Here is a 72089-nt window from a genome sequence, read left to right on the forward strand (position 1 = left end):
TTATTAGAATGATTGTCTTCAAAAGCGTTGCAAATAGCTTCTTTCAAGTCCTCAGCTGTTTGCGGTTTTCTAGCATACACTCTATCTTTAACATACCCCAAAAGAAGAAATTCACCGGTGTAGGGTTGGGAGATCTGGATGGCATTTCTATTGTCCATCGCTGTCCACTAACGCTCCCACTAAGTACCTCATCAACCAACATAGTTTCATACAGCTGTTACAGAAAGCAGTGGGCCGCATTACGTTGAAAGTAAAGTCAGCTGAAGTCATCGTAAGTTATTTGTAGCCCGGAATGGCACAGGTTGTCAATATTTCCACGTAGTGCTCTCTAGTAATTATTCCATCAAACAACCATGGTCCAGTATATTACTCCACGACATACCACCCCAAACGATAACACCAAGTTGATTTCACTGCCTCTCAGAAACAATTCTATTCTTATATATTAATAGGTATAGTAGGTCTGTTGACATTATCACCATCTATTAATTCATTCAACATTTTCTCGCAAAATTGAAGCCTACGATGAAGATCGTCTTCTAACATCTCATGTATGAAACGAGTTATATAATGCTGGAATTTGGCCTTACGTAAAATTCTCTGCACGTACGTTCTAGAAGTATCCTGTTCCAGAACCAGCCTAAGAGTGGACATTATACGGCTCCGGATAACCGCTTGTAGACCTTTAAGCTTAGTATAACCACTTATTGTTGGCCTGCCTGACCTTTGGCAATCCATTACAGATCCACTTTTCTCAAAACGTTGTAAGTGAACAGTGTTTAAATTATTATTCCACTCGTTTGTTATTAAATTATAACCACCTCTGTACCACACTTTCAAACCAAATGCACTTCTTTCATTATAAAACATCTTCACAACAGGCTATAGTCAACAAAGAACTATGTCAGAGATTTTTCTTCTTTAGGGCCAGCAGCATAAAGATGTCAGGTAATGACATGATTATTAGAAAGATGTTTATAATAATTAATCTTTTTTAACGGCAGATGCTTCGGTACTTTCAGTGAATAGAATTTTTGTGAGCCGGTATATAAATGCCATTTACATTAAAGTGACCATGTTGTTCTCACGTCTAGAACGATGTGACGTCCATATTACGTCGTTGGTGAACTTTTAACGCTTTGGTAAATATATATAAATAATATGTTATTTATGGTTTGACAGTAGTCTGACTGTTATACTCCTACGACTTTATATGTTTACAAAGATTACACACATGAACAGCTATAATATTTTAGTACCTAAATATAGTTAATTAGTAATTTAGTTAGTAACACCATTCGAGATGTGAGTGCAATATAGTCACTTAAATACAAGTGACTTTCAAATTTATATACGGCCTCGTCAAAATTGTATTCGCAGGTACTTGACAACTGCGATAAATGGCGAAAGAGTCTGTCGTTCATAAAGATTTATTGTTATAAGGAGCTAATCTGGAGCATCTTTCTAGTAATGTCAGATGACTGATATAATAGCAGTGCACTCCAATGTTTACATCTATAGTTACCACAAACAACCAAGATTACGTTAACGATTTCAGTGGCTTTTGTCTCACCCCGCCCAGTAACATCAGAAAATGAAAATCATAGGATACAGATTTAAAGTTACTTCTTCAGTGCCTTGACAAGCACAGTAGGAACAAACAGACATCAGTAGTGAGAGGTTACATAAAGATACTACGAGCACTTAATTTCAGAAAATAAATTTTATTTTACAGTGTTCATATGTTTTACAATGTACATGCAAATGGACGATGAACGTGCGATGATGGATCAACAGTGGCGAAGTTAGTTAAGCGATGCGGCGGCGGGTCATTCATGTAAACCGCTCTCGTGCCGAGAGCTATACGGTGGACAACGATGCAGTCTGTTGGGCGGCAGGTCCTCTAACCGTGGTAAGGCGCAGGACCGTGGCCAGCAGCCGGGTACGCGTATGCGTGGGCGGCGGGAGCGGGAGCGGCCAGGACAGCTGCGTGGGCGGCGGGGGCGGGAGCTGGGGCGGCGTACACCGGTGCGGGGGCGGCGTAAACAGCGGCGTGGGCGACGGGAGCGGGAGCAGGGGCGGGGGCGGCGTACACCGGCGGGTGGGCGGCGGGTGCCGGAGCGGGGGCGGCCACGACCACGGCCCTGGGCGGCGCCGGCGTCGGGTGTCCGACGCGCTTCACGACCGCCTGGAAGCCGTTGTGGTCGTCGGCCGTGTATTCGACAATGCGGGTCGTGCCGTCGGCGTCGATGAGGCTGTAGGCGCCGGTCACGCGGTCGCCGTCGCGGTGCTCGAACTGCGTCTTGGCGTCGCCCGTGTGCGAGTCGGCCACGGCGTAGTCGAACCTGTAGCTGGGCGGCGCGTAGTGGTCGTAGACGGCGGCGTGGGCCGGCGCCGGCGCTGCAGCCGCGGGGAGGTGGGGCGGCGCTACGAGCCCGGCGTGGGCGGCGGCCAGCAGGCAGGCGAGGACGGCGACACTCTGCATCTCGGGCGGCTGCTGCAGCTGTCCTGGCAACGGGGGAGGTGGGTGTGGTGCGACTCTGTGGTCGCTGTTCCCGCTTAAGTACGTGTCTAACGTCCGGCAGAGACGGGAGAAAGTATTTCGGCGTCGCGTAACCTTCGTCCTTGGCGGCATTGCTGTAGGAGAGTGTAGAGGTCGCAAGGTGATTGTACCGGAGATCTCAAGGAAGGCCACCAACGTGCGATGCTGCAGCAGATTCCTAATCGTCACCTCACTTGAGAATGACAAAGGAACCATATCGAATTAAATTACAGCAAAGCACTAAGTTACACGGACGTTAACAACCGCCATTCCAGGTAACTGTTATAAATGTGACTCTCTTGTGAGCCAGCTCATGACGCGTTAGTGCAAATATTGTCTGCTACAGAACCTTTTTAAGAAGTACTGGTCAGCACAATAATAGACTGACGTTGTAACTCTGTAAATTTATGGTGTGATATGAGAACATATTTACGAATATTTAAGCTTATGCTGTACAGATATTCTAGAACATGTCAATGTGCAGTAATTGAATGTAAATAAGGATAATCGCAACGGCAGGCTTGTGAAAAATTTGTTAATTTCCATAAACAAAATTTTGATCCCTTTCAGCCACGTCTTTGGACGAGGCATTCATAGGTTATATATTTATTTTTGTAACGTGATCCTGGGAATAGACTTACGTCAGGATGGGCGATACTGCTGTTACTACTACTTTCAATGAAAATAGTTTCGCTCACCTTGATATTGTGTAACATCGGAAACGAAATATTTTAAATAGAGGCGAAACTCAAAGGTACAATAGTTAGTTAATGTAGTATTCAAGTTGTTGGTTTAATTTTGAGATCCAGAATGCTGTAAATTGCAATCTGTGGGTCAATAATTGCGTACGACAGTGTTCAAACTGTAATCGACGAAGGATCTGTAAGTAGAAATTTCAATTGTGAAAAGTAACCATCTATAGATCATAGTGATTTTTGTTTTACGGCCATCAGGTCTTCGTCCAAGACGTAATCCTCTGCCTAAAGTTTCGTCGTTCAACGCTGGGTACATCTTCATAGGATTTAACGACTTAAAAGGCAGTTAAGTCTCAAATAAGCGCAACATACCGAACTGTTTACACGTATCCACGGTTGGCTCGTGACGTCGTCAGATCGCTGCCTAACCTCGCGGAGTCGCGTCGACGTATACTGTGGAGCCTGTAGTGGGGAAAATTTGGGTCTGTTAGCTTTATTTAGCACTAAGGTCTACAATTTGAATTATTTCAATCTTTCTTCTGTTCCGTTGAAGTTGATTTTGTGCTTTTGAATTTCTATGGCCTCTCTGTACATACTACCAGGCCAATCATTAGTTCTTGAAAAAACCACAGTATGTTTTTTCCTGTGTACACTGGCAAGTACGAGGGTGATCCCAAAAGTAAGGTCTCCTATTTTTTATAAGTACATAAACCGGTTTATTTCTAGAATGGTTTACATCAGTTTCAGGCTTAGCTATTTTTTGACATAATGACCATTTCGGTCGATGCATTTTTGTAGACGCTGTGGCAGTTTTTGTATGCCCATGTCATACCAGCTCACCGCCATGCTGTTCAGAAAAGTTGTGAACCTCTTCTTTCACCTCTTCGTCGGAGCTGAATCGCTTACCGGCCAAATGTTCTTAACTGTCAGCGTTAATTGTGGTCCCAGTGGGCATAAAGTCGACCAACAATACCCTTTTCCGGTCCCAAAAAGCGGTTGTCATGACTTTACCGGCAGGCTGTGTTTGAATTTCCGCGGCTTTGGCGAAGAAGGATACCGCCGCTGGCGGCATTGTTGCTTGCTCTCACGTGTAAAGTGTTATGCCCAGGTTTCGTCACCCGTCAAAATTGAGTCCAGAAAGTTGTCGTGTTCGGCTGCAAGGCGGTAAGAAATGCGAGGAAAGCATCAACTCGTTGCCGCATGTGACCCTCAGTCAGCATGCGTGGCACCCATCTTGCGCACGCCTTCCGGTAGTTCAATGTTTCCGTTAAAATCCTGTAAGCGGTGTTTCGAGAAACCTCAGGAACCAACGTGCAGAGATCATCCAGGGTGATCCGCCGATCTTCACACATGCTTTGCTCAACCTTCAACACTGTCTCCTCACAAATTGACGGTATCCCGCTCCTTTGTTCGTCGTGAATTTCGGTCCGACCAGCTGCAAACTCTCTACACCACTTACGAACAGTTTTACATCCATGCACGACTCACCATACACTTCCGTTAATTGGCGATGGATTTCAATCGGCGCAGTGCCCTTTGCGTTCAAAAACTGAATAACTGCGCGCAATTCGCACTTGGCGGTAGCATCCAACGGGAGCTCCCTTCTCAACGGCTGCCAGGCCAAGACTGAGCGCCTCAGCGCGGCGTGCGCATGTTTACACACAGCGCGTGAAGCACTCTTCGTAACAGTGTGACCAATTGCCACACAAACAGAGTTCTGTACTTATAAAAAAATAGGAAAACTTTCTTTTGGGATTACCCCCGTACAAGGCATTTTATATAGTCGTACTGCTGCATGTCTTCAAATATGCGCCCACCTTTCTTCTTAGTTTAAGGTATTCACAGTAATTACAAACGGAGCGTTAACACCCGCCTTAAGGAGCACAGAAGCAGTTGTCGTCTGCAGAATACGGATAAATCAATAGTAGCATATCATGCAGTGCAAAGTTCTACTAAGTGTTCAATTTCTCGACGACAGAAATCTGCTCTTTGGTCACTCAGCCATTGGAGAACCGCTGTGTGGGCGTCCTCATCGGTGGAAAACCTCTGTACTCCGTGACTGCTGCGAATCAGTTCCTCGATTGTCTGGCCATTGTCGTGTGTGGTCGATGTCAATGGCCTTACTTGTCGATCAGCATCACCGACGTCTGAGCGGTCTTCGTCAAATTATTGGCACCACTTCACTGCGGCTTCACGCACTATTGCGTTTGAGCTACAGCGTGATTTTTTCCACAGTGTACAAACTCTAGAAAGTAATCGATAGGAGGATACGGAACAAAAAAAAATCTAATGAACTTACTTCCGGAAATGCATTGTTTCCATGATAGAAACCATTTATTGAATCACACTTTGTTTCACACACTGCGGTGTAACACGCGCTGTACCTTGAACCCGGACTTAGAGTATGCGTGGTTTCCTCCCCCAGGGTGGTACTTTTCCTCATGCCCTAGCGCCTTCTCCTGCCCTAGTAATTGGTAATGTTGTCACATTCATTTCTCTTGCTGACTTACCTTGGAGTGGATGTGATACAGCGACATACACAATGGTTTCGTAATCGAATCGAGAGCTTGCCGCCATAGTGTTTACGTACGGAGAGGCAAATGGCAACGAACGGCCGGCAGCAAAGTTGTATCAGGAGACCTACTCCCACCGACAACAACCCCTGCATTCAGTGCTTGCAAGGGGGTTTCTCCGTTTGTCTGAGACAGGGTCGCTTCAGGAAGCCGGAAATCATGAAGGACGTAACCGAAATGTTCGGACACCAGACTTGGAGAAAAATGTGGTTAACTCTGTGGAAGGTGACCTCCGTGTCACTACCAGGCAGCCGGCCCGCTAGTACAGGCTAAGCCTGACGACGGTGTGGAACATTCTCCATGACAGTTGTTACTGCCCTTATCACTTACTGCGTGTCATCCATCTCATTCACAGATGAGACCGCCTTTACGCGGAGTGGTATCTTCAACTTTCATAAGTCATCCATAGGATAGTATGCAGAACCCCCATGATATGGTGACAGTGAATCGTAACCGTCGGTGCAGCAGGAATGTGTGGACCGGCATAATTGGCGACTGTATTTTGGGACCAGTTTCCCTTCCACGTCGCCTAACAGACTGGAACTACCGGCGTTTCTCGCGGGTGACTTCGTTTCCCCTGCTGGGAAAAACTGCTATTGATGATTCGAAGGATTATGTGGCTGCTACATGATGATGTTCTACCCCATTTCACCGTTAACGTCCGGTCGCATCTCAATCGTGTCTTCCTTGGTCGATGTATCGGACGAGGGGGTCCAGTTGCATGGGCTGCTCGTTCACTGCGTCTCAACCTGCGCCGGCCGGAGTGGCCGTGCGGTACTAGGCGCTACAAGCGAATTAAGGGATATTATGTACACATATGCAGCAGATCGATTGCTTTCTATTTTTATTGGAAACTGTAACCGAACTGATAATGTTTTAACTTTTCTCTTCATATTTTGCCGCAAGTTTGTTGTCGATGCTCCCATTTTTATTCTTTTAAAGCAAGTGGAGCATTGTATGTCACTGATTCCGCACTTTGTAAAAACTTCCAGACTAGGTAGGAATGGTGCCACACTGTAATAAAACTGATGTTCAACGACGACAGTGAGAAACTAAGAGATAGATTATATGGGGGCAGACCTCGCACACTGCATGTACACGCATACCACGCTACAGGCCACGCCACATGGTAACAGGTGCACTATTGCTTCGGCAACACTATACCAAGTCTTATGCCATGTGTTAGTTTCTCTTTTTTCTGTACGCATTGCTATTAAAACAGCACTGAATCGCTTTCCCAATTTTCTATAATACCTCTATATTTCAAAGCAATGCAAATTTTACATGTGAAAGTTATTTGTTCTGAAAGATTACCGTCAAACCTCCTTGCCTAGGGAGCCAGACGTAAGCTGATGTCGTCAAGCCCTAAATGAAAATTGTGCAATGGATAACTGGGGAGGGGAGCTTGAGAGCGCTAGCTAGAGAACGTGTCCTTTCTGTACGATATTAGGCAAGGGGCTGGAGGGCTCACACGCTGATGTGTGGGTCCCTTCTACATTCTATATCTTCTATTTTTAAATGAATTCCTTTAACTGGACTCCTATGTGATTTTTAAGGTATGTTAAAGATTGATGACAATTGATTACCTATTTATTTGAAACATTATCACTCGATTTTACAGCAATTGTTCCAGTTTACAGATATTACAGTTTTACAACTTACAGCTCGGGTATATTATATACTAATCTGCACGCACATTTCTACGGGCAAGACGGAATTGCGTTGGCCAAATGTATACCACCAAAGTCTCCCAATATTTTATATAGGACATCCACTACGTGAGGTGGATAACGGGCAAACTGGGGACCAGATACACAGGGGGTCAAATTTCCGAAATTAAACGAGAACATTCATTTTCTTACACAATCCGAAGCTGGAAATAAAAGAATTAGTACAAATATTCAAATACGTCTCTTCCATGCTTGAACATTGAGACAGACGCACTGAGGGCACGTCTGCTCACTTACCCATCTTCTGTAACACTCTCAGAATATGGCGGGCACCCGGAGGTCTTCCTGGGCCCCGGTGGAGGGGGTGGTCGAACCACTTGGCCGTGACCAACTTCTCCACCCCAAAACTTGTGACAATGGAAAGTCTTTGAGTTTTACCTGCATGTGCTGTCTCTCTGATCCCCTACCCAGGAGTGTGGTTGGCACTACTATAATACAGAATTACTTCCCAGCTGATTTGGCCACGCTTTATGGAAAGGTGTGAGGAGGATTAGGAAAGTTCATGTGCAGATTCACATTCACGTACAAGAAATGCATAATACGCGACACATATAAATACGTATTATGAAGTCTGACATTTCTTTCCACCCGTCCACATGGGTTCTATTGCACCCGCGGCCGGCCGCGAAGTGAAATTTCCCGGTGCGAACGAGCACCGAAACCTGCTGCTTATAGAGCGGAAACTACTGTACCGTTTCAATTCTTTTTTAAAAAAAGGTTTATTTAGGAACGAAAAATTTTAGCACTGCTGCTATGGCTAATTGATACATCTGTTTTTTGCGCAGTTGTTAGTAAAAAATAAGAACACCTTGAAACATCCCCTTAGAAAAATTAATGAGTGACTGTGCTGATAAACCTCTTACATTATTTGATTTTCAAACAGCTGAGCAAAACTGAACGTACCCAGACATTTCGCTCTTCACCTATTCTGATCAACACTAAACTGACACACAATATTTTTAGCGCAACGCAATCTGACTTTCAAAAATCCCTACAAAAGAATGGCCCTGACTAACAATAACCTATTCCTTTCATGAATCACTTACCTCACAAAAATCTTCATTACTCGAACTACTGCAATACAGCGAGCGCCACTACTGCCAGCTAAACAAAAGATTCTAACTACTGAAGGCACTAACTACTGATAGGCATAGTCAGCAAATGAAAGATTTTGATAGAGAACAAATATTGTATTTACCTTCATAATGTTCCAAAGTCATCATATATATATATATATATATATATATATATATATATATATATATATATATATCAGTTGATGATATCCAATATTACAAACTGACTCTTTCTGATGGACACATGTCCAGATCGTCCGCTCTCAAAATTCTGTCATTTCTCTCCCCACATCCACCACTGCTGGCGGCTCACCTCCATCTGAGCAACGCTAAGCGCTGTTAACAGCCAACTGCCCAACACTACAATAGCGAATATTCCAACAATGCCACCCAGCCACAGACTGCACACAGCACGGTCAGTGATTTTCATATAGAGCGCTGCATGGCGTTACCAACATAAAAACCTAAACAGCCTACTTACAACCTGTTATAACCGAGACTATGCAAATACCGAAAAAGCCGGTTATTCATAATTAAAATACCAGTATCGGTTTCAACTGGTCGGTTTTTCCCATCCCTAGCTGTTATCCGATCGCAGCACAACAGTGTCTGCAGTAAACCCACAACACGTACTCTCTTCTCACAATCCCTAACAATCTCTACAGGTAAGCGTTCCAGACTGACGATTAATGATGAAGAGTCGGTCAAACGTAGGATTCGTAAATTACCTGTTTCGTGGAGGAGTTACACTTTTTTTACGATTCTTCCAGCGGGTGAGCATTTGTTTGAGGGTAGCTGCCAGTGCCGGCCGGAGTGGCCGAGCGGTTCTAGGAGCTTCAGTCTGGCACCGCGCGACCGCTCCGGTCGCAGGTTCGAATCCTGCCTCGGGCATGGATGTGTGTCATGTACTTACGTTAGTTAGGTTTAAGTAGTTCTAAGTTTTAGTGGACTGATGACCTCAGCTATTAAGTCCCATAGTGCTCAGAGCCATTTGAACCATTTTAGCTGCTAGTTGCGCCAAGGGTCGATTATCGACAGGTCTTCCTGCATTCTGAGTCAATCTTCTGGCGTTGCTGCTTCCCTATACACAACAGCAGCGTCCACAAGCAGCCTCACTGAGCTTCCGGCGATATTCACCAGATCACCTTGAACGGTTAATAACTTCAACATTCCCTTGAAGTTACTTTCACTGCTTACATTTTCTCCCTGTGAATAATGACGTGCGAACTTCTACCCGGTAAGAAGCCTGCAAGAAAATCACAATAGTAATTCAGTATTCGGTAAACTCGTAATTTATTCACTAGGTCAACGTGTAGAAATGTATCAAACGTCTTCCGGAAGTCGAGTCAACAATCTGGGAGGAACGGATCGAACTGAGTTTCACAAAATCGTTGTTTTCGAAATGTATTTTGATTCGTACAGAGGAGATTTTCTGTTTTCGAAAAGGTCACAGTACACGCGAATAAAATGACTTACATAATCCTACAGCAGATTTACATTTAGCTCGGAACGCTTCGTTGCTCCAGCGATTTACGATAAACTGTTTCTAGAAGGGAACAGGTTTCTTCGCATAATCTGTATAGAATCTTACCGGTATAACATCTGGTCGAGTCGCCTGCTTTTCGTTGAGAGATTGTAGTTAATTTCTTATTCCGTGGTAACTCTGTCGTTTACGCTTTAATGTGACTTTTGAAAACAGGAGTCGTATTACGTTTTTCTTCGGCGACACGATTTCAGAATATAGATTGAGTATTTTGCCTTCCTCTGTGAAATGTTACCTTATAAATGCGTATAAAAGTAGCCCAGATTATAATTAACGCCTGAAAGCATATAAATAATTTTACGTGTATAAATAATTGAAAGATACGATGTACTAATTGGATGATGTATTTTTAATTATTCGTGAATTATTTTGTAAAGAAGTAATTATGAGTTAAAATTTTTAAAGAAAACTCTGTGAAACAAAATGTAGTAGGTACATCCGTTTGTCTAACGCTCCCTCTCTTTTGTTCTTCGCTACCGAGATAAGCTTCGTAAGTCGTATGCTTTTGTTGAATAATTATGTTAATTTTGTATTAAGTAGCCGTGTGTCATTTGAAGATCCGCTTCCTTGCTATTAATGTTATAAGCAATTTCATTATGCTTTTTTTAGTCCAGTTTCAGGCTGCATCGAAGGGAAAAGTCGCTGGCTCATTGTTGGGTGGTCACGGTCACCTACTGCTTGTGTAGATGACTTTGATCCCTTAAAAAAATTGCATTGTTCTCAACTCGAAAGACTTGCACCAGGCGAACGGTCTACCCAACGGTAGGCCCTAGCAACACGGCTAACTAACTAATTGTTCTCAGTTCGCTTCGTCCATTTTTGTTTGAAAACTAAATCTGATTTCATTTAAATATATAATGAACTTTCTTTGATTTCGAAGGAACTTTCTAACAAGATTCTTGAAACATTGCCGTACTTTCCCAACCCCAAAAACATTGCTGGGCACATACTTGTGGAAGGTTTATTACACAGTATTTATTATCTAGTGATGCTCTACATATTTAAACCCACAGAATTTGGTGCTGACCGTTCAGGTGTTCTTGAATGGCCGGCCGGGTGTCTGAGCGGTTCTGAGCGCTACAGTCCGGAACCGCGCGCCCGCTACGGTCGCAGGTTCGAATCCTGCCTCTGGCATGGACGTGTGTGATGTCCTTAGGTTAATATGTACACCAAATATGACTGATATCGGTCCTGTGGTTTAGGAGGAAAAGTAGAACACACATATACACATACACGCGCTATCGCGCGCGCGCGCACACAAACAAACACACACACACACACACACACACACACACACAACCAACTTTTTTTAATATGCATCGATTTCGTTTGAAGCATTTAAGTATATTTGCCAATGTTTTATGAATGTACCAGTGCCAGCTGCTATTGTCTGGACTAAAGTTATAGCTTTTTTATTACCAAGGATGTAATGATATGAAAATAGTAATTATTATGATGGTTACAACTATCGATCTCAGATACATCTTGTAGCTAATGCTGGGATCGACAGGTAATCTCTTTGACCAACGGCTAAGTAAAGCATCCGCACGGAGCTGGAAGACAATGTGGGAAGACCCAACAAGGAAGCAAGACGGAGGAAGAGGAACACTGACAGTTAAACGTGTATATGGAAACAGCGCTGGCTCCTCCCCCCCTCCCCCCGCCCCTCCCTCTTCACCCTCTCTCTATCTTTACCGCTAGGCTGTGTATCAAGCACTCAAGCATGACTCACTGCCGCGGGCTACGTTCGTAACCTTCGATAAGGTTCCACGTTGGAGTGGCGATTACGGCCAGCTGCAGTTACAACTGGTTCAAGAAGACGTAGCCGCCAGCAGAGCCAGACATAATCCTTCTTGCGAGTGAACCGCTCTGTGGACTCCAAATCTCGGCCATTCAAGGTGTTCTCTTTTTGACTGCGATGACGCAGTATATGAACGGCGATTTTCTGAAGAAATTTTCTTGTGGTTCAACGCTGAGTTTCTTGTCGCGGTTCTGATCCGCGTTATTTGTTAATGCATGTGGTAGAAGGTTATGTCCTAGAACAGAATATCGCGTTGTATCTGTTCTTTTTATTGTTACTGAATATGTGTTTAGTATAAGTTCATTGATTCTCTAGTTGGCAAACAATAACAAGTTCTGCCCCGTTCGGAATACTGCCAAGTGACATAAAGATTTTATTATTGATTGTTATATGTACTTTAGTGTTATATTTAATCTGCCGCATGATTTCTGAGAAGTGCTGCGGACTGGGGAGTCCACTTGCATGAAATCTCGCTGCTACTGAAAAAAACTAATAAAGGTGTCCTGTTCGGACGGATGCGTGGGTTCTAGAGCAGCACACGCACAATGAACGTAACACAGAATAGTGAACAGTAAAACATATTACTCAGTTTTGGTAACGCTGGTCACAGCAATTGTAGAATGGAGGTTTACCCTATCTGTCCTACGTTGACTACTGTTTCATGAACACAAACTAAGTAATGTTCTCTGAACTAGAGTCGGGAGAAAACTGATTTTGTGTGATAATGTACTATTCCAAGGATCGTGGAATTTCAGTTTGCCTGTAAATCTGTTTGCCTAGATTACTAGATTACAACTATCGATCCTAAATTCCTTTAAAGAATTGCTGTTTCTACATTTCGTAATAAATATACCATCTGCAATCTGAAGTCTACAATGAAGGTTCTTTAGCGCTACATTGGTTATAAAATATCTAATTTATTGTATTTCTTAAAATTTTTCTGTTTTAAGGCTTTGGTGCCTCAGTGTGTGAAAACGGAACCCTTTTACGATAGCTGTGTTGTCCCTCTGTCTATCTGTCTGCCTGTTTGTCCAACGGTGAAAAACTATTCTTCTCATGGATGGGTTTACACATCAATCTGAAATGTGTGTCATTTGCTTAGCCTTGTGGTCCTTTGGCTGTATAAGAACTAGAAGCATCTAAGTCAATGCAGTGAAAAGATATGGCCATTTAGTCACATATTTTGAATTTTGCAAAAAAATTGCTCTGGGCAATATGGAACTTAACTTCTGAGATCTTCAGTCCCCTAGAACTTGGAACTTCTTAAACCTAACTAACCTAAGGACATCACACACATCCTTGCCCGAGGTAGGATTCGAACCTGCGACCGTAGCGGTCGCGCGGTTCCAGACTGTAGCGCCTAGAACCGCTCGGCCACCGGGTCCGGACTGATTTTTGCAAACTCGCTCGTCAAAATCTACAGTGTACTTACCGTATAATCATGAAATATGGCAAGACACAAGGTGTCACACTACAACGAAAGGAAAACATCAAAAAATAGTTAATTTTTAGTTATATCACTACTGTTCGTGAGGCACATTATCGAACTTCTCTCACTCGGAATTTCCTTCTGTGTATGTGAACGAATCTCTGTCGTGAATAGCCGGAAAACTGGCCAGATCATTCATCGATATGTATCGGATATCAAGCTCTGTTACGATAGTGCTTTAGATCCACTTGATTAACTATGTATTCTAATTTTAACACCACTAATGGCTCAAAAGTAATCGTGTCTTGTGAGACAACTGTTGGCCTGTGTACGGTTTCGAGTAATGTTACTGTTTAACCAATAAATAAAGAAATAACTTACGTTTCTTCTACACTCACAGACCGTGTCCTCGACTGTTTCGAGATACTTAAAAGAAATCGCTAAAAGCCATGTTGTCAACTGTTGTTGGCCGTATACGGTCGCAGGTTCGAATCCTGCCTCGGGCATAGATGCGTGTGATGTCCTTAGGTTAGTTAGGTTTAAGTAGTTCTAAGTTCTAGAGGACTGATGACCACAGATACTAAGTCCCATAGTGCTCAGAGCTGTTTGAACCGTTTGTTGGCCGTAGGTGAAGTCTGTTATTACTTCCTGTTGCTGTCTTATGAACTTTGTTATAACGTAGTCCACATCTTAAAATAAACAAACAAAGAAACACCAACCACACTTGCCTTGAAGGCCCAACGGCACCGACTGGCCGCCGTGTCGTCCTCACCCCTTAGGCGTCACCCGATGTGGATATGGAGGGGCATGTGGTCGGCACACCACTTTCCCGGCCGTTGTCAGTTTTCGCGACCGGTAGTGCTGTTACTCCTTAGTCAGGTAGCTCCTCAGTTCGCCTCACAAGGGCTGAGTGCACCATTCTTGCCAACAGCACGCGGCAGACACGTAGGGTGAGCCTTCCAAGTGTCAGGCATGCCCGACAACACTGAACTTCGGTGATCTGACGGCAACCGGTGTACCGCTGCGGCAAGGCTGTTTACTGGATCTTAAAATGTAGCTCAGAAATTGCCGATTATGTTGCAAAGAATGTGGCAAACAAAACACTCCATATATGTTGGTAAAAGACTTTCGAAAATGGCAATTTTTAGTATCTACTGTCGCAGCCTTAGGCTCAAAATTACCCAAGGGCTATTGAAAATAATTGTTCAGTGGTGACTAGTTTAGCCACAAACGTTTGAAGCGAATATTTGATTGCAATAAACTTTATTGCTAATACTGTAAATCTGTTTTCTTCGCTGATTGATAATGTCTGTGGTACTCGGCAAAGACAAAGATTTACTGGTGTCAGTCAGAGCATATGACACTTTGAATAGTTTTGCTGCTGCTGTTAGCAAACTCAGTATTATCATGATTACATGCCAGTAATTGTAGAGACTATCATACCTCGTGTTTGCTCTGTCATCTTCTCAATCACCGCACTCCCTCTTGTTTATCTCAACTCCTACACTATTGTTTCAAGAGCACAGTGAAAATGCTCGTTCACAACAACATAAAATTCCTCTGTATCACTACGTAACACTGTCATGTTCTCTAAATCATTTTCTGTCTCAGGATTCCGACTTTGGAACAATCTTCGTCAGACTATCAGGGAAATTAAATTTCTTACAAACTTCAAAAGACCTTCTATTACAATAGCTGTCTCATTCATATGCTCGTCTGCAGCTCACTCTCTCTTGTCTACAGAATTCTCGATTGAAATTCTATTCTTTAATAACAGCCCATGTCACTGTGAGTTCAATCTTCTCCTCTTTCATTGTCCCTTCCGTTTCTGATAACACTAAACACGGCTTCAAATGTGCTACACTAATTGATATCCATCTCAGTGCCCTTTTTTACTGTTATTATTATTGTGAATATTTTGGTAATATGTTTTGGTATGTTGTTGTTCTTGGTCAGGTGTAACGGAGGGTACTAAGGCTCTGTGTGCTCAGCCTAAATAAGAAACTAATAAATAAATGCCACATGGGGCACAACTCACTAATCATCATAACCTGATGATGATGATGATGATGTTTGGTTTGTGGGGCGCTCAACTGTGTGGTTATCAGCGCCCGTACAATTATCCAATCTTTGCTCAGCCCAATTTCGCCACTTTCCTGGATGATGATGAAATGATGAGGACAACACAAACACCCAGTCATCTCGAGGCAGGTGAAAATCCCTGACCCCGCCGGGAATCGTACCCGGGACCCCGTGCTCGGGAAATCATAACCTAATTGAATACAAAACAAATTATTGGAACTCTGAAATAACTGAACACTTTGTTGCAGGTACAGAATTGTGTATAACATTCTCTCTCGAAACGTTTTCCATCATTGTTGATACATTTAGTCAGACAATGTGGGACGCTTAAGCACGCTAGTTTACGCAGTCGTTTATTAGAATGATTGTCTTCAAAAGAGTTGCAAATAGCTTCTTCCAAGTCCCCAGCTGTTTGCGGTTTTCTAGCATACACTTTATTTTTAACATACCCCAAAAGAAGAAATTCACCGGTGTAGGGTTAGGAGATCTGGATGGCATTTGTATTGTCCATCGCTGTCCACTAACGTTCCCACTAAGTACCTCATCAACCAACATAGTTTCATACAGCTGTTACAGAAAGCAGTGGGCCGCATTACGTTGAAAGTAAAGTCAGCTGAAGTCATCGTAAGTTATTTGTAGCCTTCGAATGGCACAGGTTGTCAATGATGATGATGATGCTTGGTTTGTGGGGCGCTCAACGGCGTGGTTATCAGCGCCCGTACAATTACCCAATCTGTGCTCAGTTCAAGTTCGCCACTTTCCTGGATGATGATGAAATGATGAGGACAACACAAACACCCAGTCATCTCGAGGCAGGTGAAAATCCCTGACCCCGCCGGGAATCGAACCCGGGACCCCGTGCTCGGGAAGCGAGAACGCTACCGCGAGACCACGAGCGACGGACACAGGTTGTCAATATTTCCAGGTAGTGCTGTCTGGTAATTATTCCATCAAACAACCATGGTCCAGTGTATTACTCCACGACATACCACCCCAAACGATAACACCAAGTTGATTTCACTGCCTCTCAGAAACAATTCTATTCTTATATATTAATAGGTGTAGATAGGTCTGTTGACATTATCACCTTCTATTAATTCATTCAACATTTTCTCGCAAAATTGAAGCCTACGGTCAAGATCGTCTTCTAACAACTCATGTATGAAACGAGGTATATAATGTTGGAATTTGGCCTTACGTAAAATTCTCCGCACGTACGTTCTAGAAGTATCCTGTTCCAGAACCAGCCTAAGACTAGACATTATACGGCTCCGGATAACCGCTTGTAGACCTTTAAGCTTAGTATCACCACTTATTGTTGGCCTGCCTGACCTTTGGCAATCCATTACAGATCCACTTTTCTCAAAACGTTTCCGTAAATTAGAGACAGCCTTCGTTGTAACTGTAACAGTGTTTAAATTATTATTCCACTCGTTTGTTATTAAATTATAACCACCTCTGTACCACACTTTCAAACCAAATGCACTTCTTTCATTATAAAACATCTTCACAACAGGCTAGAGTCAACAAAGAACTATGTCAGAGATTTTTCTTCTTTAGGGCCAGCAGCATAAAAGATGTCAGGTAATGACATGATTATTAGAAAGATGTTTATAATAATTAATCTTTTTTAACGACGGATGGTTCGGTACTTTCAGCGAATACAATTTTAGTGAGTCGGTATATAAATGCCATTAACATGAAAGTGACCATGTTGTTCTCACGTCTAGAACGCTGTGACGTCCATATTACGTCGTAGGTGAACTTTTAATGCTTTGGTAAATATATATATATATATATAAATAATATATTATTTATGGTTTGACAGTAGTCTGACTGTTATACTCTTACGACTTTATATGTTTACAAAGATTACACACATGAACAGCTATACTATTTTAGTACCTAAATATAGTTAATTAGTAATTTAGTTAGTAACACCATTCGAGACGTGAGTGCAATATAGTCACTTTAATACAAGTGACATTCAAAGTTATACACGGCCTCGTCAAATTTGTATTCGCAGGTACTTGACAACTGCGATAAATGGCGAAAGAGTCTGTCGTTCATAAAGATTAATTGTTATAAGCAGCTAATGTGGAGCGTCTTTCTAGTAATGTCAGATGACTGATATAATAGCAGTGCACTCCAATGTTTACGTCTATAATTACCACAAACAACCAAGATTACCTTAACGATTTCAGTGGCTTTTGTCTCACCCCGCCCAGTAACATCAGAAAATGAAAATCATAGGGTACAGATTTAAAGTAATTTCTTCAGTGGCTTGACTAGCACAGTAGGAACAAACAGACATCAGTAGTGAGAAGTTACATAAAGATACTACGAGCACTTAATTTCAGAAAATAAATTTTATTTTACAGTGTTCATATGTTTTACAATGTACATGCAAATGGACGATGAACGTGCGATGATGGATCAACAGTGGTGAAGTTAGTTAAGCGATGCGGCGGCGGGTCATTCATGTAAACCGCTCTCGTGCCGAGAGCTATGCGGTGGACAACGATGCAGTCTGTTGGGCGGCAGGTCCTCTAACCGTGGTAAGGCGCAGGACCGTGGCCAGCAGCCGGGTACGCGTATGCGTGGGCGGCGGGAGCGGGGGCGGCCAGGACAGCTGCGTGGGCGGCGGGGGCGGGAGCTGGGGCGGCGTACACCGGTGCGGGGGCGGCGTAAACAGCGGCGTGGGCGACGGGAGCGGGAGCAGGGGCGGGGGCGGCGTACACCGGCGCGTGGGCGGCGGGTGCCGGAGCGGGGGCGGCCACGACCACGGCCCTGGGCGGCGCCGGCGTCGGGTGTCCGATGCGCTTCACGACCGCCTGGAAGCCGTTGTGGTCGTCGGCCGTGTACTCGACGATGCGGGTCGTGCCGTCGGCGTCGATGAGGCTGTAGGCGCCGGTCACGCGGTCGCCGTCGCGGTGCTCGAACTGCGTCTTGGCGTCGCCCGTGTGCGAGTCGGCCACGGCGTAGTCGAACCTGTAGCTGGGCGGCGCGTAGTGGTCGTAGGCGACGGCGTGGGCCGGCGCCGGCGCTGCAGCCGCGGGGAGGTGGGCCGGCGCTACGAGCCCGGCGTGGGCGGCGGCCAGCAGGCAGGCGAGGACGGCGACACTCTGCATCTCGGGCGACTGCTGCAGCTGTCCTGGCAACGGGGGAGGTGGGTGTGGTGTGGCTCTGTGGTCGCTGCTCCCGCTTAAGTACGTGTCTAACGTCCGGCAGAGCCGGGAGGAAGTATTTCGGCGTCGCGTAACCTTCGTCCTTGGCGGCATTGCTGTAGGAGAGTGTAGAGGTCGCAAGGTGATTGTACCGGAGATCTCAAGGAAGGCCACCAACGTGCGATCTAGGAGCAATTTCCTAATCGTCACCTGACTTGAGAATGACAAAGGAACCACATAGAATTAAATTACATCAAAGCACTAACTTACACGGACGTTAACAACCGCCATTCCAGGTAACTCTTCTAAATGTGACTCTCTTGTGAGCCAGCTCATGACGCGTTAGTGCAACTATTGTGTGCTACAGAAGCTTTTTAAGAAGTACTGGTCAGCACAATAATAGACAGACGTTGTAACTCTGTAAATTTATGGTGCGATATGAGAACATACTTACGAGTATTTAAGCTTTTGTTATATGGATATTCTAGAACATGTCAGTGTGCAGTAATTGAATGTAAATAAGGATAATCGCAATGGCAGGCTTGTGAAAAATTTGTTAATTTCCATAAAAAAAATTTTGATATCTTTCAGCCACGTCTTTGGACGAGGCATTCATAGGTTACATATCTATTTTTGTAGCGTGATCCTGGGAATAGACTTACGTCAGGATGGGCGATACTGCTGTTACTACTACTTTCAATTAAAATAGTTTCGCCCTCCTTGGTACTGCGTAACATCGGAAACGAAATCTTTTAAATAGAGGACAAACTCAAAGATCCAATAGTTAGACAGTTACTGTAGTATTCAAGCTGTATAATTTTGAGATTCAGAATGCTGTAAATTGCAACCTGTGTTCCATAATTGTGTACGACAGTGCTCAAACTGTAATCGACAAAGGAAGTGTAAGTAGAAATTTCAATTGTGAAAAGTAACCATCTATAGATCATAGTGATTTTTGTTTTACGGCCATCAGGTCTTCGTCCAAGATGTAATCCTCTGCCTAAAGTTTCGTCTTCCAACGCTGGGTACATCTTCATAGGATTTAACGACTTAAAAGGCAGTTAAGTCTCAAATAAGCGCAACGTACCGAACTGTTTACACGTATCCACGGTCGGCTCGTGACGTCGTCAGATCGCTGCCTAACATCGCGGAGTCGCGTCGACGTCTACTGTGGAGCCTGTAGTGTGGAAAATTTGGGTCTGTTAGCTTTATTTAGCACTAAGGTCCACAATTTGAATTATTTCAATCCTTCTTCTCTTCCGTTGAAGTTGATTTTGTGCTTTTGAATTTCTATTGCCTCTCTGTACATACTACCAGGGTCTTGAAAAAACCACAGTATGTTTTTGTATTTCCTGTGTACAGTGGCAAGTACGAGGGTAATACCAAAAGTAAGGTCTACTATTTTTATAAGTACATAGACCTGTTTATTTCCATAATGGTTTACATCAGTTTAAGGCTTAGCTGTTTTTTGACATAATGACCATTTCTGTCGATGCATTTTTGTAGACGCTGTGGCAGTTTTTGTATGCCCATGTCATACCAGCTCGCCGCCATGCTGTTCAGAAAGTTGTGAACCTCTTCTTTCACCTCTTCGTCGGAGCTGAATTGCTTACCGGCCAAATGTTCTTTTAACTTAAGGGAACAGGTGATAGTCACTGGGTGCCAAGTCAGGACTATAGGGTGGGTGGGTGATTGTGTTCCACTGAAACTGTTGCAGGAGAACAACGGTCTGCCGAGCGATGTGTGGGCGAGCGTTGTCATGGAGAATGTTTACGCCCTTGCTCAACATTCCTCTTCTCCGGTTCTGAATTGCCCGTTGAGCTTTTTCAGAGTCTCACAGTAACTGTCAGCGTTAATTGTGGTCCCAGTGGGCATAAAGTCGACCAACAATACCCTTTTCCGGTCCCAAAAAGCGGTTGTCATGACTTTACCGGCAGGCTGTGTTTGTCTGAATTTCCGCGGCTTTGGCGAAGAAGGATACCCCCGCTGGCGGCATTGTTGCTTGCTCTCACGTGTAAAGTGTTATGCCCAGGTTTCGTCACCCGTCGCAATTGAGTCCAGAAAGTTGTCGTGTTCGGCTGCAAGGCGGTAAGAAATGCGAGGAAAGCATCAACTCGTTGCCGCATGTGGCCCTCAGTCAGCATGCGTGGCACCCATCTTGCGCACACCTTCCGTTAGTTCAATGTTTCCATTAAAATCCTGTAAGCGGTGTTTCGAGAAACCTCAGGAACCAACGTGCAGAGATCATCCAGGGTGATTCGCCGATCTTCACACATGCTTTGCTCAACCTTCAACACTGTCTCGTCAGAAATTGACGGTATCCCGCTCCTTTGTTCGTCGTGATTTTCGGTCCGACCAGCTGCAAACTCTCTACACCACTTACGAACAGTTTTACATCCATGCACGACTGACCATACACTTCCGTTAATTGGCGATGGATTTCAATCGGCGCAGTGCCCTTTGCGTTCAAAAAATGAATCACTGCGCGCAATTCGCACTTGGCGGTAGCATCCAATGGGAGCTCCGTTCTCAACGGCTGCCAAGCCAAGACTGAGCGCCTCAGCGCGGCGTGCGCATGTTTACACACAGCGCGTGAATCACTCTTCGTAACAGTGTGACCAATTGCCACTCAGAGTTCTGTACTTATAAAAAAATAGGAAAACTTTCTTTTGGGATTACCCCCGTACAAGGCATTTTATATACTCGTACTGTTGCATGTCTTCAAATATGCGCCCAGCTTCCTTCTTGGTTTAAGGTATTCACAGTAATTACAAACGGAGCGTTAACACCCGCCTTAAGGAGCACAGAAGCAATTGTCGTCTGCAGAATACGGATAAATCAATAGTAGCATATCATGCAGTGCAAAGTTCTACTAAGTGTTCAATTTCTCGACGACAGAAATCTGCTCTTTGGTCACTCAGCCATTGGAGAACCGCTGTGTGGGCGTCCTCATCGGTGGAAAACCTCTGTACTCCGCGACTGCTGCGAATCAGTTCCTCGATTGTCTGGCCATTGTCATCTGTGGTCGATGTCAATGGCCTTACTTGTCGATCAGCATCACCGACGTCTGAGCGGTCTTCGTCAAATTATTGGCACCACTTCACTGCGGCTGCACGCACTATTGCGTTTGAGGTACAACGTGATTTTTCCGCAGCGTACAAACTCTAGAAATTGATCGATGACTGGATTCGGAACAAAAAAGATCTAATGAACTGAAGTCCGGAAATGCATGGTTTCCATGCTAGAGACCATTTATTCAGTCACACCTTGTTACACACATGCAGTGCAATACGCGCTGTACCATACACTCAGAACTACAGTTTGCATAGTTTCCTCCTAGAGGGTGGTACTTTTCCTCATGCCCTAGCGCCTTCTCCTCCCATAGTAACTGGTAATGTTGTGTCCCATTCACTTCTCTTGCTGACTTGCCTTACAGTGGATGTGATACAGCGGCGCACACAATGGTTTCATATTCGAATTGAGAGCTTGCCGACATAGTGTTTACGTACGGAGAGGCAAATGGCAACGAACGACCGGCAGCAAAGTTGTATCAGGAGACCTACCCCCGCTGACAACAACCCCTGCATTCAATGCTTGCGACAGCATTTCGCCGTTTGTCTGACACAGGGTCGTTTCAGGAAGCAGGAAATCAAGACGGACGTACCCGAAATGTTCGGACACCAGACTTGGAGAAAAATGTGGTTAACACTGTGGAAGGCGATCTCCGTGTCACTACCAGGCAGCCGGCTCGCCAGCACGACAGTGTGGAACATTCTCTATGATAGCTGTTACTACCCTTATCACTTACTGCGTGTGTAGGGCTTACTAGCGACGGGCTCTCCACATCGGGAGCAGTTTTGTCACTGGTTTCTTCACCAGACAACCACTATTCCGACATTTGTGTCATCCATCTTATTCCAGATGGGACCACCTTTACGCGGAATGGTATCTTCAAATTTCATGAGTTATCCATAGGATAGTATGCAGAACCCCCATGATATGGTGACAGTGAATCATAAGCATCAGGAATGTGTGGACCTGAATAATTGGCGATCGTATTTTAGGACCAGTTGTCCTTCCACGGCGCCTAACAGACTGGAACTATCTGCATTTCTCGTAGGTGAGTTTGCCTCCCCTGCTAGAAGAAGTGCTACTGATGATTCGAAGGGTTATGTGGCTGCTACATGATGGTGCTCCAGCCCAGTTCGCCATTAACGTCTGGACGCATCTCAGTGGTGTCTTCCTTGGTCGATGGATCGGACGAGGGGGACCAGTTGCGTGGGCTGCTCGTTCACTGGATCTCAACCCACGCGATTTCTGGTTATGACGCGATCTCAAAAAGTATCGTGTATGAAGAGCGCATTCCAGATGTGGAGACACTAGAGCAGCGTATTCATCCTGCCTTTGACACAGTTCGGATGCAGCCTGGCCGATGTGAACGTGTGAGACAGAACATACTACAGCGCGTACACGCATGCGTTGAGGCACATGGAAACCATTTTCAACACATTTTGTAACTGTAGGTGCTTGGTACAGCGAGTATTAGACCGTAGTCTCTGTAAAAATGTATTATTGAGTGACTCGTCTCTAGCATGGAAACATGCATTACCGAATTTAAGTATCCTTTCATCGGTCAATTTCTAGAGTCTGTAAACGGTGGAAAAAAATCATCCTGTGTATAGGGTGGTCAGAAACAGTCTGAAAAGCTTGTAAAGGTATCTCAGGGGAAATTATGCTGGGAAATAATTGTTAAGACAACAATTCGATAGACTACGCCGTTTCCGAGTTATTTAGCATTGAAGTTAACGAATCAGGTCGCTCTGCGCACGCAAATTCAAGCAGCCTGCCATAGGCGGTGTTGCCAAATGTGTTGTTTGTTTGATTCCCTCAAACTTAACGACAGAGCTTTTTCTCATCTAGCTTAAATTCATCATATTCAAAAAGGCGCATTTGAACTGGTAATATGCATTTCAACAAGTAGCAACTCAAATGTTCAAATGTGTGTGAATTTCTAAGGGACCAAACTGCTGAGGTCATCGGTCCCTAGACTTACGCACTACCTAAACTAACTTAAACTAACTTATGCTAATAACAAAACACAAATCCATGCCCGAGGGAGGACAAAGGTGCTTGAATTTGCGCGCGCCAAGACCTCACTGGCTAACTACAATGCTAAATAATTCGGAAACGGCGCAACGTATCGAATTTCTTTTTTGACAGTTATTTCTCAGTACAGATTCGCCTGCAACACCCTTACAAGCTTTTCAGACTGTTTCTGACCACCCTGTATACAGCCACAATTTCACGGTTAACCTGTGTGAATTGTAGAAGTATTGCAAGCAATAATCGTAGCGTCTCGCCTACTTCAACTTCGAAGCACGTGCCATCTCTCTCGCATACCGTGGCGCAACTGTTATCAGAGATAGCGGTTATCGCTAGCTGAAACATCCAGTTTTTTGGCTGTACCGATTTTCTTCGATGCCAGTTTAACCGGACTATTAAAACCCTTCAAAGTATCCGGTTTCTAAAATAACCGTTTTTCGGTTTTTTATTCCTATTACTTCCTGTAATAAACGTAGAAAACAAACAAAGATTGAAAAATTTTGACTCCTTGAGTTTCAAGATAGAAAACAATCAAAATGTTAAATTAAATATGGATTCAGAAGAAAACTTTGTCTGTCCACCTTTCGATGCTTTTTTCGAAAAGTGACATATGGTTTACTACTACTAAAAATCACCAAGATCCTCCTACCGATACTAATTACTTGAAACTCTCCTCAAAAATCATGTTTTAATAGGAGATCACACCACTATTTGGACATTAAAAATAGTCAGGGATAAAGGTCGAAAACTGAGGTTGAAGAACTTTGTTTTTCGTGTTACTTTGTCCGTTTTCAAGGGCTACAAGCGAATTAAGGGATATTATGTAGTCATATGCAGTAGATCAGTTGCTTTCTATTTTTATTGGAAACTGTAACCGAACTGATAATGTTTTAAATTTTCTCTTCATATTTTGCCGCAAGTTTGTTGTCGATCCTCCCATTTTTATTCTTTTAAAGCAAGTGGAGCATTGAATGTCACTGATTCCGCACTTCGTAAAAACTTCCAGACTAGGAAGGAATGGTACCACAATGTAATAAAACTGATATTCAACGACGACAGTGAGAAACTAAGAGATAGATTATATGGGGGCAGACCTCGCACGCTGCACGTACACGCATACCACGCAACAGACCACGCCACATGGTAACAGGTGCACTATTGCCTCGACAACACTATACCAAGTCTTATGCCATGTGTTTGTTTCTCTTTTCTGTACTCATTGCTATTAAAACAGCACTGAATCGCTTTCCCAATTTTCTATAATACCTCTATATTTCAAAGCAATGCAAATTTTACATGTGAAAGTTATTTGTTCTGAAAGATTACCGTCTAACCTCCTTGCCTAGGGAGCCAGATGTAAGTTGATGTCGTCAAGCCCTAAATGAAAATTGTGCAATGGATAACTGGGGAGGGGAGCTTGAGAGCGCTACATAGAGAGCTTACCCTTTCTGTACGATATTAGGCAAGGGGCTGGAGGGCTCACACGCTGATGTGTGGGTCCCTTCTACATTCTATATCTTCTATTTTTAAATGAGTTCCTTTAACTGGACTCCTATGTGATTTTTAAGGTATGTTAAAGATTGATGACAATTGATTACCTATTTATTTTAAACATTATCACTCGATTTTACAGCAATTGTTCCAGTTTACAGATATTACAGTTTTACAACTTACAGCTCGGGTATATTATATACTAATCTGCACGCACATTTCTACGGGCAAGACGGAATTGCGTTAGCCAAATGTATACTACCAAAGTCCCCCAATATTTTACATAGGACATCCACTACGTGAGGAGGATAACGAGCAAACTGGGGACCAGATACACAGGGGGTCAAATTTCCGAAATTAAACGAGAACATTCATTTCCTTACACAATCCGAAGCTGGAAATAAAAGAATTAGTACAAATATTCAAATACCTCTCTTCCATGCTTGAACATTGAGACAGACGCACTGAGAGCACGTCTACTCACTTACCCGTCTTCTGTAACACTCTCGGAATATAGCGGGCACCCGGAGGTCTTCCTGGGCCCCGGTGGAGGGGGTGGTCGAACCACTTGGCCGTGACCAACCTCTCCACCCCAAATCTTGTGACACTGGAAAGTCTTTGAGTTTTACCTGCATGTGCTGTCTCTCTGATCCCCTACCCAGGAGTGTGGTTGGCACTACTATACTACAGAATTACTTCCCAACTAAGATGTGGCCACGCTTTATGGAAAGGTGTGAGGAGGATTAGGAAAGTTCATGTGCAGATTCACATTCACGTACAAGAAATGCATAATACGCGACACATATAAATACGTATTATGAAGCCTGACACATTTCTTTCCACCCGTCCACATGGGTTCTATTGCACCCCCGGCCGGCCGCGAAGTGCAATTTCCCGGTGCGAACGAGCACCGAAACCTGCTGCTTATAGAGCGGAAACTACTGTACCGTTTCAATTCTTTTTTAAAAAAAGATTTATTTAGGAACGAAAAATTTTAGCACTGCTGCTATGGCTAATTGATACATCGGTTATTTGCGCAGTTGTTAGTAAAAAATAAGAACACCTTGAAACATCCCCTTGGAAAAATTAATGAATGACTGTGCTGATAAACCTCTTAGATTATTTGATTTTCAAACAGCTGAGCAAAACTGAACGTACCCAGACATTTCGCTCTTCACCTATTCTGATCAACACTAAACTGACACACAATATTTTTAGCGCAACGCAATCTGACTTTCAAAAATCCCTACAAAAGAATGGCCCTGACTAACAATAACCTACCCCTTTCATGAATCACTTACCTCACAAAAATCTTCATTACTCGAACTACTGCAATACAGCGAGCGCTACTACTGCCAGCTAAACAAAAGATTCTAACTACTGAAGGCACTAACTACTGTTACTCTTTCTGATGGACACATGTCCAGATCGTCCGCTCTCAAAATTCTGCCATTTCTCTCCCCACATCCACCACTGCTGGCGGCTCACCTCCAACTGCGCAACGCTAAGCGCTGTTAACGGCCAACTGCCCAACACTACAATAGCGAATATTCCAACAATGCCACCCAGCCACAGACTGCACACAGCACAGTCAGAGATTTTCATATAGAGCGCTGCATGGCGTTACCAACATAAAAACCTAAACAGCCTACTTACAACCTGTTATAACCGAGACTATGCAAATACCGAAAAAACCGGTTATTCATAATTAAAATACCGATATCGGTTTCAACTGGTTGGCTTTTCCCATCCCTAGCTGTTATCCGATCTCAGCACAACAGTGTCTGCAGTAAACCCACAACGCGTACTCTCTTCTCATAATCCCTAACAATCTCTACAGGTAAGCGTTCCAGACTGACGATTAGTGATGAAGAGTCGGTCAAACGTAGGATTTTTAAGATACCTGTTTCGTGGAGGAGTTATACTTTTTTACGATTCTTCCAGCGGATGAGCATTTGTTTGAGGGCAGCTGCCAGTGCCGGCCGGAGTGGCCGAGCGGTTCTAGGCGCTTCAGTCTGGCACCGCGCGACCGCTCCGGTCGCAGGTTCGAATCCTGCCTCGGGCATGGATGTGTGTCATGTACTTACGTTAGTTAGGTTTAAGTAGTTCTAAGTTTTAGGGGACTGCTGACCTCAGCTGTTAAGTCCCATAGTGCTCAGAGCCATTTGAACCATTTTAGCTGCCAGTTGCGCCAAGGGTCGATTATCGACAGGTCTTCCTGCATTCTGAGTCAATCTTCTGGCGTTGCTGCTTCCCTATACACAACAGCAGCGTCCACAAGAAGCCCCACTGAGCTTCCGACGATATTCACCAGATCACCTTGAACGGTTAATAACTTCAACATTCCCTTGAAGTTACTTTCACTGCTTACATTTTCTCCCTGTGAAGAATGACGTGCGAACTTCTACCCGGTAAGAAGCCTGCAAGAAAATCACAATAGTAATTCAGTATTCGGTAATCTCGTAATTTATTCACTAGGTCAACGTGTAGAAATGTCTCAAACGCCTTCCGGAAGTCGAGTCAACAATCTGGGAGGAACGGATCGAACTGAGTTTCACAAAATCGTTGTTTTCGAAATGTATTTTGATTCGTACAGAGGAGATTTTCTGTTTTCGAAAAGGTCACAGTACACGCGAATAAAATGACTTACATAATCCTACAGCAGATTTACATTTAGCTCGGAACGCTTCGTTGCTCCAGCGATTTACGATAAACTGTTTCTAGAAGGGAACAAGTTTCTTCGCATAATCTGCATAGAATCTTACAGGTATAACATCTGGTCGAGTCGCCTGCTTTTCGTTGAGAGATTGTAGTTAATTTCTTATTCCGTGATAACTCTGTCGTTTACGCTTTAATGTGACTTTTGAAAACAGGAGTCGTATTACGTTTTTCTTCGGCGACACGATTTCAGAATATAGATTGAGTATTTTGCCTTTCTCTGTGAAATGTTACCTTATAAATGCGTATAAAAGTAGCCCAGATTATAATTAACGCCTGAAAGCATATAAATAATTTTACGTGTATAAATAATTGAAAGATTCGATGTACTAATTGGATGATGTATTTTTAATTATTCGTGAATTATTTTGTAAAGAAGTAATTATGAGTTAAAATTTTTAAAGAAAACTCTGTGAAAAAAAATGTAGTAGGTACATCCGTTTGTCTCCGCTACCGAGATAAGCTTCGTAAGTTGTATGCTTTTGTTGAATAATTATGTTAATTTTGTATTAAGTAGCCGTGTTTCATTTGAAGATCCGCTTTCTTGTTATTAATGTTATATGCAATTTTATTATGCTTTTTTTAGTCCACTTTCAGGCTTCATCGAAGGGAAAAGTCGCTGGCTCATTGTTGGATGGTCACGACCACCTACTGCTTGTGTAGATGACTTTGATCCGTTAAAAAAATTGCATTGTTCTCAACTCGAAAGACTTGCACCAGGCGAACGGTCTACCCAACGGTAGCCCTAGCAACACGGCTAACTAACTGATTGTTCTCATTTCGCTTGGTCCATTTTTGTTTGAAAACTAAATCTGATTTCATTTAAATATATAATGAACTTTCTTTGATTTCGAAGGAACTTACTAAAAAGATTCTTGAAACATTGCCGTACTTTCCCAACCCCAAAAACATTGCTAGGCACATACTTGTGGAATGTTTATTACACAGTATTTATTATCTAGTGATGCTCTACATATTTAAACCCACAGAATTTGGTGCTGACCGTACAGGTGTTCTTGAATGGCCGGCCGGGTGTCCGAGCGGTTCTGAGCGCTACAGTCCGGAACCGCGCGCCCGCTACGGTCGCAGGTTCGAATCCTGCCTCTGGCATGGATGTGTGTGATGTCCTTAGGTTAATATGTACACCAAATATGACTGAGATCGGTCCTGTGGTTTAGGAGGAAAAGTAGAACACACATATACACATACACGCGCTATCGCGCGCGCGCGCACACACACACGAACACACTCACACACACACACACCTAACTTTTTTTAATATGCATCGATTTCCTTTGAAGCATTTAAGTATATTTGCCAATGTTTTATGAATGTACCAGTGCCAGCTGCTATTGTCTGCACAAAAGTTATAGCTTTTTTATTACCAAGGATGTAATGATATGAAAATAGTAATTATTATGATGGTTACAACTATCGATCTCAGATACATCTTGTAGCTAATGCTGGGACCGACAGGTAATCTCTTTGACCAACGGCTAAGTAAATCATCCGCACCGAGCTGGAAGACAATGTGGGGAGACCCAACAAGGAAGCAAGACGGAGGAAGAGGAACACTGACAGTTAAACGTGTATATGGAAACAGCGCTGGCTCCTCCCCCCCTCCCCCCACCCGGCCTCTTCGCCCTCTCTCTATCTTTACCGCTAAGCTGTGTATCAAGCACTCAAGCACGACGCACTGCCGCGGGCTACGTTCGTAACCTCCGATAAGGTTCCACGTTGGAGTGGCGATTACGGCCAGCTGCAGTTACAACTGGTTCAAGAAGACGTAGCCGCCAGCAGAGCCAGACGTAATCCTTCTTGCGAGTGAACCGCTCTGTGGACTCCAAATCTCGGCCATTCAAGGTGTTCCCTTTTTGACTGCGATGACGCAGTATATGAACGGCGATTTTCTGAAGAAATTTTCTTGTAGTTCAACGCTGTGTTTCTTATGGCGGTTCTGATCCGCGTTATTTGTTAATACATGTGGTAGAAGGTTATGTCTTAGAACAGAATATCGCGTTGTATCTGTTCTTTTTATTGTTACTGAATATGTGTTTAGTATAAGTTCATTGATTCTCTAGTTGTTAAACAATATCAAGTTCTGTGACATTAAGATTTTATTATTGATTCTTATATGTACTTTAGTGTTATATTTAATCTGCCGCATGATTTCTGAGAAGTGCTGCGGACTAAGACGTCGACTTGCATGAAATCTCGCTGCTACTGAAAAAAAACTAATAAAAGTGTCCTGTTCGGACGGATGCGTGGGTTCTAGGGCAGCACACACACAATGAACTTAACACAGAATAGTGAACAGTAAAACATATTACTCAGTATTGGTAACGCTGGTCACAGCAATTGTAGAATGCAGGTTTACCCTATCTGTCCTACGTTGACTACTGTTTCATGAACACAAACTAAGTAATGTTCTCTGAACTAGAGTCGGGAGAAAACTGATTTTGTGTGATAATGTACTATTCCAAGGATCGTGGAATTTCAGTTTGCCTATGAATGAACAGATTACTAGATTACAACCATCGATCCTAAATTCATTTTAAAGAATTGCTGTTTCTACATTTCGTAATAAATATACCATCTGCAGTCTGAAGTCTACAATGAAGGTTCTTTAGCGCTACATTGGTTATAAAATATCTTATTTATTATATTTCTTAAAATTTTTCTGTTTTGAGGCTTTGGTGCCTCAGTGTGTGAAAACGGAACCCTTTTACGAGAGCTGTGTTGTCCCTCTGTCTATCTGTCTGCCTGTTTGTCCAACGGTGAAAAACTATTCTTCTCATGGATGGGTTTACGCATCAATCTGAAATGTGTGTCATTTGCTTAGGGCTGTGGTCCTTTGGCGGTATAAAAACTGGAAGCTTCTAAGTCAATGCAGTGAAAACATATGGCCATTTAGTCACATATTTTGAATTTTGCATAAAAATTGCTCTGTACAATATGGGACTTAACTTCTGAGATCATCAGTCCCCTAGAACTTGGAACTTCTTAAACCTAACTAACCTAAGGACATCACACACATCCTTGCCCGAGGCAGGATTCGAACCTGCGACCGTAGCGGTCGCGCGGTTCCCGACTGTAGCGCCTAGAACCGCTCGGCCACCACGTCCGGACTGATTTTTGCAAACTCGCTCGTCAAAATCTACAGTGTACTTACCGTAGAATCATGAAATATGGCAAGACACAAGGTTTCACACTACAACGAAAGGAAAACATCAAAAATAGTTAATTTTTAGTTATGTCGCTACTGTTCGTGAGGCACATTATCGAACTTGGCTCACTCGGAATTTCCTTCTGTGTATGTGAACGAATCTCTGTCGTGAATAGCCGGAAAACTGGCCAGATCATTCATCGATATGTATCGGATATCAAGCTCTGTTACGATAGTGCTTTAGATCCACTTGATTAACTATGTATTCCAATTTTAACACCACTAATGGCTCAAAAGTAATCGTGTCTTGTGAGACAACTGTTGGTCTATGTACGGTTTCGAGTAATGTGACTGTTTATCCAATAAATAGAGAAATAACTTACGTTTCTTCTACACTCACAGACCGTGTCCTCGACTGTTTCGAGATACTTAAAAGAAATCGCTAAAAGCCATGTTGTCAACTGTTGTTGGCCGTATACGGTCGCAGGTTCGAATCCTGCCTCGGGCATAGATGTGTGTGATGTCCTTAGGTTAGTTAGGTTTAAGTAGTTCTAACTTCTAGTGGACTGATGACCACAGATGCTAAGTCCCATAGTGCTCAGAGCTGTTTGAACCGTTTGTTGGCCGTAGATGAAGTCTGTTATTACTTCCTGTTGCTGTCTTATGAACTTTGCTATAAAGTAGTCCACACCTTAAAATAAACAAACAAAGAAACACCAACCACACTTGCCTTGAAGTCCCAACAGTACCGACCGGCCGCCGTGTCGTCCTCAGAACTCAGGCGTCACCCGATGTGGATACGGAGGGGCATGTGGTCAGAACGCCACTTTCCCGGCAGTTGTCAGTTTTCGCGACCGGTAGTGCTGTTACTCCTTAGTCAGGTAGCTCCTCCATTGGCCTCACAAGGGCTGAGTGCACCCTTCTTGCCAACAGCACTCGGCAGACCCTGAGGGTGACCCTTCCAAGTGTCAGGCATGCCCGACAACACTTAACTTCGGTGATCTGACGGCAACCGGTGTACCGCTGCGGCAAGGCTGTTTACTGGATCTTAAAATGTAGCTCAAAAATTGCCGATTATGTTGCAAAGAATGTGGCAAACAAAATACTCCATATATATTGGTAAAAGCATTTCGAAAATGGCAATTTTTAGAATGTACTGTCGCAGCCTTGGGCCCAAAATTACCCATGGGCTATTGAAAATGATTGTTCAGTGGTGACTAGTTTAGCCACAAACGTTTCAAGCGAATATCTGATTGCAATAAACTTTATTGCTAATACTGTAAATCTGTTTTCTTCGCTGATTGATAATGTCTGTGGTACTCGGCAAAGATTTACTGGTGTCAGTCAGAGCATATGACACTTTGAATAGTTTTACTGCTGCTGTTATCAAACTCAGTATTATCATGATTACATGCCAGTAAGTGTAGAGACTATCATACCTCGTGTTTGCTCTGTCATCTTTTCAATCACCGCACTCCCTCGTATTTATCTCAACTCCTACACTATTGTTTCAAGAGCACAGTGAAAATGCTCGTTCACAACAACATAAAATTCCTCTGTATCACTACATAACACTGTCATGTTCTCTGAATCATTTTCTGTCTCAGGATTCCGACTTTGGAACAATCTTCGACAGACTATCAGGGATATTAAATTTCTTACAAACTTCAAACGACCTTCTATCACAATAGCTATCTCATTCATATGCTAGTCTGCAGCTCACTCTCTCTTGTCTACAGAATTCTCGATTGAAATTCTATTCTTTAATAACAGCCCTTGTCATTGTGAGTTGAATCTTCTCCTCTTTCATTGTCCCTTCCGCTTCTGATAACAACTAAACACGGCTTCAAATGTGCTACACTAATGGATATCCATCTCAGCATTTTTTTCTGTTATTATTATTGTGAATATTTTGGTAATATGTTTTGGTATGTTGTTTTTGGTCAGATGTATCACAGGGTACTAAGGCCCTGTCTGCTCAGCCTAAATAAGAAACTAATAAATAAATGCCACATGGGGCACAACTCACTAATCATCATAATCTAATTGTATAAAAAACTCTGAAATAACTTAACACTTTGTTGAAGGTACAGAATTGTGTATAACAGTCTCTCGAAATGTTTTCTATCATTGTTGATACATTTATTCAGACAATCTGGGACGCTTAAGCACGCTAGTTTACACAGTCGTTTATTAGAATGATTGTCTTCAAAAGCGTTGCAAATAGCTTCTTTCAAATTCTCAATTGTTTGCTGTTGTCTACCAAATACTTTATCTTTAACATAACCCCAAAGGAAGAAATTCACCAGTGCAAGGTTAGGAGATCTGGATGGCATTTGTATTGTCCATTGGTGTCCACTACCGTTCCCACCAAACACCTCATCAATATAATTTCTCACAGTTGTTACGTAATACAGTGGGCCGCAACACGTTGAAAGTAACGTGAGCTGAAGTCATCGTAAGTTATTTATAGCCCGGAATGGCACGGATTGTCAATATTTCTACGTAGTGCTCTCTAGTTATTGTTCCATCAAACAACCATGCCCCAGTATATTACTCCACGACATACCACCCCAAACGATAACACCAGGTTGATTTCACTGCCTCTCAAAATCAATTCTGTGGTTCTTATATATTCATAGTTAGAGTTGTGTCTGTTGACATTATCACCTTCTAGTAATTCATTTAACATTTTCTCGGAAAATTGAAGCCTACGGTCAAGATCGTCTTCTAACAACTCATGTATGAAACGAGGTATATAATGTTGGAATTTGGTCTTACGTAAAATTCTCCGCACGTACGTTCTAGAAGTATCCTGTTCCAGAACCAGCCTCAGAGTAGACATTATACGGCTCCGGAAAACCGCTTGTAGACCTTTAAGCTTAGTATCACCACTTATTGGTGGCCCACCCGACCTTTGGCAGTCCGTTACAGATCCACTTTTCTCAAAACATTTCCGTAAATTGTAGACAGCCTTCGCTGTAAGTGTAACAGTGTTAAACTATTATTCCACTTGTTTATTATTAAATTATAACTACCTCTGTACTGCCCTTACCACCCTTTTAAACCAAAACCACTTATTTCATTATAAAACATCTTCACAACAGGCTAGAGTCAACAAAGAACAATGTCAGAGATTTTTCTTCTTTAGAGTCAGCAGCGTAACACATGTCAGACAATGACATGATTATTAGAAAGGTGCACCAGGATAGCCGTTTATAATAGTTAATCTTTTTTAACGACAGATGCTTCGGTATTTTCTGCGAATTGAATTTTGGTGAGTCAATGTATAAATGTCATTTACATTAAAGTGACCATGTTGTTCTCACGTCTAGAACGATGTGACGTCCATATTACGTCGTTGGTGAACTTTTAATGCTTTGGTAAATATATATATAAATAATATGTTATTTATGGTTTGACAGTAGTCTGACTGTTATACTCTTACGACATTATATGTTTACTAAGATTACACAGATGAACAGCTATACCATTTTAGTAACTAAATATAGTTAATTAGTAATTTAGTTAGTAACACCATTCGAGACGTGAGTGCAATATAGTCACTGTAATACAAGTGACATTCTAATTTATACACGGCCTCGTCAAAATTGTATTCGCAGGTACTTGACAACTGCGATAAATGGCGATAGAGTCTGTCGTTCATAAAGATTAAATGTTACAAGCAGCTAATCTGGAGCATCTTTCTAGTAATGTCAGATGACTGATATAATAGCAGTGCACTCCAATGTTTATGTCTGTAATTACCACAAACAACCAAGATTACCTTAACGATTTCGGTGGCTTTTGTCTCACCCCGACCAGTAACATCAGAAAATGAAAATCATAGGGTACAGATTTAAAGCTATTTCTTCAGTGGCTTGACAAGCACAGTAGGAACAAACAGACATCAGTAGTGAGAGGTTACATAAAGATACTACGAGCACTTAATTTCAGAAAATAAATTTTATTTTACAGTGTTCATATGTTTTACAATGTACATGCAAATGGACGATGAACGTGCGATGATGGATCAACAGTGGCGAAGTTAGTTAAGCGATGCGGCGGCGGGTCATTCATGTAAACCGCTCTCGTGCCGAGAGCTATGCGGTGGACAACGATGCAGTCTGTTGGGCGGCAGGTCCTCTAACCGTGGTAAGGCGCAGGACCGTGGCCAGCAGCCGGGTACGCGTATGCGTGGGCGGCGGGAGCGGGAGCGGCCAGGACAGCTGCGTGGGCGGCGGGGGCGGGAGCTGGGGCGGCGTACACCGGTGCGGGGGCGGCGTAAACAGCGGCGTGGGCGACGGGAGCGGGAGCAGGGGCGGGGGCGGCGTACACCGGCGCGTGGGCGGCGGGTGCCGGAGCGGGGGCGGCCACGACCACGGCCCTGGGCGGCGCCGGCGTCGGGTGTCCGATGCGCTTCACGACCGCCTGGAAGCCGTTGTGGTCGTCGGCCGTGTACTCGACGATGCGGGTCGTGCCGTCGGCGTCGATGAGGCTGTAGGCGCCGGTCACGCGGTCGCCGTCGCGGTGCTCGAACTGCGTCTTGGCGTCGCCCGTGTGCGAGTCGGCCACGGCGTAGTCGAACCTGTAGCTGGGCGGCGCGTAGTGGTCGTAGGCGACGCCGTGGGCCGGCGCGGGCGCTGCAGCCGCGGGGAGGTGGGCCGGCGCTACGAGCCCGGCGTGGGCGGCGGCCAGCAGACAGGCGAGGACGGCGACACTCTGCATCTCGGTTGTGGGTGGGAGGCGACTGCTGCAGCTGTCCTGGGAGTGGAGGAGGTCCGCTGTTGTGTGACTGTATGAGACGTCTGCGCTGGTTTATATAGCTCGTTAATCTCCGGCACAGTGGAGGGAAAGTACTTATCGGAGGATATTTTTTTTCTCCCTGAGGTCCCCCACCCTGGCCATTCTGGGCAGGCATCTTAAGGCCGCGCCGGAGAACGTATCTGAGGCGGTGCCTCGGCGGCGAAAGCAAGAGCCGACCGCTCGGAGCGATACCTTGAGTGCTGACCTTTGAGACCGATCGTGCAGAAGCAAACTCCTTTCAGTGGCAGTAACTCACCAAAGTCAACGCACACTACTCTAACTTGTTTCTTTCTTAGAATCCCTAATCAATGTGCTCAAATTCTCTAACAAAATGCCTTGTTCTTAAATACGCATCTTTAGATCTATATGTAACTAAATTTCTCTCTTTCTCTCTCTCTCTCATCTATCTATCTGTCTGCCTATTTATCTGTCTGTCTGTCTGTCTCATTCTCTCTCTCTCTCTCTCTCTCTCTCTCTCTATCTGTCTGCCTATTTATCTGTCTGTCTGTCTGTCTCATTCTCTCTCTCTCTCTCTGATACTGTGCTTCTTGTGCATTCAGATACACAGCATGCACAGTGTCATTAATCTTTCTCACTTGAGAGAGTCTCCATGAAAAACGGGTGATCGTAGTAGGACAATGCAAGTTTGTGCAAACATTTGTAAGGACATGCGGAAAAGAAATAACGAAGGAACCATTGAAAGAAACATATTTTAATTTCCACATGAGTGGGTAACATTTGTGAGTTGGGTACCATGTTTCTGTTCGAGGCTACAAATATCACATGACAAAAGTTGGTGAGCGATGTGAAATTTGTAGGGAACCATTTCACAATTCGCAGCGCTTTCCGAAAGGTGGACCATAGTATGTTCAGCTCTCGTGAGACAGCTCGTGCTCTGCTTGAAGATCGTGCACTGCGCCTTGCGTTCTCGGCCAGGCAAAAGTAATTTCATCAAAAATTTGTGGCGGAGGAGCAGTTCCCAAGTCGCAACTTAATTCGTATTTCCAAATCATCATAGTCATCCCCGACGCGGAATGAGGACATCTCCGCATTTCTTTTTTTTTATTTTTTTTATTTAACGTATGACATTCCAGCAGCATATACACAAAAATTGCCATTACAATGCAAATGAATATAAATACAAATATATTTAAAATAATGAAATAGTGAAAAAAATATTTCCTATACATGCAAGTGGCCAGTGTGATACGATTTACAGAAATATGACATGTATCTTCCGAGACTGGAAGCTGTTGGTTACACACCGATGACCAGGTTTTTGGATCTACTTCATAACTCGAGGTGTGGCTTCTACTTCTGATCAATTGAATTTCCCAGTAGGGCACACTTTTGTGATGTGGTCCAGAGTTTGCTCATGTGATCCACAGTCACAGCTTGTGATACGATTTACAGAAATATGACATGTATCTTCCGAGACTGGAAGCTGTTGGTTACACATCGATGACCAGGTTTTTGGATCTACTTCATAACTCGAGGTGTGGCTTCTACTTCTGATCAACTGAATTTCCCAGTAGGGCACACTTTTGTGATGTGGTCCAGAGTTTGCTCATGTGATCCACAGTCACAGCTTGGGTTATCTACGAATCCCCATTTATAGAGCGTGGCCTTGCATCTAGTGTAGCCACTTCGGATACGGGTGAGCTTAACTCAGTCTTTCCTAGAAAAGTCGAACCCTTTTAGTGCTTTTGAGGAGTCAGTTATAAGGTGATAATTACTGACCGAGTTCTCCCATTCCTTTTTCCAGGCGTCTGTAAGGCTGAAGCTATCCTCTTCTCTTATACAGCTGTTATTCCATATCGGGTTTCGTGACTTCAGTCGGTGACTTGGTAAATTTCTAATGACATCGCGAATAGGTAGACATTTCGCATCGTCTGTTTGTGTTATTTTTTCCGATTCTTTAATAGTGTTTTTTGCCGTCTCTGTCCGGCCGGAGTGGCCGAGCGGTTCTAGGCGCTACAGTCTGGAATAGCGCGACTGCTACGGTCACAGGTTCGAATCCTGCCTCGGGCATGGGTGTGTGTGATACCCTTAGGTTAGTTAGGTTTAAGTTCTAGGGGACTGATGACCTTAGAAGTTAAGTTCCATAGTGCTCAGAGCCATTTGAACCATTTTTTGCCGTCTCTTTTTTGGCGGTGCTACGTTGGCGATGACGGAGAGCCGTGGTATTGAGGTAGATTTTGATGTCCAGTGATAATACGCATAGTATCGTGCAGCTGCACGTCTACCACGTTGGTATGGTGACTGCTCTGCCAGTCGGGAGCACGGTATTCTGCATTGGTGTAGACTATTGATGTTGCTGCTGTTCGTAGAGTTGATGCATCTTCACCGCAGGAACTACCCGCCACTTTCCTAATATTACTCAGTGTTATGAGCTTCTGACCGACGTTTTCGAGGTGTTCTTTGTAGGTTAGGGTCCTGTTCAGCGTTGCGCCCAAATATTTAGGGTGTAAGTTGTGTTTTACCCTCTATTGGTCAAACAACACCGTCAGCCTTTCACTGGCGGCTTTATTGTTGAGGTGAAAAGTGCAAACTCCTGTCTTGTAAGAGTTGGGTGCAGACGCCATCTTCTGTAGTATTTGTTAAGAATTTCAGGGTCATCCGCTGCCCCTTGTTCGAGAGATTTGCTTTGCACTGCTATGGGCAGGTCGTCAGCGTATCGTAATTTTTTGTTCACTGTGTAAGGCATATCGCATTCCTTTAATGTGTCGATACCATCGAAGAGGAGCAATACCATAGCCGTTCCTTTGATACAACAGCTTTACGAGTATAGTCCCGCTCACCTTTTCCAGACCCATATTGACTGCCTGCAACTGGAATGCCCTCTCATACTTGTATTTCAACCCTTCGTCGCCATATGAGTACTGGCGACTAACGACAAGCCATGACATTAAAACTATTAACAATGCAAATCCTGCAGCGCACATTCTGAACGTCATTCCTATGAAGTATGGTACCCCTTACTATAAATAGTTCACGGTCTACACTGGCTCAAATAGCGAAAGCTTAATTAGAATCACTCTGCATTTCGCCTCGTCGATGTTGTGAAATGAATCAAAACCATACAAACTATGTTCTGGGGAATTGAGAAACTGATTCTCTATCTTTTATAATCATCATCGTATGCGTAAGTATCCTAATATGTCTGGTTCCCTACATCAGTCATTAATTAGTTAAGTAAACTTATGCTGTTATATGGCTTTTCATCATGAGATGATTAACATTCTCTCGGCTCTAAACCGTGACCGCCGAGTAATATTCGACATTGACACAAATGAACAGTAATATAGTATTTTTTCTGAAACTGTTATACATGTGATCTCCAGTTACGTAAATGCAAACTATATGCAAAACCTTTTGCACTCAGTTGCATAAACTACGAGTGTACTGTTTTGGTAACCCTAGTGTAACCGTTTACGGTAGACATTCGATAAGGATCTCTTACTCAGGTATCTTTTTTAGTATTTTTTAAATTATATTTCGCTTGGATTACTGAACTACACTGCTAACACTGAGTACGAATATAAAAATATCTGCGTAGATAAATTAAAACAGAAAGACTCTGAACAGTGATTTAAGATTATTTTACAATATCTAGTAAGGTACAATACTTCCAGTTAAAGAAACTTGACATTATACCAATGGTAGACAACGTAGGGCATTAAAAAGAAGAACTCAACAGAGATTGGGCACCATACACCTGAAATTAGAGGCCGGCCGGAGTGACCGAGTGGTTCTAGGCGCTACAGTCTGGAACCGCGCGACCGCGACGGTCGCAGGTTCGAATCCTGCCTCGGGCATGGATGTGTGTGATGTCCTTAGGTTAGTTAGGTTTAAGTAGTTCTAAGTTCTAGGGGACTGATGACCTCAGAAGTTAAGTCCCATAGTACTCAGAGCCATTTTTTTTTCAATTAGAGTATTAATGTAACTAGCGCTAACACACCAAAATTCAAAAACATAAGCTATTATCACTTTAAAAATCAAAATTTTTAGATATATTTCCGTATTCATGCTCATTCGACTCAACGTAACTACTGCAACTTACATCTACTTGAACGTATTTACTCTACTGAAGTCTTTGGTCTCTCTCTCTGTAACTGTTAGTTTGGATAAAGTTAAAACATATGTTTTTCTTACTAGAATGCGTACTTGTTCAGTTTACATTTAACTGATAGGAAGCGAAGCATCATTTAAGTAGCCCAAGCAATTTTTCTCATGTACCTTCCTCTGAGTAGGAACAAAATTACTAAAGGTCTTCCTGGAAACATTTGTATTCTTGGTCTATAGAGCCAAGAATACAGTGAATAATTTTTCTGCCTTTGTCAGGATACTTTTGACTGAGATGACCGAGTTTCCAAATTTTAAATCTCATCTTAAAACGCTACAAGTATATTACACTACTGGCCATTACAATTGCTACACCACGAAGATGACGTGCTACAGACGCGAAATTTAACCGACAGGAAGAAGATGCTGTGATATGCAAATGATTAGCTTTTCAGAGCATTCACACAAGGTTGCTGCCGGTGGAGACACCTACAACGTGCTGACATGAGGAAAGTTTCCAACCGATTTCTCATTCACAAACAGCAGGTGACCGGCGCTGCCTGGTGAAACGTTGTTCTCATGCCTCGCGTAAGGAGGAGAAATGCGTATCATCACGTTTCCGACTTTGATAAAGGTCGGATTGTAGCCTATCGCGATTGCGGTTTATCGTATCGCGACATTGCTGCTCGCGTTAGTCGAGATCGAATGACTGTTAGCAGAATATGGAATCGGTGGGTTCAGGAGGGTAATACGGAACGCCGTGCTGGATGCCAACGGCCTCGTATCATTAGCAATCGAGATGACAGGCATCTTATCCGCATGGCTGTAACGGATCGTGCAGCCACGTCTCGACCCCTGCGTCAACAGATGAAGACGTTTGCAAGACAACAACCATCTGCACCAACACAACAGAGGGTAGAAGTAAGTTTTTATTTCGGTGTAATATGCCATTTTTCGAAACTTTCTAACGGTTTCTCATTTGGCCTCACCAAGCGTCTTAGGCCGACAAACCGCAGAAGAATCGGAGGCGGTCGCAGTAAATCGAACCTGTGACCTCCACGAGACGTTGTTGTCCACGGTTCATAGAAAACAAATATACCTACGACCTGTCGGAGATTTCTCGTTTACCACAACTGTGAAACTTTCTGGGCACCATCAAAAACAAAAAATATTCATAGAATGTCGTGCAACCAGAATGCATTCATGCCAGCAACACAGTGATAATCGAATGTAAAACAGAATTCCGATGTGTCTCAGAAGAAATCACATTCGCTGCACACAAAAACGTCTCTGCAAAATCCCAGATAACCGTCAAGCGCGTGACAGTAAATTTCACTTCATGACTTATAGGTGAAATAGGCATATTTGTCTATTTTCATGTCTTTCGAGAGGTGTCAATCCGTCTCCGGTCTACATCCTGCTCCAGTCTCTCAACCAAAGTATTTTTGCTACATGTAGCGCCCTTAGTAACTTGTGTCACACGCTCAAATCATTCTCTTCCGCCGTAGTTTTTACTACCTGGCGTCCCCTCCAGCTTCAAGGTAGCTAGCTAGCCTTCTAAACCTTCACGTAACGACAACCAACCTGACCTCCACCTGGTAAGAAATTTTTCAGTTTTATCTGCTGATGCCTTTTCATTTTTTCTTTTATTTTAATTATTTTTTATAGCACCCAGTTGTCATTGTACACGTTTTGTTGTTACACGGTCTTTTCATAAGCTTCTTCCTCAGTTCTTGCCTTTTCATAAGCTTCTTTCTCAATGCTTGGCTTCAACAGATGTCTTTTGGTGAACAAAGCTTTTTTTGTCTCGTCCTTGCATAATGTTAGATCATAGATTCTACGAAAAAATCTGTTTCATTAATTATAGTATTCCCAATTTTCTGCTTATTTTAACTCTATTTCCTTTTTTCCGTTCTTAATACTTCCTTTATCCCTATGGAGAATACCTGGCCTTGCGAGTTTTCTTTACTGGCAGTTAGTAAAGCGGCGCTATACGTGAACCTAATCAGTGACAGAAGTTGCACTATTATTCTTATTCCGATTTTTCTCTCTCCTACACTTATAGTGCACCATAGTATCTCTTGAGTATCCACTTTTATAGCTTATCACAGTCCGCGTTGTAGTTACTGGGTGTGTTTCATCGTTTCTTTCTCTGGAATCCCAAACACATTTTTCCGCTTTGCGGTTTCCGCGACATTCTCTGTATCAATAAATGCCTTGAAAATACTCAACTTCCCTCTATTCTCTTTACCAGAATTAAGCTTAGGATAAGCACCAACCCCCATTACTTAGCTCTAACTTTTCTGAGCATAAACTTATCATAGGCCTGTACATCTGAACTTTCTAGCTCAGTCCTTCTCTATATCAACTGCAGTCAACAGTTTAGAAACGTGAGATGACTAAGAACTCGTGCAGTAGTTTCCACGTTTTTCGTAGTTTGCTTTCAATGACATTGTGGTCTCTCAGTTATTTCATAAACATCACACTGAATAGTTTTCTATTTTCTACTCACAGACTTTTAATAACTCCAAAGGTATATGGTACCTCATGCACAGCTTCTGGCTTAAATGAACTGAAGTCATGCACGGCTATTTCAGACGGCAAAGCGGCATGACGTTCTACTATCACGTGAATCTTACGTTCTTCTTCTACCAAGTTACTGGACAGAGCCTTCTCCTCGTCCTTTTTCTATGTATCCTTTTATAACTGTCTGTACCTTCATTATGGTTATCGTTACTTTTCCCGTCTATTCTCCATCCTCATTTCCTTCTCACTTACTCCGTCGCCAAGATTTGGCGGCTACCGTGTTTGACTGTCAAACGAAGTAGCTGAGTTCGATCTTCAGAGATCCATTTTTGAGTCTGTAGCTGCATATCCTCCCACAGCCAAAGGAATTTCGGATAGAGCTCTTTCGTAATTACATACCTCATTTTCAAATGCGAATCGCTTTATGTTCCAAAGTATCAAAACTGAAATGTAGGATCATCATCTCAAATTAATTGCAGCTGATAATACCAGCTAGTAAGCACACACGTATTACAAAGAAATCTGACCCTTTGTCATGGCACTATTCTCTTAGGAAAGTCAATAAATTTGAAGAGCCTACTCAAAACTACAAAAAAGCAATAATTACAGATTGAAAACTGCCTGTTAATGCGGCACTTACATTTCTTACCTTTCGCAACACTTTACTAGGGTCTGCCATGATAAGTTTGAATTAATATACATAAGCGCTGCAGCAATCTCTTTGCATAGTTTTCGACCAGTGGGAATCATTCGCGGGTTGCAGGCTATGAGGTCGTTCTTGTTTGGAAGAGCATTCGCCACAACATTTTGCGTTCCGGGTTCGGCTGGATGCTAGATTCTGGTGCTACGTTTGGAGGACGTCTGTGGTGTGGAAAGGAAGACTACCACTCTCTGGTCCACGCTGTTCTGAATATCTTACAGTGAACAAAGCGTTGGGAGGGACCATCTCAGTTCACTTGCTGGTCACTACTACTCCGTTAGCCGAGGTGCGGCCCTGTGCTTCCTAGCAGTAAAATGGAAGCCGAAAGATTGCTCACACTTGGTTCAGTGGAAGCTGGTTATAGCGCCGTACATTTCCTTTTCACTTTGTCGTGGTATAAATTCAAAGTTGTTACCCTCTCCTGAAAAATAAAATAGTTTGTGCTTTGTCGAAAACCGTGAGATGAGAACATGTTGTTGCGACCGCTTGTTGTGAATCTGAATCTTGTACTTGTAGGTTTGCGTTCTCATGGGCGCTCGTAAAATCATGTAAGAATATTAACGTTGATGAATCTACGTCTTTCCGCTTTATTTGAATATGTATCTTATCATACTTTGTTATTAAGGCAGAAGGTCGTGCACGTTGTGCGGCATCTACCTTGCTGTCTGTGAGGGGTCCCTCTCACGACCAATGAATATTTCGATGCATGGAAAATCACATACTGAAGTGGAGTCACGAGACATCAGTGACAAGTAGTTCTTCTCTCCATGCCATCGGGTTACTGGGGCTGATAATATACATCGACAGGTGCTGTTTCACTTTTGTCAGATATTTTGCAGAGCAATCTCGCACGTAAAAACGCTATTCATGTATTACATTTTGGCTCTGATGATTTAATACCCTTTTGTACTCCAAGTCAACAATTACAAAACTGAGGAGAGTTTGACGCTATAAGCACAAAGTTAACACTTATCATCATTATTCGCAGTATTCAAATATTACCTATGGAAGCCCATTTTCCTCAGCTGCGACGTTCTATGAAAGCGCACCCGCGCGGTTGCGCGCGTATGTGTGAGGGACGGTGGGGAGGGCGGGGGAGGGGGGGGGGGAAGAAAGAGACTATTTCAGTTAAATTACAGTAGTTCAAAACAAAAACATTTTTTGCATACTGCACATTAAGTTCTTATTTTTCTTTATCTTGTATCCCAGGCGCATTTCCCTTTAGTTACTAGGCATTTTCGGTGGGTGACCAGATATACACTCCTGGAAATTGAAATAAGAACACCGTGAATTCATTGTCCCAGGAAGGGGAAACTTTGTTGACATATTCCTGGGGTCAGATACATCACATGATCACACTGACAGAACCACAGGCATATAGACACAGGCAACAGAGCATGCACAATGTCGGCACTAGTACAGTGTATATCCACCTTTCGCAGCAATGCAGGCTGCTATTCTCCCATGGAGACGATCGTAGAGATGCTGGATGTAGTCCTGTGGAACGGCTTGCCATGCCATTTCCACCTGGCGCCTCAGTTGGACCAGCGTTCATGCTGGACGTGCAGACCGCGTGAGACGACGCTTCATCCAGTCCCAAACATGCTCAATGGGGGACAGATCCGGAGATCTTGCTGGCCAGGGTAGTTGACTTACACCTTCTAGAGCACGTTGGGTGGCACGGGATACATGCGGACGTGCATTGTCCTGTTGGAACAGCAAGTTCCCTTGCCGGTCTAGGAATGGTAGAACGATGGGTTCGATGACGGTTTGGATGTACCGTGCACTATTCAGTGTCGCCTCGACGATCACCAGTGGTGTACGGCCAGTGTAGGAGATCGCTCCCCACACCATGATGCCGGGTGTTGGCCCTGTGTGCCTCGGTCGTATGCAGTCCTGATTGTGGCGCTCACCTGCACGGCGCCAAACACGCATACGACCATCACTGGCACCAAGGCAGAAGCGACTCTCATCGCTGAAGACGACACGTCTCCATTCGTCCCTCCATTCACGCCTGTCGCGACACCACTGGAGGCGGGCTGCACGATGTTGGGGCGTGAGCGGAAGACGGCCTAATGGTGTGCGGGACCGTAGCCCAGCTTCATGGAGACGGTTGCGAATGGTCCTCGCCGATACCCCAGGAGCAACAGTGTCCCTAATTTGCTGGGAAGTGGCGGTGCGGTCCCCTACGGCACTGCGTAGGATCCTACGGTCTTGGCGTGCATCCGTGCGTCGCTGCGGTCCGGTCCCAGGTCGACGGGCACGTGCGCCTTCCGCCGACCACTGGCGACAACATCGATGTACTGTGGAGACCTCACGCCCCACGTGTGGAGCAATTCGGCGGTACGTCCACCCGGCCTCCCGCATGCCCACTATACGCCCTCGCTCAAAGTCCGTCAACTGCACATACGGTTCACGTCCACGCTGTCGCGGCATGCTACCAGTGTTAAAGACTGCGATGGAGCTCTGTATGCCACGGCAAACTGGCTGACACTGACGGCGGCGGTGCACAAATGCTGCGCAGCTAGCGCCATTCGACGGCCAACACCACGGTGCCTGGTGTGTCCGCTGTGCCGTGCGTGTGATCTTTGTTTGTATAGCCCTCTCGTAGTGTCCGGAGCAAGTATGGTGGGTCTGACACACCGGTGTCAATGTGTTCTTTTTTCCATTTCCAGGAGTGTATTAAACAAGTTTTTCGTTTGCACATATAATCTATAGATTTAAAACGGTTCATTGACATTTTTATAATAAAATGGAAAGGTACTTACTGAGCCGTGTTGCGGCTCACATTGGTGCCGTTGGTAGGTTGGCATCGTGTAATAGGGATAGTAAAGTCTCGTTTTCTTCTTGTGTTTACTGGCGCCACTACGTTTGCTAGCGTTGTCTGTAAGCGAGTGGCAGCAGCAGCGGATATCGATATCTAGTACAGTGGTGCTATCTTTGGAGGGACGTCAAGTGTTTTCTGGCTCGGAATGTGTCGGGGAGTTCTGTTGGGACGGAGCAGCAGTGAGGTCCGGCAGCGGAAGGACCTGCTGTGACCGCTGGCGGCACGCAGGCACAGCCGGATCGAAGGGCTGTAGTTGCGAGGGCCACAACCTCGTTGTCCAACGGACCCAGGACGTTTGAGTTGAGTGAACATTAACCCAGTAGTGAAACCTCCACTGTTTTGAGATCACGCCGTTCGTTCGAGCGTTACTGCTCGCAGGGTCACTGAGACGAAGAGCAACGAGTCGAATGTTTGGAGTCGGCGAAATTAATAAGCCGTCCTCCACTTCTTATTATTAATCACTGAATTCCTTGTGTCATTAATGGTGAAGTTCAAAAATGGCTCTGAGCACTATGGGAGTTAACATCTAAGGTCATCAGTCCCCTAGAACTTCGAACTACTTAAACCTAACTAACCTAAGGGCATCACACATATCCATGCCCGAGGCAGGATTCGAACCTGCGAACGTAGTGGTCGCGCGGTTCCAGACTGAGGAGCCTACGACCGCTCGCTCACAGCGGCCAGTGGTGAAGTTCAACCAGCGGTATTTTTCTGCCTTGTGGCCGCTAACACCCCAGTTACCTGCCCTGGAGGTTAGCGTATTTTCGCGGTAGTGTACCTTTCCTCGCTTTGCCACTGCTGTCCAGTAAGGCGTGTAGTTCGACAGCAGCCTTGATTGAGGTTCCAAGACTACTTTGGTCGTATTGGTTCCTTCTGCTTCTGGATGTTCTAAACACCAGATTCTGAAGACGCAGTGCTATCCGGCGATTCCACCTTGCCTCGGTTATTCCATGGTTGTATTGTTTATCAGACGTTAGGTAGATTTTGCAAGAGTGTTGGTGTGCGTTTAAACTGTCACTAGATTGAGTTGCCATCCGGTTAAGTGAATACAGCTCTTGGCTGCCTATCTCATCGTTCACGAAGTTGAGTGACTTTCCCAGGTCGATCGTTGGAGCACTGTCTGAGGCCCACTTCTCTCTTCATTTGGACAGATTGTCATGATTGTTTTTTTATATATATATTTAAATTTTGAATTATTACTGTTTGGGCCTTCAGCCGACAAATAGTTTGAATTTCTTGTTAATAACGCCTTCAGCCGTAACTTGTTTTAAGAAATTTTGTTTGGACAAGATATCTTAACACTGAAATTTTGATGATTGTTCTTCAAACATCTCTCAAAGAAGTTTAATTGCTTCTCAAAAATATGCTATCCAGGCCTTCAGCCGTCAAATTGTTTTTTACTACTATTGGGGCCTTCAGCAAACAAATAATTTGAATTTCTTGTCAATAAGGCCTTAAGCCCCCCCTCCCGCCCCATGAACCATGGACCTCGCCGTTGGTGGGGAGGCTTGCGTGTCTCAGCGATACAGATGGCCGTACCGTAGGTGCAACCACAACGGAGGGGTATCTGTTGAGAGGCCAGAAAAACGTATGGTTCCTGAAGAGGGGCACCAGCCTTTTCAGTAGTTGCAGGGGCAACAGTCTGGATGATTGACTGATCTGGCCTTGTAACACTAACCAAAACGGCCTTGCTGTGCTGGTACTGCGAACGGCTGAAAGCAAGGGGAAACTACAGCCGTATTTTTTCCCGAGGGCATGCAGCTTTACTGTATGATTAAATGATGATGGCGTCCTCTTGAGTAAAATATTCCGGAGGTAAAATAGTCCCCCATTCGGATCTCCGGGCGGGGACTACTCAAGAGGATATCATTATCAGGAGAAAGAAAACTGGCGTTCTACGGATCGGAGCGTGGAATGTCAGATCCCTCAGGTAAGTTAGAAAATTTAAAAAGGGAAATGGATAAGTTAAAGTTAGAAATAGTGGAAATTAGTGAAGTTCGGTGGCAGGAGGAACAAGACTTCTGGTCAGGTGACTACAGGGTTATAAAAACAAAATCAAATAGGGGTAATGCAGGAGTAGGTTTAATAATGAATAGGAAAATAGCAATACGGGTAAGCTACTACAAACAGCATACTGAACGCATTATTGTGACCAAGATAGATATGAAGTCCACGCCTACCACAGTAGTACTAGTTTGTATGGCGACTAGGTCTGCAGATGACGAAGAAATTGAAGAAATGTATGATGGAATAAAAGAAATTATTCAGATAGTGAAGGGAGACAAAAACTTAATAGTCATGGGTGACTGGAATTCGTCAGTAGGAAAAGGGAGAGAAGGAAACGTAGTAGGTGAATATGGATTGGGGCTAAGAAATGAGAGAGGAAGGCGCCTGGTAGAATGTTGCACAGAGCACAACTTAATCATAGCCAACACTTGGTTCAAGAATCATAAAAGAAGGTTGTATACATGGAAGAAGCCTGGAGATACTGACAGGTTTCAGATAGATTATATAATGGTAAGACCGAGATTTAGGAATCAGGTTTTAAATTGTAAGACACTTCCAGGGACAGATGTGTACACGGACCACAATCTATTGGTTATGAACTGTAGATTAAAACTGAAGAAACTGCAAAAAGGTGGGAATTTAAGGTGGTGGGACCTGGATAAACTGAAAGAACCAGAGGTTGTACATAGTTTCAGGGCGAGCATAAGGGAACAATTGACAAGAATGGGGGAAAGAAATACAGTAGAAGATGAATGGGTAGCTTTGAGGGATGAAGTAGTGAAGGCAGCAGAGGATCAAATAGGTAAAAAGACGAGGGCTAATAGAAATCCTTGGGTAACAGAAGAAATATTGAATTTAATTGATGAAAGGAGAAAATATAAAAATGCAGTAAATGAAGCAGGCAAAAAGGAATACAAACGTCTCAAAAATGAGATCAACAGGAAGTGCAAAATGGATCAGCAGGGATGGTTAGAGGACAAATGTAAGGATGTAGAGGCTTATCTCACTAGGGGTAAGATAGATACTGCCTACAGGAAAATTGAAGAGACCTTTGGAGAAAAAGAGAACCACTTGTATGAATATCAAGAGCTCAGGTGGAAACCCGGTTCTAAGCAAAGAAGGGAAAGCAGAAAGGTGGAAGGAGTATGTAGAGGGTCTATAAAAGGGCGATGTACTTGAGGACAATATTATGGAAATGGAAGCGGATGTAGATGAAGATGGAATGGGAGATACGATACTGCGTGAAGAGTTTGACAGAGCACTGAAAGACGTGAGTCGAAACAAGGCCCCGGGAGTAGACAACATTCCTTTAGAACTACTGACAGCCTTGGGAGAGCCAGTCCTGACAAAACTCTACCATCTGGTGAGCAAGATGTATGAAACAGGCGAAATACCCTCAGACTTCAAGAAGAATATAATAATTCCAATCCCAAAGAAAGCAGGTGTTGACAGATGTGAAAATTACCGAACTTTCAGTTTAATAAGACACGGCTGCAAAATACTAACGCGAATTCTTTACAGACGAATGGAAAAAATGGTAGTAGCCAATCTCGGTGAAGATCAGTTTGGATTCCGTAGAAATATCGGAACACGTGATGCAATACTGACCCTACGACTTAACTTAGAAGCTAGATTAAGGAAAGGCAAACCTACGTTTCTAGCTTTTGTAGACGTAGAGAAAGCTGTTGACAATGTTGACTGGAATACACTCTTTCAAATTCTGAAGGTGGCAGGGGTAAAATACAGGGAGCGAAAGGCTATTTACAATTTGTACGGAAACCAGACGGCAGTTTTAAGAGTCGAGGGACATCAAAGGGAAGCAGTGGTTGGGAAGGGAGTGAGACACGGTTGTAGCCTCTCCCCGATGTTATTTAATCTGTATATTGAAGGAATCAAAAGAAAAATTCGGAGTAGGTATTAAAATCCATGGAGAATAAATAAAAACTTTGAGGTTCACCGATGGCATTGTAATTCTGTCAGAGACAGCAAAGGACTTGGAAGAGCAGTTGAACGGAATGGATAATGTCTTGAATGGAGGATATAAGATGAATATAAACAAAAGCAAAACGAGGATAATGCAATGTAGTCGAATTAAGTCGGGTGATGCTGAGCTAATTAGATCAGGAAATGAGACACTTACAGTAGTAAAGGAGCTTTGCTATTTGGGGAGCAAAATAATTGATGATGGTCGAAGTAGAGAGGATATAAAATGTAGACTGGCAATGGCAAGGAAAGCATTTCTGAAGAAGAGAAATTTGTTAACATCGGGTATAGATTTAAGTGTCAGGAAGGCATTTCTGAAAGTGTTTGTATGGAGTGTAGCCATGTATCGAAGTGAAACATGGACGATAAATAGTTTGGACAAGAAGAGAAGCTTTCGAAATGTGGTGCTACAGAAGAATGCTGAAGATTAGATGGGTAGATAACTAATGAGGAAGTACTGAATAGGATTGGGGAGAAGAGAAGTTTGTGGCACAACTTGACTAGAAGAAGGTATCGGTTGGTAGGACATGTTCTGAGGCATCAAGGGATCACCAATTTAGTATTGGAGGGCAGCGTGGGGGGTAAAAATCGTAGAGGGAGACCAAGAGATGAATACACTAAACAGATACAGAAGGATGTAGATTGCAGTAGGTACTGGGAGATGAAGAAGCTTGCACAGGATAGAGTAGCATGGATAGCTGCATCAAACCAGTCTCAGAACTGAAGACCACAACAACAACAAGGCCTTCAGCTGTGAATGTAATTGGTCTTAAGAATTGTAATTAGATATTGTCTCTTAACAGTGAAATTTTGATGATTGTCTTTTTTAAAAAAAATATTGTAGTATCTCTTGGAGAAATTTAACTGGTTCTTAAGAATTTGCTATCCAGGCCTTCCGCCTCCAATTGTCTTTTGAGTTATAACCATTGGGGCCTTTGGCCGACAAATAATTTGAATTTCTGGTCAATAAGGCCTTCAGTCATGTGTGCAGCTTGCTTAAGAATATTTTTTTTGATTAGACATTGTGGCTTAACAGTCAAATTTGATAATTGTTCCTTATTGTCAACTTTATTTGCAACTGTTTGCAAATAAAGTGTACGTGATATATAAAAAAAACTGTACAACCAACGGTAACTGATTACGGCCCCATTCACAGGGAATCCTGCCTTTCCCTAAGTATCAGGTTTCACTTACAGATCAACGTCTAATTTATTGCTTTAAAGCCAAACAGCTTTCTCTCATGTGGCAATATGGTTCAAAGTTTGCAGTGGCCAAAAGAATAAGCAAACCGTGAACCAGTTGCCACATTGCTCTTTGGCTTAAAAATAATGAATTAGATGCTGATCTGTAAGTACTTTTCCATTTTGTTATAAATACCTCAATGAACTGTTTTAAATCGATAACCTCTATGTGCAAATGAAAAAAATCGTTTAATTTTTACAGGACCCCCAGTGAAGATGCTTTGTCGCTAACAAGGAACCCCATGATCACTAGGTCGCAATTTCAGTTTTTAATAAGGCTCATTTGAAAGTGTTGTGATAACAATTATGAGAGGAAAAATATTAGTTGATTATGGTTCACGATGTGCATCAGGAGGGCGACAGAAAATGAGTTCCCGGAAGGTGCAGAGGTCAACCTTCTATGGGGTGTATGTATTACACTCCACAAAATGGACATCGTCGACATTCGAGAAATGTTGAAAACAAACCGTTAACTGCACTATGAACAACAAATGAAAAATGGCGTGCTAGAAGGGTCAGAAAGGTTCGCACCATAAAGATCGAAGGTGAACTCCTTGGAAGTTACAAACTGTGCAGGGGGTTCAGCTAGGTATCCACTCTTAAAGGATGCGTATAGAATCGTACAGGTGTAACAGGATGATGAGAACTGATTGAAAGTGGTGGTATGCAACAGAATGCGAAACAGTCTATCGCGTAACTTATCGCGAAACTCGCTATCCTTTAAGGCGTAGTTGCAGACAGTGCGATAATATGCTTTATAGGAACGGAAAAAGCAAACATAAAGAGGCTGGATTTGTCCAGTGGCCCCAGGTAGCAAAAAATGCAGCATCACACACATTCCAGGAGTGATAGTCTGCTCTGAAGGAGTATGTTTTTTATAGGCAGGCCAGTCAGACGCAGAATCAGTCGAAAGCAAATTAGTGTGACCAGCCAGTGGCCAAAAGCATTGAATGTTCCTCCAAAATTACATCATTGTACCTTACATAGTCCAGGAGATAAGACGTCATAAAAACTAGTGTTTCGTAATGGGACCACTGAGCTACTTCAAGCACAATTTCAAACTTTTCCTAAACTTTTTTTCAGCTAAATCCTTAAAGGTAAATATTTAACACATTAAATCATTTGTGAAGTAATCAGATGTCTGAATCTGTTTTATACATGGGAGTTTTTCCGTCATGTGTTCTATTGTTGTTACACACAGTTACATTCTAAATTACACGGCTTTCATTTTTATTTTTTTTTTTTAACATGTTTAAGGTTCACATAAATGTACTTAGCATTTAGTAACACATTTTAAGATTTTTGTTCATGAAATTTTAAAACACTCTGCCAAGCACTTAATTGTGACCTGCAGGGCAATCACGTAGATGAGCTGTATATGTTTTAAAGACTCAAAAATAGATATTAAACATCTTGTAGACTGTTCTGCACTCTTCATAGGACGTTTAGGGGCATTTGTCGTCTCTGTGTGTTAGGGAAGGTATTCAGTCTCGTAATATGGACTTAGCCAAATTCAGTCTAAAACTTTTTTGTTACTCCTTCCTTTGTACGAGGTCTTTTGTACATAATACAACAACTAGCAATAGCTTAATCAGTAAAATGCTTAAAGAATCAAACTTGCCATTTTTTATGTTCTGGTATATTTTTTGAGCACTTGACCATCATAAGCACCTTATGGCTCACTTCCAACACAACAGCGTGACAGAATAACACACTGAAATCGCCCTCCTAATAATCAATCGCTTTCCTAATAGTCAATTTACATATAGCCAAAGCATTACGTAATTCAGGTTTTCGTCATTCAAGATAAGATAGCTACTGTTTTCACAGTACAGGAAATATAGAGAAAAGTTCTGAGAATGTAATCTGAGGTATACTTACGTGTACTCGAATTTCGACCTCTACTGCAGTCAATATAAGTAATAATTCTAGTAAAGATATATATCAAACAAATATACGACCCTTTTCAGGTATTAAAAGCAACAAAGAGAGTAAATCTAAGGTATGCATAGAATACCACATTATTTCAAAATACCTCCAGAGAGCGTGCTGTAGGCAGCTATTCCCCTGACTCATGTCTTCAAAAGCGGGGGTAACGACGTATACAGGCCCTGCAACGAACTTGTGACGTCACACTAGTTTGCTTGTCTACCACACTTCGCGAACTCTCGGCTTCGTTCAGGACCCACGGGAAATCAATATTTAATTGAAAAGTTACCCAATAAAGGTCTTAATTTTGTCGTGTGCTATCGAGAGCTTGCATCCATTTAAGCACGCGGTCAAGAATTATTAAACTCGTCTGAAATACACTGCTGGAAATTGAAATAAGAACACCGTGAATTCATTGTCCCAGGAAGGGGAAACTTTATTGACACATTCCTGGGGTCAGATACATCACATGATCACACTGACAGAACCACAGGCACGTAGACACAGGCAACAGAGCATGCACAATGTCGGCACTAGTACAGTGTATATCCACCTTTCGCAGCAATGCAGGCTGCTATTCTCCCATGGAGACGATCGTAGAGATGCTGGATGTAGTCCTGTGGAACGGCTTGCCATGCCATTTCCACCTGGCGCCTCAGTTGGACCAGCGTTCGTGCTGGACGTGCAGACCGCGTGAGATGACGCTTCATCCAGTCCCAAACATGCTCAATGGGGGACAGATCCGGAGATCTTGCTGGCCAGGGTAGTTGACTTACACCTTCTAGAGCACGTTGGGTGGCACGGGATACATGCGGACGTGCATTGTCCTGTTGGAACAGCAAGTTCCCTTGCCGGTCTAGGAATGGTAGAACGATGGGTTCGATGACGGTTTGGATGTACCGTGCACTATTCAGTGTCCCCTCGACGATCACCAGTGGTGTACGGCCAGTGTAGGAGATCGCTCCCCACACCATGATGCCGGGTGTTGGCCCTGTGTGCCTCGGTCGTATGCAGTCCTGATTGTGGCGCTCACCTGCACGGCGCCAAACACGCATACGACCATCATTGGCACCAAGGCAGAAGCGACTCTCATCGCTAAAGACGACACGTCTCCATTCGTCCCTCCATTCACGCCTGTCGCAACACCACTGGAGGCGGGCTGCACGATGTTGGGGCGTGAGCGGAAGACGGCCTAACGGTGTGCGGGACCGTAGCCCAGCTTCATGGAGACGGTTGCGAATGGTCCTCGCCGATACCCCAGGAGCAACAGTGTCCCTAATTTGCTGGGAAGTGGCGGTGCGGTCCCCTACGGCACTGCGTAGGATCCTACGGTCTTGGCGTGCATCCGTGCGTCGCTGCGGTCCGGTCCCAGGTCGACGGGCACGTGCACCTTCCGCCGACCACTGGCGACAACATCGATGTACTGTGGAGACCTCACGCCCCACGTGTTGAGCAATTCGGCGGTACGTCCACCCGGCCTCCCGCATGCCCACTATACGCCTTCGCTCAAAGTCCGTCAACTGCACATACGGTTCACGTCCACGCTGTCGCGGCATGCTACCAGTGTTAGAGACTGCGATGGAGCTCCGTATGCCACGGCAAACTGGCTGACACTGACGGCGGCGGTGCACAAATGCTGCGCAGCTAGCGCCATTCGACGGCCAACACCGCGGTTCCTGGTGCGTCCGCTGTGCTGTGCGTGTTATCATTGCTTGTACAGCCCTCTCGCAGTGTCCGGAGCAAGTATGGTGGGTCTGACACACCGGTGTCAATGTGTTCTTTTTTCCATTTCCAGGATTGTAGTTACTCGCTCCCCGCTGGAAACGGCTGCTGGGACTCATAAGACCTGCAATGTCACGTGCTGTGACGTACGCACCACGGCCTGTCCACGCGTTGAAGCTTCGCAACCTGCACGAACATATCATACAGATCTTGAGTCGGTAAAACCTTAACGAAGCGAAAACTCGGAGTACACATATGTGTACCCAAGGACTGAAGAGGTTAAAAAAACAGGTATTAGTGGTTGCTCTAGAAATGAAGAACATAGCGATAGTCGTCAGGAAACTCCTAATATTGATGTCACTGTTGATGTAGTTTCAGGCGATGCTATGAATACTAAACTGAATTGCTGTGGAGAGAGCGATGAAACTTGCGCCAGTAAGCCCGACATTTCACTCGCCAGCTTGCATCAATAAATGAGTCGTCTCGCTGCCGCTTGACGTGATTCTCTCTGCCCCGCGGTCGAATTGCGTCCGTCAGCGGCCTGTTGCTCTTCCTACGAGCGAACAGGGCAGCTGGAGCGTTGCCATTCGCCACAAGGGGAGCAGGGGGGGGGGGTTGCTATTGTACGAGCGGCTAGCTGCCAAAAATGCCAGCCACTGGAAGCACGTTTTACGGCGCAGCGGTACAATCTTGCTGGCGTTGTAGTGTGGCGGCGAATTGCAGGCGCCGGTTTCTTTGCCAGAGATCGCCTGCTCTCCAGCTGTGGAACAAGAAACTATAATAAGCAGCCTACTTACGTAACTACTAATCTTACGATCTTCAATCAGAAACTAAATTCCGTTATCTCTTTTTTTTATATTCATTTGTCTATAAAATGTTGCTTTGTTCTCGCTATAAAACGGATAACAGTCTGCTTCCGTAATTTACGTATGTAGAGTATGGAGAAAAATTAAATGGCGCTCCATTAAGACATAAAAGCGCCGCAGAGAAAAAAGTTACTTGCCGTTAGCAATGACCTCTCTGATCCCTTTTTCATTTGGTGATCGCCATACAGCTATCCATCACAGTTACTTACTTGTGACTTCTTCATGAGATCGGAAGTGTTGGTCAGCCAGCAATTACTGACAGTGGCGACACGCGGGTCCGACATGTACTAATGGACCGCGGCCGATTTAAAGCTACCACCTAGCAAGTGTGGTGTCTGGCGGTGACACCACAGAAATCATGCTGTGCGATAAAATGCACGTTTGTTTTCGTACCATTTAAACGGTCTCATAATAAAGAGAGAGAAGAACACTGAAAAATAAAGCTGTGTCTTCATGATGACAGGACAGAGTCATACAAGTGTGGCAGCTCGAGAAGTGCCGCATGTGTCTGGGTTGGCTGCCAGCACTTTCAATGTGCCACTATTGTATGACTCCGTTCTGCCGTGAAGACACATCTATATATTTTAATGTTCTACTCTCTTTTTACTATGAGTCCATTTTGTAAGTAGGCTGTTTATGTTTTCTTATTGGCAACGTTACGTAGCGCTCTGTATGAAAATCGCTGGCTGTGCTGTGTGCAGTCTTTGGCTAGTTTGCATTGTTGTCTGCCATTGTAGTGTTGGGCAGCGGCAGCTGGATGTGAACAGCGCGTAGCGTTGCACAGTTAGAGGTGAGCCGCCAGCAGTGGTGGATGTGTGGAAGGAAATGGCGGAGTTTTGAAATTACATATATTATGACTTTTGATGATATTAAGGTAAATACATTGTTTGTTCTCTATTAAAATCTTTCATTTGCTAACTGTGCCTATCAGTAGTTAGTGCCTTCCGTAATTTGAATCTTTTATTTAGCTGGCAGTAGTGGCGCTCGCTGTATTGCAGTAGTTCGAGTAACCAAGATTTTTGGTGAGGTAAGTGATTTGTGAAAGGTACAGGTTAATGTTAGTCAGGGCCATTCCTTTGTAGGGATTTCTGAAAGTCAGACTGCGTTGCGCAAAAAAATATTGTGTGTCAGTTTAAGCACAGTCTTGTATAATTTGTTCAAAGGGGACGTTTCAATTTCACAACGGTGCGAAAACAAACGTGCGGTTTATCACACAGTATGATTCATAATCTTTACCCTGTGGATCTGAAGATGGCTGCTTAGTGCTCTCGAAACTAGTAATCCAGTGTACATAAACCCGATCAAGGCAATAAAAAACTTCCTATCAGAAGCTTTCTTTCCATTGAATTAATTCATTGCTCTCCAGCCAACAATTTAGGTACTTACAATATATTGTTTCTACTATGTATATCTCACGAAAGGAACGTGGAGGTAAAAATTAGAGAGATTCGAACTCGCACAAAAGCTTACCACCAATCGTTCTTTCCGCAAACCATTAATGATTGGAACAGGAAAATGGGGAAAGGGCAGAGGCCCAAAGAGCACCTTCCACCACATACCAGTCCAGTTAATATTGCATTGTCATTCAGTCCTGAGATATGTTGAAAGACAGGAAAGCGAGTCCACCCTGCAGTAGCAACGTACTTTCCGTAAGTCACATTACCACGAGGGAGAGGTGTCGGAAGACTACGCCCACCCTCAACAATTAAAAGATCGTTAATTGTCAACTTTATTAACAAAATACTTTTTGAAGAGATACTGATGTGTATGAGTAGGGCCCAGAACTTAAAAATACCTTTTAGCACACTCGTAACAATATCAAGGGGGTTTCAGTAACGTGTACTACCAAGGGAGGGGGGCAAGGGGGTTTCTTTGTGACCATCACAACAAAATTTAAAACGCAAATGGTTCAAATGGCTCTGAGCACTACAGGACTTAACATATGAGGTCATCAGTCCCCTAGAACTTAGAACTACTTAAACCTAACTAACCTAAGGACACCAAACACATCCTTGCCCGAGGCAGGATTCGAACCTGCGACTGCAGCAGTCGCGCGGTGCCGGACTGAAGCGCCTAGAACCGCTCGGCCACCACGGCCGGCTTTAAAACGCAAATTTGATTCGATTTTGTTTTTTACTCACAATATACCTTTTAAAGAAATATTTGTGTGTAGGTAAGTTCCATAACCTAAAAATATTCAATATAATATTCGATAGGAAAAATGACATTCACTACTATAACTTAAATTTTTGTTTTAAGTTTATCTGAAGAATTTAAAATATTTCTGGAGTCTGGTCGCCGAAGTCATTAACAGAAGAAAACCTTTTTTCAAAGTTTTTTTTAAAATGTGAAGTAAAAGACTAGACTACAATATTTTCAAAAGATGGGCATAAAGTGCCCCTCCCCCCTCTCCCTCCCCCCCCCCCAACCCATACCCCTCCTCCGTTGGTACTGAGAGGGTTAATACTGCACTTTCATCCAGTTCTGAGGCATGTTTAATGTGTCAAGTCTTTAGGTCATTGAGAAGTTAGTCGAAAACCAATTAGAAAATCTTACTGGACTGCCAGACTAGAAAATTATATCCATTCTTCTTCCCCTCTTTGCTCAGCTGTGCCCATCTGCTCACATACCTTCTGAAATGCATTGTAGTAGACTACTACTGGCGAAACATGCAGGTCCTTCAGGGCAGTCGAGACGTTGGTTTTGATTATCAGGCTTAAGTTAGATGTGAGCGTATATTTTATATGATTCATAAATGGATATATACGCTTGCTAATGACAAGAAAAGCTTTCTGCCTTGGAGAGTGGTTGTTCAGAGCTCAATGTGTTATGTAAAAGTCACGTAACACAGTTAACAGCATAAGAAATTCTTATTTTCTGAAGTTGTAATTTTTATTAAGAGATGTTCTACATTAAATTGAAATGAGTATTTACTTGTATAGATAATATTTTTCAGAATTAATCTTTTTGCTAAGAACTGAGTAATAGGACACAATTGCAATGCAGTACAACGGTGTAGCAATATTTGATTCTTGTTGGGGCTACTGATGTCAAACAAATGCTTTTAAAATTTTCTCTTGATATTCAGTAAGCTTCCAGTGCGATCCACTTCCGTAAATCTGAGTTTTGTCGTTGTTCAAAATAAAATGGAAAATAAGAACTGTGACTGCATTTGCTTGCAGTGAGACTAGAACTGACAAGCCACATCGCCTTTGCATTGCAAGACATGGCCAGAACCACGTTTTTCCTTATTATAAAGGAACCCATAGAAGAGATGATCGTATGGCATCGTTGGCCGGGAGGTCCCATTCGGGGGAGTTCGGCCGCCGTATTGCAAGTCCTCTTTAGCTGACGCCAAATCGGTGACTTGCGAGTCAATAATGATGATAATGATGATGGACACACAACACCCAGTCCCCAGCCGGGAACCGAACCCTTGCGTGGTAGGCGGTAACGCTACCGCTACGCTACGGAGGTGGACAACGAACCCATAAAAAGGAGGGGTCTATTTTCCACCTCCACTTTGACCATAAAACAAAAAATATCTGCACGACCTCACACTTCGGCCCCTAAGTACGCCTATTCCAACAGTTCTACCTCAACTACGAAAGGAAATGGAGGGAGAGGGTAACAAATGCATGTAACAGAGATTTATTTCCTCGGACCCGTGGAGTGAAGTGCATGAAAGCCACCCATAGCCTTGGAGAAATTCATGCACGTCTTCTGTAAATAAAGAGGAATACCGCTGGGGATAGAAGTATAAAAATAATCAGCAATAGTGCATCAAATCAGCTGCTCATTGCAGGGGCATTCCAAATGCACGGAAGGTCGTATAAAGCACTCCAAAGTAAATTTGAATAGTATTGTCTGTATTTCGGATTACAGACAGTGGCGCAATGTCGTTCATTCGTATAATTTAAAAATCGAGAATACTCTTCTCGCCAGTGGCAAAGAAAAGTAGAATTGCGAAACCGCTGTACCAATTCACGGAGTGATTCTTCATGTGCGGGTGGTACACATCGTCTGGGAACAACGTCGTTCGCGCTGTTATTCGGTCAGCGCTAGCACGTGTGAGGAACGCCAGAATTCGCTGGGCCAAGCGCCAGACGTCTACTGTCGGGGCATAAACGAAGCGATGATCACACGTGACGCTTAGCGGCGAGTTAGCGAGGTAAACTTGGTGTAGACGAGAACGATTCAGTTATTTCCAGTTGACGGTGATATACCACACGGAGCGAGCAGCACAGTCAAGAAAAGGGACATTCAGCGCACACCATATATTGCGCTACCTGTAGTGCGGGTACTTCAATCACATCGGAAGCGCGGGCCAGTTGCAGCTAAGTGTAGACCGGGTTCATCGATAACAAGCCCTCAGGAGGCAAAGAGGCAAAATGGTAACTATGGTCTAGAAAAAGAAGGGTCCAATATGATACGAAGGTCACTCCAAAAGAAATGCACACTATTTTTGTAAAAATACAGTTTTCATTCTGCATGTGTGAAAGTTTTACAGTGTGTAGATACATCCTTCCCGCTTGTTTTCAAACTTAGTTCAACCTGTTCCCGTGAGTGGCGCCGTCACAGCATGTCTTCAAGATGGCTGACACACTTGACGTTCGTCAGAAGCAACGTGCTGTCATACAATTCCTGTGCTGTGAAAACGAGACAGTGGGAAATATCCACAAGAGGTTGAAAAAGGTGTATGGAGATGCTGCTGTCGATCGCAGTACAGTTAGTGGGCAAGCAGGTTACGTGATGAAAGCTAGCACGGCAATATTGAGGATTGTCCTCGCAGCGGCAGGCCTCGTACTGCACACACTCCAGACAATGTGCAGAGAGTTAAGGACAGACGTAGGGCAAAATTCATTCTTATACTTAAACATATATATCTCCAAAAATATTACAGCTAAAATAGTAAAACATGAGAGTGCTATGTACAACATAATACTTGATATTCTGTGCCATTTTTGTTTGAAAATGCCTATTGACATATACTTTACACGGATCTAAGTTTTTAATTACCATGCATCCTTTAACGTGCCTTTTCTCGAAAACTAATCAAGCATTAAAACTGGAATTTCACAGTTTACATCTGCATAAGAGGCTAATAAAATACGTGAAACAGATTTTTGTTAAAGGTCACAGCTGCTTCGAAATTAATTTTTCAGTTTTGTGTTAACCGAGACTGATTATTCTTTTTTTCCTCAGATTTTAAAGGAGAACTTTTCTCAGTGAAAAGGTAAGAGAAAAGTGCTGCACAGGATTATTTAGTAAATAATTCTTAAGAACTATGCCAAATTTCACGATGACAGCTTTCACGGTTCCTGAAAAAAGGTATAGTTTATGGCAATTCGCATTTCAAGTTTTTACTTCAATTTTTGACAATATTGATGTACCTCTAGTGACTAATGCTGTCCATATCCATAATCTTTATTCTCTTCCTTGCCATCCTGGAGCATTCTCTTCCTCTGCCTCCTTTGCTTAGCCAACTTTTGCATTTTTTCTTTCTGCTGCCTTAGCTTTGTCCAGTTGCACTTCATCGATGGTTCTGAGTGCCTTCAGTGTGAATACACCTGGATGGAACCTTAGTCTCTGCAGGCACTCAATCCTACCTACATTTCCACTATTGAACACTAGTCAGGTATCACAAACAGCTGTCTTCACAACAATTGAGGACACAAATAGGCTACTGTTTTTTGGACAAGCATTCATATAAGGTGAGTGAAGCCCTCGTTTGCATTCTGTGTTTTCCCATGAACACATTTTTCAGTAGTTCAGGATTGGCTAGGTACCTGAAAGTTGGTTTTATAACATCTAAATCAGCAAGTGGCAAACCACATTGGTGGATGTATGGCTTTCCATTGGCTTCTGCCTGACGATATATCCACCATGATGTATCATAAAGGGAATGTTGAAGATTATCATCTGTGAAAGGTCTGTGAAAGAATATTGCCCACATGGCTTGCTGCATTGTTTTCACACTATGTACACTCCTGGAAATGGAAAAAAGAACACATTGACACCGGTGTGTCAGACCCACCATACTTGCTCCGGACACTGCGAGAGGGCTGTACAAGCAATGATCACACGCACGGCACAGCGGACACACCAGGAACCGCGGTGTTGGCCGTCGAATGGCGCTAGCTGCGCAGCATTTGTGCACCGCCGCCGTCAGTGTCAGCCAGTTTGCCGTGGCATACGGAGCTCCATCGCAGTCTTTAACACTGGTAGCATGCCGCGACAGCGTGGACGTGAACCGTATGTGCAGTTGACGGACTTTGAGCGAGGGCGTATAGTGGGCATGCGGGAGGCCGGGTGGACGTACCGCCGAATTGCTCAACACGTGGGGCGTGAGGTCTCCACAGTACATCGATGTTGTCGCCAGTGGTCGGCGGAAGGTGCACGTGCCCGTCGACCTGGGACCGGACCGCAGCGACGCACGGATGCACGCCAAGACCGTAGGATCCTACGCAGTGCCGTAGGGGACCGCACCGCCACTTCCCAGCAAATTAGGGACACTGTTGCTCCTGGGGTATCGGCGAGGACCATTCGCAACCGTCTCCATGAAGCTGGGCTACGGTCCCGCACACCGTTAGGCCGTCTTTCGCTCACGCCCCAACATCGTGCAGCCCGCCTCCAGTGGTGTCGCGACAGGCGTGAATGGAGGGACGAATGGAGACATGTCGTCTTCAGCGATGAGAGTCGCTTCTGCCTTGGTGCCAATGATGGTCGTATGCGTGTTTGGCGCCGTGCAGGTGAGCGCCACAATCAGGACTGCATACGACCGAGGCACACAGGGCCAATACCCGGCATCATGGTGTGGGGAGCGATCTCCTACACTGGCCGTACACCACTGGTGATCGTCGAGGGGACACTGAATAGTGCACGGTACATCCAAACCGTCATCGAACCCATCGTTCTACCATTCCTAGACCGGCAAGGGAACTTGCTGTTCCAACAGGACAATGCACGTCCGCATGTATCCCGTGCCACCCAACGTGCTCTAGAAGGTGTAAGTCAACTACCCTGGCCAGCAAGATCTCCGGATGTGTCCCCCATTGAGCATGTTTGGGACTGGATGAAGCGTCGTCTCACGCGGTCTGCACGTCCAGCACGAACGCTGGTCCAACTAAGGCGCCAGGTGGAAATGGCATGGCAAGCCGTTCCACAGGACTACATCCAGCATCTCTACGATCGTCTCCATGGGAGAATAGCAGCCTGCATTGCTGCGAAAGGTGGATATACACTGTACTAGTGCCGACATTGTGCATGCTCTGTTGCCTGTGTCTATGTGCCTGTGGTTCTGTCAGTGTGATCATGTGATGTATCTGACCCCAGGAATGTGTCAATAAAGTTTCCCCTTCCTGGGACAATGAGTTCACGGTGTTCTTATTTCAATTTCCAGGAGTGTAAGTTATCCTTGATAGCTTCTTCATAGTATATTTGTGAAATGTAAATTTCCTTGTCTGTCTTTGTTAACACCTCCCAGTGGCTTTCCATCTTTTAATTTCTTGTCTTTCATTTCTTTCTTCGATCTGGGAAATCTATCTCCAATTCGCTTTTGAACATGTCCAACACATTCCAGTTTCTCAATTTTAGTTTGTGAGCCATAAGGACTGCTCTCTAAAACAGTCTTAAAAACACTGGAATCTCCATCACCTAGATACTTCACACCATATTGTTCGACTGATCTTTGGAATATTAGTTTCAAGCCAAGTGCTTCCATCCCACGTCTTGACCACTGGTAGTTCTTGCTGCATACTTTATTTTGTTCCTGCAACCACCTTTCTTCTTCACTACTGCCATCACTGTTCTCTCTTGCATTACACTGAGAGCAATATTTGCTCATTACTTGAAAGTCTAAGATTTTCCCTGCACCCCCAATAACAGATGATACACCATGAAGTTGTGTATGGCCCCTCTTCATCCAGTTTCCATCACAAGAGACACACAGATCAGTCTTCACTACACAGTGTCCTTCTTCCCTCTCACTGTTAATACCTACAGCTTCCTCAACAGCTGCTTTCATGCCCTCCTCGAACTCAACTTCAAGAGCACTGAGGAGTATTCTGTTGCAACCACAGAATCTAATCAGTGGTACAGGCATGTTCATAGAACCACAAAACAAATGTGTGCCGTCTCTGCCTACACAAAACCATCTCATGGCTTAACACAATATTTGAATTTGCCTCATACGTCTTCCCACGGTGAGCAGAAGCCTTGAACTGAACATCATATTTACAAACTTTACACAACATATGTATATTACTTGCAGCGCCAATTCTGTCAGTGTCCTTTGAGCTAAATTACCACATGCACTTGAAACATTAATCATATTGGCAAGTAATTCTAAGTCAGTGTATCTAAATCCACAGCAAACTCGTCTTTGGCACTACACACAGCATCACCAGTTCCTTCATTAATTTTCTTCTTCGATGAACTCAGTGACTTTGTCGAAAATTGTTCTTCACACTGAGGAGCGACAACTGTGACACTGTTATTTAAATTTCCTGTACCTTTTACATGTGTAATTTGACATATCCTCACTTCTTTGAATATGCGTCCACTGTTACAACCTATTTCGAGAAAAAAAAGATTGATATATGCAAGACTAAAAAATGAAATAAGTTTGTAGTACACACTATCAAAAAAACAAATTCTACACAAAGAAATAAGCGAATATTATCTTTCTCACAGCCTTTTAGACTCATCGGCAGCTCGTTTCAATTGTGTGAACAGAAAATTAATGCATAAAAAATTTATAGTGTAGAGAAGGTGCGGATGATAGTATAAAAATGGTTCAAATGGCTCTGAGCACTATGGGACTCAACTTCTGTGGTCATCAGTCCCCTATAACTTAGAACTACTTAAACCTAACTAACCTAAGGACATCACACACATCCATGCCCGAGGCAGGATTCGAACCTGCGACCGTAGCAGTCCCGCGGTTCCAGACTGCGCGCCTAGAACCACTAGACCACCGCGGCCGGCGGATGATAGTATACAAAGAGATGGCATGGCAAGTGCATACGCCCAAACAAAGATTTTTAAAACATATTTCAACCCAGAATTCAATTATGAAACTTTGCTATGTTATTCTCATAGAATAAATTATGCAATTTAAAAAAAAAACGATTTTTTTTTTAAATTCTGCCCTATGTCTGCCCTTAACGAATTGGTGACTGCTGACAGACGCATCACAGTGAACGAACTGTCACGCTACGTTGGGATAGGGGGAGGAAGTGTTCGCAGACTACTGAAAGTGTTGGCGTTAAAAAAGGTTTGTGCCAAGTGGGTTCCCAGGATGTTGACAGTGGCTCACAAAGAAACAAGAAAAACGGTATGCAGCGAACTTTTGGATCAGTACGAGAATGGTGGAGATGAATTTCTTGGAAGAATTGTGACAGGTAATGAAACATGGCTCCATAATTTTTCACCAGAGACGAAGAGGCAATCAATGGAATGGAATCATGCAAATTCACCCAAGAAAACCACACCTTCTGCTGGAAAAGTTATGGCTACAGTGTTTTTCGATTCCGAAGGACTCTTGCTTGTGGACATCATGCCAAGTGGAACCACCATAAATTCTGATGCATATGTGACGACACTGAAGAGACTTCAAACTCGACTGAGCCCGTGTTCGACCACATCGGCAAAAGCAGGATGTTTTGCTGTTGCACGACAATGCACGGCCACAAGTCAGTCAAAAAACCATGAAAGCGATCACAGAACTCGAATGGACAACACTGACACACCCGCCTTACAATACTGACCTGGCTCCATGTGACTATCATCTCTTTGGGCGACTGAAAGACTCTCTTCGTGGATAAAGGTTTGAAGATGATGACCACCTTGTGCACGCTGCCAAACAGTGGCTCCAACAGGTTGGTCCAGAATTTTGCCGTGCGGGTATACAGGCACTGGTTCCAAGATGGCGTAAGGCAGTTGAGAGGGATGGAAATTGTGTGGAGAAATAAAATATTGTTCCTAAAGGATGTATCTACACACTGTAAAACTTTCAAACACGTGGAATAAAAGATGGATTTAAAAAAAATAGTATGCATTTCTTTTGGAGTGACCCTTGTAGAAAGGCGCTGGGATGCCCAACTGTGCCAGCGGGGCATATGCAACAAGCAGTAAGCAGCTAAGGCGCGCTGGGCAATGCAACCACATCGTCGACTCTGAATTGACGAAAAGGGTTCGAGTTCTGTCTGGAATATGGTAAAGACCCACACCCCTCGAGCCTGGGAAGGTGGGGGAGTCATAGTGGACTTTGAAGATCATCTCCTAGCTAAAAAAGGAATCCATCACAGCCAACATATGGCAAGTCAGGGTGTGCGGGACCAGAAGAATTTGCACCAAGTGGGGATCGGTGTAGCTATGTAGGTGTTGATATAGAGCGAACGTTGCAGGAGGTAATGGAGGAGGGGGGGGGGAGGGGAGGGGGGCGATATTCTAAGAGTCCAAACCTGAAACGTAGCAGCAGCCGTCTGCAGCTGAGAGCCACAGAGCGCTGCAAATCAGCCGTGAAATCGATGCCCAGGCAGCTGAAGGTATCGATCACACTGAGCGGGTCAACGTTTCCCTCAGGCTGGCCTGTACCGATATACATAGCTCGCGATTTATGTACATTGAGGAAGCTGCCCGAAGCCTCGCCATTGGTTGCCACCCACGCAAGCGCCGCCCAGGTATCGTATGCTCGCAGGTTCGAATCCTGCCTCGGGCATGGATGTGTGTGTGATGTCCTTAGGTTAGTTAGGTTTAAGTAGTTCTAAGTTCTAGGGGACTGATGACCTCGGAAGTTAAGTCCCATAGTGCTCAGAGCCATTCTGAACCTTGTCTTAGTCCGCATAACAATGGTTCTCGCGATGTTGTGTAATCCAACCATTATACAGCATCTGAGATGTGCGCCATGCAGGAGACTATGACCACCTCAACAACAGTTTCTGGGCATCCCATATGGTGGACAGCCGTAAGAGACGAACGGTCGATCCACTTAAATGCCTGGTGAAGTCTAAGGATGCCAAAGCCACGGGAAAATGTTGAGCTTGAGCGCGGGCTATCAGATTCCTGTAGTGACAAGAGTTTGTCGGAATGATTGTAAGCTAGTTAACTTCGTTCACTTGCTCAGAGCTGAGAGAAAGACCACCCCGCTAGGGGTCACGCACTAACTGATTAAGCTCTTTCGTTTTTATACAACTTCTCCATCAACATTTCACCATTTTTAAATCATTGTTCACTTTGTTAAGCATAGTATTGTTCGGACCGATGTTATTTATGAAGATTACGCGAAGATTTACTCTGTCTTTCTGAATACATACTTCATTCTAAAATCGTTGTCTTGGAACATAGTTTCGTAGGGATAGTTACTCTCTCCATCCCACTGTTCAAATAAGGTGTATCGTTACGCATTACCACATTGCACCATATGGTATGCAACAGTTGGATATTACATGGAAATTTTGTTACAAAAAAATAGAAATCTAGCTTAGCCGCTACCTGCTTGCTGTTTGCTGTTGTGCTTTCGAGAAATCTGCAACAACGTTGTCAAGTCGCCAGCTAAGTGAAAATTTTGGTTAGGGCCAGATAATTGTTTTACTTCAGTTGCGTGTTTAACATAAAGACAAGCTGTATTCAGACCACTTACAGTTCAATTCAATTTAGGTTCTATTTAGTCAAAGATCAGCATACGAGTTTAAGTAGGAGCATAGATTTGGTAATACGTAGACTTTTTATAGAGTGGGTGGTAAATCTTGGCCAAATTTCATACAGAAACACATAGTGTGGAGCGTAAAAATGCACTGTCACAGGGTTGTCAAATATTTGCAACGATATTGCCAATTCTCAGTTGTGCTAGAGGCAGCTGTGCAACGAAATGCTTGTCGTGCTCGTGTTATACGGGCAATCAAAGGGACGGCGCGAGCGCGTTTGGTTTTTATGCAGCGTTATCTCTTGATACTTTCTAAAATCGCCTTTCAAGCTATTTATATTTAAGGCACCAATTAGATTTAATCTAGACTTACCCATTTTTGACGCTTTATGCAATGGAAGGGGGCTATTAACTCCAGTGTTATATAATTTCAGCGCAGTCATAGAAGCTCGTAAGGCATGTGAAGTACACTCCTGGAAATGGAAAAAAGAACACATTGACACCGGTGTGTCAGACCCACCATACTTGCTCCGGACACTGCGAGAGGGCTGTACAAGCAATGATCACACGCACGGCACAGCGGACACACCAGGAACCGCGGTGTTGGCCGTCGAATGGCGCTAGCTGCGCAGCATTTGTGCACCGCCGCCGTCAGTGTCAGCCAGTTTGCCGTGACATACGGAGCTCCATCGCAGTCTTTAACACTGGTAGCATGCCGCGACAGCGTGGACGTGAACCGTATGTGCAGTTGACGGACTTTGAGCGAGGGCGTATAGTGGGCATGCGGGAGGCCGGGTGGACGTACCGCCGAATTGCTCAACACGTGGGGCGTGAGGTCTCCACAGTACATCGATGTTGTCGCCAGTGGTCGGCGGAAGGTGCACGTGCCCGTCGACCTGGGACCGGACCGCAGCGACGCACGGATGCACGCCAAGACCGTAGGATCCTACGCAGTGCCGTAGGGGACCGCACCGCCACTTCCCAGCAAATTAGGGACACTGTTGCTCCTGGGGTATCGGCGAGGACCATTTGCAACCGTCTCCATGAAGCTGGGCTACGGTCCCGCACACCGTTAGGCCGTCTTTCGCTCACGCCCCAACATCGTGCAGCCCGCCTCCAGTGGTGTCGCGACAGGCGTGAATGGAGGGACGAATGGAGACGTGTCGTCTTCAGCGATGAGAGTCGCTTCTGCCTTGGTGCCAATGATGGTCGTATACGTGTTTGGCGCCGTGCAGGTGAGCGCCACAATCAGGACTGCATACGACCGAGGCACACAGGGCCAACACCCGGCATCATGGTGTGGGGAGCGATCTCCTACACTGGCCGTACACCACTGGTGATCGTCGAGGCGACACTGAATAGTGCACGGTACATCCAAATCGTCATCGAACCCATCGTTCTACCATTCCTAGACCGGCAAGGGAACTTGCTGTTCCAACAGGAAAATGCACGTCCGCATGTATCCCGTGCCACCCAACGTGCTCTAGAAGGTGTAAGTCAACTACCCTGGCCAGCAAGATCTCCGGATGTGTCCCCCATTGAGCATGTTTGGGACTGGATGAAGCGTCGTCTCACGCGGTCTGCACGTCCAGCACGAACGCTGGTCCAACTGAGGCGCCAGGTGGAAATGGCATGGCAAGCCGTTCCACAGGACTACATCCAGCATCTCTACGATCGTCTCCATGGGCGAATAGCAGCCTGCATTGCTGCGAAAGGTGGATATACACTGTACTAGTGCCGACATTGTGCATGCTCTGTTGCCTGTGTCTATGTGCCTGTGGTTCTGTCAGTGTGATCATGTGATGTATCTGACCCCAGGAATGTGTCAATAAAGTTTCCCCTTCCTGGGACAATGAATTCACGGTGTTCTTATTTCAATTTCCAGGAGTGTATTAGGTATATAATTTTCCATCACGATAATAATTTTCCCAAGATTCAGACGAATAAAAAATTTACGTCGACAGTTTGCAGCGAAAGTTTACATCAGTGGAATGAAAAGTAACTGGAAATGAATCTTGCCTCACACATCACGATAAAGTGAGATATCAAACTTTTTGCATTTCGAAATCGACTGTGTATTACGGTGGTCTTGTGCCAATACAAATGTAATTTCACGACTATTATTCGGATGTATAAGAATGTTGGTGGGAATGGAAGGAAGAAGTAACGCAGTTAACTATTTAGCCGACGCCATGCAATAGTCATTTCATTTCAGGATTCAGTAGAAACTGAAAATTACGTTCATTAATACAAAAACTAAACTATAGATGTGGGCAAATGTGCAATTTTGAACCTTCATGTATGTTTTTCACCTTGACCTCTGTTCGTATAAGGCATACTAAGTAGCCTGTTCATTACTTTTGTAATGTTCCCCTCTTGCTTCGTCCACAAGTGACGAAATGAAATCAAATCCATGTCACTGCTAGTTCCTTCGAGTCTTTCCAACGGCTTTTTTGTGTAGTTGCTTGGTATTCCCCAAAACTGACCCCTATTCCTGGTCCCACGAGGTACTGGATCGAGGTTGCAGAAGGCTTACGAACTTTATTCGAAATGAAAAGTCACAAGTGAAACACGCACTTGGATACCCTTGTTCGTTTACGTAGCTATGTAAATAAAAGCAATAAGAGGCGTCGATTTATGCATTGGCAGAACTCATTTGGCCAGCGGCAGAACAAATTATCAAACGTATTATAAATACAGAAAACAGCAACTAGTCACTATTTTGAAGTACTTTTTTATTCCATAAATTGGTTGTCGAACCTTCTCAGTTTCATCTTCTGAAAATGAGCCTGACAACGTTTGAAAGCCGGCTTATGGAATAAACAAATATTTCAAAAAAGTGCTTCCTTGCAGTTTTCTGTATTCATGTTGAATAGAGTCACAGATCCTTAAACATCCCTAATGGATTAGATTAACGTCAGACACAGTCTTCCATTAACAACTGTAACTCTGTAACCAACAGCTGAGCTAGTGGTATAACATTCTCGTGGTCATTAATTCGTAACTAGGTGTATGATGATGATGATGATGATGATGATGTTTGGTTTGTGGGGCGCTCAACTGCGCGGTTATCAACGCCCGTACAAATTCCCAACTTTTGCTCAGTCCAATCTCGCCCCCTTTCATGAATGATGATGAAATGATGAGGACAACACAAACACCCAGTCATCTCGAGGCAGGTGAAAATCCCTGACCCCGCCGGCAATCGAACCCGGCACCTCGTGCTCGGAAAGCAAGAACGCGACCGCGAGACCACGACCTGCGGACATAACTAGCTGTAGCTGCGACAGAGTCCGTAATACACGTTCCATTGGTAAGTAATATGCTTCGACGCGAATTTATCTGTTGTCACGATGTGAAATCAACAGAAATTGTTGCAGAGTTCTACCTGCGTTACTGACCTCCCGTTGCTGTCTTTTCCTATTGGGCATTTCCTATTGGCCTGAAAACGAGACGCTGAGGAAAATGTGCATATTCTGCGTGGCGAAACATCCAACATTCCATTCTTCCTTATACATTGGTCATGTGTAACGATAAAAAATAGTGATTGGAAAGCTCTTGCAGAGTGAACGAATAACAATAATAACAGTAACAATAACAAACTAATAATGAATCATGTTTATTTGCGTTACGAAAGATGGTTCACGATTAAAAATAAAAATAGGCTGATAGCTCAGTTCTGGACAAGGGAAAAGTTTTCTTAGCATTTTGTTATAGAATTCCATTCTTGCTATTTGCAAATAAATAAATAAATAATAGTACAGGTCTGTAGTCCAACGATATCTCAGCCAGCAACTATCCTTGCCATAGATTACGAGAAAAGGAATGTACCATGGAGTAAACATGACACTGCTTCATTTCGCTCTCTGCCATTGCTCGGGTGGTAGTTTATGCAGACGGTTCACAACATGAAATACAAAAGTAGTTGAGATTTAAGCGTGGAATTACCTTCCTAGGATCGAAAAATTAAATTTACGACCTCGATCTGATATAAACCTGATGACTGTTCAGATTACTTCATCAGTATGAAAAGAGAATATTACGAGAATTTAATGGGATCACTCAATACCGAAATTGACCATTGTCTTCAGCAATGTCGTCTTTCCTGTTTTCTTGAATCTTATTTTTATTCTTAAAGTAGCACACTTCTTCTCTGCATATAAACCGGTGTTCTTTCTTCTTAGGCTTCTTGCATTCTCTTGTGAAGTGTCCACGTGCACCACCATTGGTGCAGATAACATCCTCTTTTTTATTGTGAAAATGAACAAATGCGATTCTCTGTTGTTGGTTATCACCTTTCAGTCGTTCTTCTTATCTTATGCGCCTTCACACCACTATGTGTTGAATCCCATGCTTGATAAAAATGTCTCTATTGATGTTGGAAAGTAGACTATCTTGATTATGAGTGTAGTGTTTGACATATTTTCTGATTGGAGACAATCCACTTCAAATGCTAGGTTCTGTTGGGCTGTTATATTAATAACCATGAGTCTAGTTTTATCGTATTTGAAATTATGAAATTCTTGAAGCAACTTCCGAGTTCTTTGAGAGGCGTGTCTGTTGTATATTGCTTTAAATTTATGGTACGAAGCCTTGGAAGTTTCACAATACAACACATGCTGCTTTATCTTTTTTTGTCAGTTGTCGTTATATA

At 43.8% G+C, this 72089-nt stretch overlaps 1 protein-coding gene across 1 annotated transcript; it reads right to left on the minus strand.

Moving 5' to 3' along the window:
* Window positions 1-17821: 17821 nt before the first annotated feature.
* On the minus strand, window positions 17822-35914 carry LOC126151510 (skin secretory protein xP2-like). Its single transcript, XM_049915946.1, has 2 exons — window positions 35268-35914; window positions 17822-18625 (listed from the first exon to the last, which is right to left on the minus strand). Exons 1-2 carry the CDS (start codon window positions 35842-35844, stop codon window positions 18021-18023), a joined length of 1182 nt encoding a protein of 393 aa, XP_049771903.1. The 5' UTR covers window positions 35845-35914; the 3' UTR covers window positions 17822-18020.
* Window positions 35915-72089: the final 36175 nt, after the last annotated feature.

This window comes from Schistocerca cancellata, chromosome 2, assembly GCF_023864275.1.
Source record: "Schistocerca cancellata isolate TAMUIC-IGC-003103 chromosome 2, iqSchCanc2.1, whole genome shotgun sequence".
In the NCBI taxonomy this organism is placed as follows: domain Eukaryota; kingdom Metazoa; phylum Arthropoda; class Insecta; order Orthoptera; family Acrididae; genus Schistocerca; species Schistocerca cancellata.

What these genes read in the sequence shown, in the direction of transcription:
- LOC126151510 (XM_049915946.1), bottom strand. Translation starts at nt 35,844, where the DNA reads ATGCAGAGTGTCGCCGTCCTCGCCTGTCTGCTGGCCGCCGCCCACGCC. An exon ending in CGGTCCTGCGCCTTACCACG is followed by an intron (nt 18,626 to 35,267) that starts GTTAGAGGACCT and finishes CCCCGTTGCCAG; the next exon opens with GACAGCTGCAGCAGTCGCCC.